This window comes from Symsagittifera roscoffensis, chromosome 10 (genome assembly GCF_963678635.1).
Source record: "Symsagittifera roscoffensis chromosome 10, txSymRosc1.1, whole genome shotgun sequence".
Classification (NCBI taxonomy): Eukaryota; Metazoa; Xenacoelomorpha; order Acoela; family Convolutidae; genus Symsagittifera; species Symsagittifera roscoffensis.
This window is the reverse complement of record NC_087071.1, coordinates 16,525,871-16,597,959: the sequence shown is the minus strand read 5'-3', so window position 1 is coordinate 16,597,959 and position 72,089 is coordinate 16,525,871. Positions and strand designations below refer to the sequence as shown.

Here is a 72,089-nt window from a genome sequence, read left to right as displayed (position 1 = left end):
TGCAAATGGGCAATGCAGTTTGGGAACTGTACTGTCTCGAGCACGGAATCGACCCCGAGGGAAGGATGCCCTCAGACACCTCTGTCGGCAAAGAGGACGACTCCTTCAACACCCACTTCTCCGAAACGGGCACTGGACAACACGTCCCTCGGGTTCTATTCGTGGACTTGGAACCAGGAGTCATAGGTGAAATCAAGAGTGGACCCTACAAGAAGCTGTACAACCCGGACTGTTTGATTGACAGCAAAGAGGATGCGGCCAATAATTACGCGAGAGGACACTACACGATTGGCAGGGAGAAAATAGAGGAAGTAATTGAGAGGATGAATAGAGTGGTACGTACTCAATTTAGTTGAAGTTTAATCTGACGCAAGGAAAACAGCCAGTTAAGAATAAACAACAACAGTTTGAGAGCTCGATTTTGTTATTGACATTCATACTATCTATGACTCGAAGAGATTTGCAAGCTCAAGAGACACCAACATTAAGTTTTTTTCAGATTTGATTGATAATTCTATAAGGAGACAATGTTTCTTTCTTAGGCAGAGGAGTGCAGTGGTCTACAGGGCTTCACGGTGTTCCATAGCTTTGGAGGAGGCACTGGGTCTGGGTTCGCGGCTCTCCTCATGGAGAGACTGTCCATGGAGTACCAGAAGAAGTGCAAACTAGATTTCTGCGTCTATCCAGCACCCAACTTGGCCACTTCAGTTGTGGGTCAGTAATCAAATGATAACACTCTACAAATATCTGAACACAATATTTGATTCAACACCAAAATACCAAGGCATGCTAGCCGACCAGAAAGTGCCATTCTTTATAACCTTCTGGAACTTTGTTGGGCTATATAGGAGGCTCACTTTGATATACTTTTCCCAGCAATTGCTCTGATAGTTCTGGCGCAATTTTTTGTTGAATAAAAATACCAAATTGATCTATATTGGATATTTGATCCATTTTTCTCTTCAGTCAACCCACTTTGAGAAAAACGTGTTCTAAATTTCAAGTTTTAATCGTTTTGCCAAATAATTTAAATCATCCTTGTAATTCCTCTGAAATGACTGGATTTAGAGCCCTACAACGCCATCCTGTCGACACACACGACTATGGAACACACAGATCTGACATTCATGGTGGACAATGAGGCCATTTTCGACATCTGCAAACTGCACCTCAAGATCAACAACCCCACCTACACCAATCTGAACAGACTCATATCCCAGGTCGTCTCATCCATCACTGCTTCACTACGATTCCCAGGTACAAATTTTTTACTGCGTGGTTATTTCAATATATCGACCATCAATTTGAGAGAAATCAATCTATGAACCCCTTTTATTTCAATTATAATCTAAAATAAGGATCTAGTATTCCAAAAAGAGTTCTTTCGTCCATTTTTTTATTCAGGTGAACTTATTAGTCTTACCAGGGCCTCAGCATCTGAAAATTATTTGCTTCAAAATTTCATGTTTTGGTCTAAGTTTTATTTGAATTTCTAGAATTCGAGCATGTCAGAAGTGATATTGACCATTCCTACTAAAATGGCCATTCTGTCAACAAAGCTGTTTACGTGAAAAAAATTCTAGTACCCGATTGCAATACCCTTACCTATCGCAAGGGTAATGAACAAGGACAGCGGTTACTTACTAGTAGCAGCGAAAGTTCCGACCTCAATCGTAAAACAAAACAAAACGTCTCTGCCGCTTTTAAGCGCGATGTGATGAGAGGAAAGACTAGAACTTTAGTAAACTCAACATAATAGATTGAATTGGCCTTCAAAAAAAGAATAACGACGAAAGATTTTTTTATTTGTGGGAAATTATTTGTGGGAAACGGCTTAAATAATTACTTTTCATTTTCAACCAGTTTTTGACGACACAGTAAATAGTTTTGTACTTCTTTAAATGTCGTTCGAATCAAGACTTAGCATGCTTGAATATAATAAATATATCACTCGATCCATTCTAATGAGTATTTGTGGTAACTGATTATGGATTTTGCCGTAAAACATTCAATTATATCAAAATCTATGTATTATCAAAAAACCCATGCTTTGGAACTCAAGCCGACAAAAAAATGAGCCGACAGTAATATATCGACAATTCCAATTCAATTTTTTTTCCATTCTCATTTCATACAAATTGAAAAAAAAAGTCGGTCGGTGTTCACACTTCAGACCTAAGGAGGTAAAATTTTGCGCTTTACCACTTTAAGCAAGCGGGAATGGGCCTGGAAGTTGTTCAGGTTTCATAAAAAAAATCTAGTCCACTTTCTTACAAATTTTTACCAGAAGTTGTTCGCGGAAAAAATTCTAGCTCCCGATAACAGGTCACTTGCTTAGGTAAATGAAACGACATATTGAAAGTAAAAATGTGAAAATTCCATATTTCAAAATATCTTGGCAGAATTGAAGAGTTTTAGGATCTCTCAATGTGGACTTGAATGAATTCCAGACGAACTTGGTGCCATTTCCTCGGATTCACTATCCACTCGTAACCTATTCACCCATCATCTCGGCGGAGAAAGCTCAAATGACCGCTCTTTCTGTCAGTGAGATCACTTTGAACTGTTTTGAGCCGCAAAGTCAGATGGTCAAATGCAACCCAAGAGAGGGTAACGATCTTTTCCAATTTAAGTTAAAAATTGCTGTCTGTTATTTCTTAAGTAAACTAATTCACTTTACCTAGGTAAGTACATGGCTGTTTGCCTGCTATACAGAGGTGATGTGAGTTCAAATGATGTGAACAAGGTCATCAGCGTTCTGCAGAAGCGAAAGAACATCAGCTTTGTAGACTACATTTCCACTGGATTTAAAGTTGGTATCAACGGAACTGTTGCAAAGACTGTACCTGGTGGTGACTTGGCAGAAGTTCCCAGGTAATCAGATGTTACCGCCTTTCGTTGACCTTTATTTAGGTCAAATAGTTTGATTAACCCATCTACTCCGGAAGAATTTTAAAATTACAAGGGAAGGGGGCAATTTGAAAAAAAAAAAACGCGCGCACATCTATCTGTTCAGCCTATTTTTTTCGCCCACTCAGCTGCCGCCAAAATAACACATACACAGTTTAACCAATTTGGGTCCAAAAATGAAAAAAATGTCACCAAAACCATGCGATGGTTGTTCTTCTTAATGCTAACTTATAGTTTTTTACGGAAGTATAGCCAAAACAATACTCAGTTTTAAGCATTTATTTTAGGTCAGTTTGCATGATCAGCAACACTTCGGCTATCGCAGATGCTTGGAGACGACTGTGCGAGAAATTCGATCTGATGTACCAGAAACGAGCCTTTGTACACTGGTATAACTAAAACAAAATTATGATATCAAAACAATAGTAGCCTATTAACGTATCAACCAATGGTTCATTTTTAAAGGTATGTCGGAGAAGGAATGGAGGAAGCTGAATTCAATGACGCTAGAGAGGACCTGGCAGTGCTTGAACAGGACTACGAAGAAGTTGTAGCAAGTGAGAATGCTCAAGAGGACGAGGACGTATATTAATCAACAGAACATAATTCAAAAGTTCTGTGGAATAACAATGTACAATGATTGCTGCGTCCTTTGCAAAAACAAACTTTTGCAAAAACAAAATTTATTCCTGCAAGTTTCGTTCAAAAATCAAAAACAAGTAAATATGTGGCTCAACAATTTTTTTCACAAAAGGTAGACATTTTTTTCACAAGGGCACCAACTATAAATTCTATCTCACGGTCGCTCTAAAAAACTTCGAGAAATTTTACAGGAGTTATATACTAAAGTTTCAAGCCTTATTCTTCTATAAACAGCCAGTTCGCTCGCTTAACTCTCACGAAATTTAACTATAACTTTTTAACAGTTTTGCTCGACAGTGAGTCAACTTTTGAACAAATTTATGCCGTTCGAATCACGACTAAAAGGGATTTGAATTGATACATCGATATACTCCGATGATGTTTTCCGGTATATGATTTTGCGTCAGAAATAAAAAGAAAAACAACTACACTCATGCCCGAGTCGAGATTTTTCACCTAATTTGAAGCAAGATTTGAGCGGTTTGAGCGGTTTTTTTAGACAATTACGCTCAAAATCTTGCTTCAAAATGAGCGGTTTGAGCGGTTTTTGAACGGTTTATCTAAAAAAACCGCTCAAAAACCGCGCAAGATTTGAACGGTTTTGAGCGGTTTATCTAAAAAAACCGCGCAAGATTTAATAATAAGAAGTCGACCACGGAGGGATTCGAACCCGCAATCTTCTGATTCGCAGTCAGACGCCTTATCCGTTAGTCTATGCTGACTTGCTGGAAGCTTAATATTCGCTGTATTTGTTCTACTGAATATGTTCAATGTTTTAGACATACACAACAAATATACTGTCAGGATTTTTATTGTCAGTCTCTACAAAATAACAAAAATAATCGACCCAACCCACCCCCCCCCACCTCTTACTAGTGTTCATGTCCCCCCTCACCTCTTACTAGAGTTGATGTCCCTTACTAGAGTTAGATGTACGTTGAGGGGGGGGGTACGTTGAGGGGGGTACGTTGGGGGGGGGGGTACGTTGGTGGGGGGGTTTGTTGGATGTTGGATACGTTGAGGGGGTACGTCGGGGGGGGGGGGGGGGTAAGTTGGGGCGGGTGGGGGGTGGCGTAATCCAAAATTACGCGCAAATGCAGTATTGCACTCTTTAAACTGACTGCTTTCCATGTCCATTTTGGACACCATATACAATTAAGATGAAAACCGAGTTAAGTAAAACTTTCACATTAATTATTTCAATTTTCTCGCAGAGAAATTTTAATGCCACGAGACTAACTTTTTTACTCCGCTTATTCAAGAAAGAGTTCTCTACGATGCAAAACTTAGTGCAGTTGAAGAAATCCGGCATTTTCAGTCCCGGATTACGTTGCTAAGTCATTGAAAACAAATATTGACACATTCAAAGAGGATAACTCTGATCAGTTGCTCTTGGTCATGTACAAAATTTGTCGAAATTCGAAGTACATGTTGTCCACAATTAACATTGAAAATACGTCTTATTTTGGGTGTAAAAACCTGAATTTGCGCTTAATTTTGTCCACTAGTGTAAAGCACAGCCGGATACAGATTGCGTTCCCAATTTCTAAAGTCGGGCCAAAAAAATAACATAGAAATGCGGGCTTATATTGAGGTAAAAACTGTAGTAGATCAATGTTTATTGAAACATTTCCGAATTACTACTCATCACCAGCATTGAACTTTGAGAACATGTGCAAAATTGAGATAGATAAATTTGATAGGAATTAAAAATGTAAATTACGAACGTTTTCGCACATTTGTGCATCATCAGGTGTAAAAAAACTAGCGACCTACTGCAATCAAGAGCTTTTGAGTCTCACGCACTATCCACTCAGCCACTCAAGCTTAACCGACAAACACTAGTCACGAATAAAGCAGCCCATATGGTAATAAATTGCCAATGTCAATCAGCAAAAGTGGCACCAAAGACAAATAGACACAATTTGGAATATAACAAACTGAAGGCATCCACACTAACTTTGCATGTAACAAATCGCAAAGTATAAAGCCACATTATGTATCAATTAAGCATTTCAAAAAATTGCGAGATATATTGAGTTAGAAAACTTCTGAAATCAAATTTTTGAAACAAATAGCTTTTTTCGTTTCATTTGCTGAATTAAAAACGCATCAACTGTGTTAACTTATAACTATTCGGATGTCAAAACACATGCAATTAATAAACTGTTAAGCTGTATTTCCAATTCGATGCAGCCAATATTGTTGCTTTAAGTCGCAACAAAATTTGCGACTTAGGCTGGAAAAAACAGAAGTTCCTACTATAACAAATTGCTTCGCAAGTGTTAAAATGACATACAAACGCCATATCCTGGAAATTAAAAGCATTCAAGCAGTCACATTTGGATGCAAAATTTGCAACTCCAGAGAGTACTTTCACAGTAACCAACTAGAGAGTTAGGAATTTCAAATTTTGAAAAAATAAATTGAAAAACCATAAAAACCTCACGTCTCGAAAATAACAAAGACTTGAGCAGTCATATGTAGAGGTGAGATTCGCAACCCCCTCGAGTGATATGACTGCCCCTAACAAAGGGGTTGGAAATTTCAAAAAAATATATATATTAAATGTAAGTTTTCTGAAAGTTTTTTGAAAAAATCGAGAAAAAAAATGTCTTATCTCGAAAACTACAAAAAATTGAGTAGTCAAACTTGAAGGCAAGATTCGCAAACACTAAAAATACTCTGACAGCTCCCCTTTACAAGGAAGGTGGCTTCATTTTCGATTCAAATTTGAAAAGAAATTTAACTTCGCTGAAAGTTTTTTGAACACGAAAACTAAAAAAAATGATCAGGCAAATTTTGAGGCAAGATTTGCAACTCCCGGCCGAGAGTTCTCTGACAGCTTCCAACTTAAGGGTTGGGAATTTCAAAATTTGAAGAAAAAAATTAGATTAAAGGTTTCTGAAATTTTTTTTTTAAATCACAAAAAACGTCATATCTCGAATACTAAAAAAAATTAATCAAATTTGAAGGCCAGATTCGAAAACCCCGAGTTCTCTGACAGCTTCCGACTGAAGGGCTAAGAATTTCAAAAATTGAAGAAAAAAATTGAATTCAGACTTTTTTTAAATCACAAAAAAATGTCATATCTCCTAAACTACAAAGATTTGAAGAGTCATAATTAGAAATGAGATTCGCAACCCCCGATAGGGTTCTGGCAGCCTCCAAATAGAGTGTTGGGCTTTTCATAACTAGCAAAAATATATATATTTAAATTTTCTGTTATTTTTTTGAAAAACCGCAATAAACGTCAATATCGAAAACTAATGGCAATTTAGCAGTCGCATTTGGGCGCAAGATTTGGATCTTGAAACTTCTGAGAGTACCCTCACAGTACCCAACTACAAACTTAAGAATTTCAAATCTTTTGAATTTTTAAAATCTAACCTTTCTGAAAAATTAAAAAGAAATCATAAAACACGTCATATCTCGAAAATTTCAAGAATTTGAGCAATCATATTTGGAGGCAAGAATCGCAATCCTTGAGAGTACTCTGACAGCACCGATCTACAAGGTTGGTTATTTCAAGTTTTTAAATTATTCTGTAAATTGAGTTTTCTGAAAATTTTGAAGAAATCACAAAAATAGTCGTATCTCATACACAAAGGATTTGGGCATTCATAATTGGACACCCAATTCGCAAACCTGGGGGACCTCTGAGAGCATACCACTATTGTGTTGCTTACTTTTAACTCGTTGGAAAAACCACGAGATTCAAACTGGAAAATCGAAAAAAAGTTCTTAAGCATTGCACTATTCGATACAGCTTAACCACGCATAGATACGTTAGGCCCTTAACAGTTGCATAAAAACGCTTAAACATGGCAAGATACCTGTCACACGCATTTAAATATAGTATAGATTAAAGTTTTTACAAAATGATCATCGAGCGTTAAAATTCTTTTGAGCGTTAGTATTGTTAATTCAAATAACGTTTCCAGGTTTTAAAATGGAAAAATTAAATGCAAAAAAAATGACCAGAGATCATATAAAAGTTATACAGATCATTCATCCAAGGTTTTAAATCACTAACCAATGAAAACATCGCAACTTTTAATACGAAAGCAAGCATTTAGATTTGCCAATTGAAAAGTGTACAAGTGTAAGTCATGGTGTAATATTTCGGTTAATGTCAAATGATGAACATAAACAAAATAAAGTATAGGCAAGGATAGCCAGCTATTGTGCAAGTAGCACAGAATTTTCCGACCATACTCTTAAAAAAGACAACAAAAAAAATTCTTTCAAAATAGTGTCGTTTTCGGCGTGGTGTGAGAAAAGGAGCTGAAGGAAAAAAAAATAAAATTTAGGCATATTTGACAGTCATTGCAAAACATGCAAATTGAAAAACCGCGTTCAAACTTTTTTTTGCAGTTTTTTGAATTTTTCTACTCAAAAAACTAATATTAATCTGAGTTTTTACGTTTTAAATTAGGCTTTTGTAAGCTTTTAAGCCATTTAAATAAGCTACTTAAGCTACGCTTTATTCGCTCGAAAACAAAAATTTCAGTCCGGTTTTTATTGACACTGGGATTTTTTAAATTATTTAATGTCGTTCGAACCACGACTGTAACAGCTGTCATATACTGGGCGACATTGAAAACGCATCATCAAGATTTTTGCTACTTTTTTGCTCAAACTTCAAATTGTTGAAGAAGCTGTAAAATCTTAGACCAACGCGTTTTCAGCAACTGTTTTACACTACAGTATTTAATGAATTAAAATTTCCTTGCTTATTTGAAAGCAAATTATGCCTACAATTAACCAGGAAAACTCCGTTTTGATCCAGCGAAAAAAGGTATGTTTATGACTTGACATTCAGTTTTTTTTTCGTTTGTTGCATTTACAAAGGCGATGGTTTTTCAGAACTATGAAGGAATCAAGGTACTAAATTATATTCCAAAAATTGAATTAGATGAAACATAGACCATTACTAGGTTATTTTAGCCCAATTTTTTTATGTTAAGTTTAATTTTGCCAAGTTTTTTTTGTTCTGCGCCAGAAAAAGTGATGCCAAAATGCTGAGTTGACAAAATCAACTCACCAAACAGTATATTAGTATAAACAGGTTAGAAAATATAACACAGAAGCGAATCTGAGCTTCGCACCACCTGCGATACAAATATAATAAAAACAAACAGAAATTTTTGAAAAAAAAATCAAAAAATCGTTTCTGTCAACAAAAAATTGTCAATAAAAAATCAGTCACAAGAAGTTGCGTCACCTCTGCTCCAAATGCTCCGGATGGTTGATTGAGTTTGGATTTAAATTACTAAGCGGAAGCAAAGAAAAAAATACCTGAGCAGAAACCCTTCATGGCGAAAAAATTCAAAAAAAATCTAAACTGATAAAAATTTTATGTTCCGTTTCCCATCAGAGCACACGCACGCACACAAATACATTTCTCGATCCCCGAATGACGCAATAAGAGGGCACTAGGTTTATATAAATTAAGCCGATATTTATTAACCCGATAAAAAGACAAAAAAAATAGGAAATTTTGACCAATCGAGTAGGTAAAATTACCACCAGTGTTAAAAACAAATTTCGATTAGGCTGCACTTTTCAAATGTCAAAACAATTAAAGCAAATACTGTGAAAATTGTTTACAGCAAAAAAACTATTCTGAGATGTGGTAACTAAGCCGACAAATCATAAGCGGGCAAATAGTAAGCCGAATTTTGTTCGAGCCGAAATATTTACCGTTTGAAAAATCAAGTCCTAGTCAGATTCGAATCCAAACCTTCACCTCTAGGCTTAATGTGCAGGAAGACACTGAGAAATTTGAATTCATTGTAAGCCAAGGTACCACAACTCTAGATAAGTCCTGTGGACAAAGTTGTTTACGGAAAAAGTCTAGTACCCGATTCCAATACCCTGTCTTAACGCAAGGTTAATAATCATTAGCTGTTTTGATGAAATATTATTTAATGGTTTAATAGGGTAAAAATTCTCATATTGAAAAGTTTTTATTGAATTATGAATTGGTTTATGTTCATTTCTATTCGAGCAAAATAAATTGGAGTTAAATTCTGTTGTTTTCACTCACGGATAGAAACTTTCATGCTCAAAGGCTGGCTTTAGCAAAACTAAGAAAAATGTTATCAAAATAAATGTTTGCCTTATTTTCTTACTCCACTCTGAGCCAACAAAAATTTATTCTCATCATTTTTAGAATAATGGAGTTTGTTATCATCAAACGATATTTTTGACGACATTTTTGTTTTATTAATATATTCTAAAAACATGTAATTTATGGGAGCAATATTTAGTACCCCATTGCATTACAATGGTTATTTCAATTTTAGTATATATATGAGAACCGGAGCTTCACATTACGAGCTTCGCATTACTAGCTCAGAAATAACAAAATCAAAAGTAAGATTAGTTTGAGTTCAAAAAAAATTAAAAAAACAGCCAAGAAACACGACAAACAGCATTAAATTAGTCTTTTTTTAACAAATTGCCACTTACCAAACAATGCGTTCATTGAAACAAACAGAGACGCTCATTAAGCCGGAAACAAAAAAAGGCCATAAGAAATTGTTGACAAAGTCAGTGCTATTGACATCAAAAACTACAAGGAATACATCAAAATCAATTGCATTTACGAGAATTGCTGATCGCACTAAAAAATTTTACAATGAGGCAACTAAACCGACAAATAAAAGTCTGGCAATTCGAATTTTCCAGGACATTTTTGTTTCATCTTCTCATACATACTGAAAAAAAAACAACATCTTAATGTGACTCGACAATCTGACCCTAAAGTACAGAGACAACAGTGTTACCTCTAGGCCAAATGGTAAGCATCCTCAATGCTGCTAAGGCTCACTGAAAAAGAAACATCAATTTCAACTTCAAATTTAAAAAATTTTGTTTAAGGGAGAAAAGTCTAATTCCCGATTACAAAACATTCGAAAGGTTCAAATTCTAAGTGACACCAATTGGGAAATTACTCATTTTCAAGTTTTTTTTATGGTTTACAATTTTGTTGTCTTTTCTGAAACTCGTCACAGTGGAGTAAGTTGGATTAATATTTCTAATTTCATCGATGGTTGATTTCAAATTTAAACAACGATAGCCGGGGGTGCTGTCCATGTAGCACATAATGTTCAGACCATACACATAAACTGCTTAAAAAGATTTTTCAAGTCTAATTTTTTTCAAATAAATGTTGGTTATAGTGAGTAGGGTTAATGAATGATCCAGCAAAAGAAAAGATTTCAGACATATTCGACAGTCACAGTAAAAAATACAATTTAGAAAACGACTTTTTACGAACTATTTCAGTCTTTTGATGAAAAATACAACTCATTTAAAGTTTATTTTTGTCTGCTGAGAAATATAAAATCTTAAAAATACTTTCGAATAAAAAATTCATTCATAATTTTGCCCCATGTACATTGATAACGTAATTTGTCTTTTTAAATAGAAGAATTTGTATTGAACTTACAAAATGAAATATCAAAAAAGCTCTTTCGCCTGTGAACAACTTTTAAGATTTTCACTTTTAACATGCAAATAGCGGCAACTTGGTCAAAAGCTCAAGAAAACAAGCAACCACCACTTCTCAGTTAAATATAAACAACTTAAAATTGCTGAAGTTGTAAGATAAAATTTCTGAAGTAAAATAAAAAACGAAATCAGATGGCATGCAATTTATTTAAAAACAATCTTCTTAAATCAACGACAGTTCCCAATAGTTGAAAACAATGCAAAATCTCAAAATGTTTAAACATAGCCAACAGGTAAATAGAAAAGAGCCTATGAACGCAAGCAAACAGAAAAAAATACTGAAATGTTTTATGAAAAGTCTCAACTTTCGAGCTTTTAAGAACAAAATAGAAGGACTTCAGAATCATTGAAATTCATGAGAAAATTATGAGAAAAATTTTGTGATAAAATTGAAAGCAATTTGAAAAACTTGGATTAATAGGTAAGTTTTATATTACGCTGGGAAATCAGAAAACTAAAAACCACTTGCGATATTAGAAATCGATCACGTTTTTCGTGACCTTTACACATTTGCTGTTCGATAGTGGTGTTTGCAATCTTTCTGAAAAAGAAAGTGAAGTGAACTCAAAATCTCAAAATCACACCACAATAATCAAACTTGAGCCTGAACAAACTTTAACGTTTTCTGAAAAATTAGTTCTCCATAAAAAAATCATCAAGGCCTATAAAAAAGTTTTCACTTTGTTCATCAACTCTTGAAAAAACAGACAATTATTTCATTTTTATGTTTGAAATAATTGTTAAACATGAGAATTGACACAGCGCCCAGGCGGAGTTTTGCATCACTTGCGATACCACAAAAAACTTCAAATATATTCTGGAGTGATGTTCTATTTGCGGCAAATACGCCCAGAAATACTTTCTATGGTGTTTGACAAAACTTTAAAAAAATTATTGATTAAAGTAAACTAATAAAATATACGCCGAAAGATTTTCGAAGCGAAAGAGAAAACACATACGAAGTCAAATTTAGTCGAGCTACAAATTGCAGGAGTGTAAGAGAAATTTAGAAAATAACTACAAAGAAAACTGCATACAGCAAAAAATTTTAACATGTGGCAGGTAAGCCGACAAAACATTAGCAGACAAGTAAAAAGCCGACATTTGTTTTGAGACAGAATATTTCCCCTTTGAAAAATTAACAAGCAGTTCCTGGTCAGATTTGATCCCACGGATTTTGCGGTCGCAGGCATATTCGGTACCTCCATTATTATCTAAGATACCAAGTGATTTTGTTAAACAAGTTTGTTTTAACCCGATTTGCTAACGCTTGCTAATCGCAAGCCATACTTGTCAACGGGCCGGGCCGCCCGTGGGCCTCAACGGGCCGGGCCGAGGTTTTCACTTTTGTCAACGGGCCTCAACGGGCCTTACTTTTATTGACTAACCAATGTTATGTTTCAGTGCGCACTGTACAGCTTGCAGTGTGCTAAACGACATGACTACTACGTTCACTGCCGATTCACTGCAGAAACTAATTCGACGTGACACGAAGGACGAAATCTTTGCATTTGTGGAAAAAGACTCTGTGGGCACCACAAAACACTTCAAATCCGAAGTCTGGAAGACATTTAAACTTGTGAAAGTCGTCGCCTCTGGATTCATTATTCCGAATTTGTGCTGCTGCCATAAGTGCGAATGTGTTCTGATTTGTTTTTTACCAAAAAAGCAGCAACGGGCCCCAGCGGGCCGATATTTAATAAGTTCCCTGTTTATCGGGCCGCCAACGGGCTCGACTTGAATTATATCGGGCCGGGCCTCAATTATGGCGGCCCGTTAATAAGTCTGTCGCAAGCGTAAACATCTTTTTCAAAATTAAGTAAAATAACAGAAAAACTTTTGTTGCCAACAAACAGTTTTTTATATGTAGCCTTAAATGATGAATCTCTTTCATCATGTAGAAAATTTGCGTGTACATAAGCAAGCAGAAGTGAAAATCAGCCGAAAAACTACTTCATATGAACATAACTTTCATGCCTTTCGTAACTGTTGTTTAATTGTTACATACCTAATATCTTTTTATTACGTATTTTTGACTGATTTATAAGGTAGCTGGTTTATACTTTGGTTGGTTAAATTACCACTAAAATATTTGACTAACAATTTCCTAATAAAACTAACTCACGTAAAGAGAATTGGTTCAATAGGCTTTTCTATTCCGCGACAAAGTCCAAAAATCAATATCTTTCGGAACTAAAATATTTTTTCGAACCCAACGTTTATTCATGCTTTTGGACCATTTGCATTTTCGTAGTTGTATACCGTTATTTGCCTTCTATATAGAAAATGATTTTGAAACGAAGAAACCATAAGTCATACTGCGATGACTCAAAATCGAGCGAGAACAACGATTCGGGCTTTTTCTAAAATAAACCAAAAATCGAAAAGAACCAACACCACATCATGTTTTTATTACGTTCATTGGCACCTCATGGTTGACAATTTTTGCGATATAACCGAAAAAATAGGACCAAAGTTAACCAATGGCAACGAAACTTCGTCCCTTTCGAAAAGTGTGAATTATAGTGCTTGCAGTGGCTCTAATTTTTTTCGTTTTGATCGTGAACTTCAGAAGCAAGTTGATAAATCATTTAAGTACTGCTTTTTTGCTTGTTTTGGGTACCAGGTATGGTTGTTTTTGTTCGAATAGATGAAATAGTTTCTTCTAGTTTGTTCATGGTGTTCTTGTTCCGAACACGGAAAGTGTGGAGGAAATTTGTCTTCGGGTGGTTTAATTTTTCCACTCAAAATCACGTAGTATCACTAATCACGGGCGAACTTTTCTTTAGGCTCTTCTGCTATTTTTTTGGGCCTTTAAATTCACCAGGAAATTTTATAAAATTATTTTTTGTTCACCTTGTCCGCTTGTTACAAAAATTGGCATGCAAGTCTTTTCAAATCTACTCAATTATAAAAAAAATGTTGCTGATTATGCTTAATTACATTAACTGCCGCCCATACTCAAGCTTTAGACCTTTGTTTACACCCTCTGATCACATCACGAAAAAATAAGACTATTTGCTTAAAAAAACTGATTCTTTAAAACTGTTCTGTTAGGAACTTTCTGTGCTACTTGCACAGCAGCCGGCTATCCTTCGTCTATCCTGTATGTTTCGTTGATATTTCCAATATTCATGAAATACGAGCTTTTAACAATATTTGCACTCAGAGGCGAGACGGAGTTTTGCAATGTCTGCGATGCAGAAAACACAAAGCGCTACAAGATTTTGAGTCGAAAAAAAATAGAAATCAAAAAGTATTTCTGAAAAATTCATTGAAAACGTTAAATTTGAAAAAATTACAGCTACAAAAACTTCATGTTTGTATCGAATTAAGTTATAAACAGCCTTTTAAAATTGTAAAATATTAACCGAGCTGCAACAAGGACATTTTTTGGGATGAAACCTGTTGAGCCAAAAACAAACTTTTTGTCATAAAAATGTTTGAAAGTTTTTAGGACCCATCCAAACTGAAACACATAATCGCATACGGATATATTTTGCTTGAATTACGCAATACAAGTTGACTAAGTCGATATTACATAATCTGAAACTGTTGAAATATTTTAAAAACGAACAAAAAACAAACTCAAAATCGACTTGGTTTGTGAACGATTTATGATCTTTTAAATTTGTGAACTTTCAGTTGTGTAAAAATTATTCAAATTGGAACAAAACCCATGCTTTAAAAAGAAGACCAGTAAAAAAATCTTCGAGAAAAAAATGCCATTTAAAAAATCTGAAAAAAAGAACCGAGAGAATCTAGGACGGAAATCGCGAACCCGAAAAAAAAAGAGACATTTTTATGAAAAGATAATTACAACTTGTAACTGGCTTTGAACAATTACTACCTCATCGATACTAATTTTATTTGAGTTTTCAAGAAACTGAGCATGTCAGAAGAAGATGATTGAGTCCAGCAGATGAATGATTCCTATAAACAAAGTTATTTATGGGAAAATTGGCTCTTTTCCACTTTGCATGTTTAAAAAATTTTGCATGTTAAACAAACCAACAGCTGTCAAAGCAGATGGTATTATAGTGCCAATGCAGCATGCTGATACAAAGGCAATAAGTATCACTTTTATTTGAGACTTCAGTTGGGGAAAAAGTTCCATCGTACCATCACACTAAGAACTAACTAACTAGTAACAACTAACAATATTTGACATGTGGGGGAAATAGAAAAGCGCCTTATCTTCATATTAAACCAATTGTTTATTGCATCGTATTGTACCACGTAGAACCAATTGTTTAAACTTCTGGTGCGGAGAACGGTAAAGGTCTACGCGGATTGTTGTTTCTTTTTAAAACCCAAAACGGTTCCGAATTTCTATTTTATTTGCCATCAAAGAACATCAGCGTCACTTTTTAAAATAACCACCTGGTTTTCGTGTCACTTCAATTTCAAAATCAAATTTGATGATTTTTGAAAAATCTGAAATATACACTGAATATATTTCCGATTTTTGAAAAATCTGAAATGTAAACTGAAACTCATGTTGCTTCATGGAAAAGTTGAAACCCAAAACGGTTCCGAAGTTCTATTTTATTTGCCATCAGAGAACACCAGCGTCACTTTTTAAAATAACCACCTGGTTTTCGTGTCACTTCAATTTCAAATTTGATGATTTTTGAAAAATCTGAAATATACACTGAATATATTTCCGATTTTTGAAAAATCTGAAATATACACTGAAACTCTGTTGCTTCATCGAAAAGTTGAAACTAGGTGTTGATGCATCTCCTGAATTTTCTCTAAAACTAGTTAAGTTAACTGTAAATTATAAATTAAATCATTCTTTCAAATAAGTTATAGCTACAAATACAACAACGTGGAACACCAAAACGTGGAATAGAACAAAAACCGATCGAACAATTCAATCAATCAATCAATCGAATCATTGAATTTGCGCTGAGATTCTAAATCTACCGAAAAGATATTTAGCCGAAAACAAGAGACGACATTTGAAATCCCAAAATTTACTTCAATTTTTTTCTAACTCATTTTCCAGTTTTCCGCTTAATTGGAATTTTTTACATAGAAGCAGTATTTTGATACAACGATAATTCGGAATCAATAGAATTTACGCAATTCAGTCTTGTTTAATTATTTCATTGGTTCTTGAATTCCGACTTAGAATTGAAGTCATTGTCACAAAAATTGTTTTGGAAACAGAAAATCTGGAAAAAGATTTAATATTCTATTTTTTATAGCTTCCGGATTCAAACAAATCGCCCTTGAACTATAAAATTGTATCAGTTTGGTTGTTCCTATTGCACGAATACTTGACTTAATTACAACTGCATCACATTTTTATCTGCAAATTATATTTATTTTAAACTGCTGTTTGTGTTCTATAAAAATATGCAACATTTAATGCACAAGAGCGAATTTAGTAACTCTAAGGTTGAAAAACAGCTCATAATTTATTCATTAATTGCACCTTTTTAAAGAGATAGATAAAGGTAGAGTAAAAAATGACTTATGCTTAAAATGATTAAAACGATTTCAATTTATATATCTTTTAATATCATAGCAGCTAGACTCAGTTTATTGGAATAGTATCGGACTAAACCAATATACTGAATTAAAATAGGACTTTTTAAAATTTTGGCGGAAACAGAATTTACTATATTTTTTTCTGAATCAAATTGATGGTTAACATTAAGCACCCAAGCCCCAGAGCTATAAACCAAACACCAACGAGACTAAAACCATTCAGATACATTAGGGCAGGAGTGTTTAACTTATCCAGATTGATAAATCTCACAAACTGATAAATAAATCGAGTTGTTTCATTAAGAATAAAATGACCTTGGATCGATGTAGCATGAAAAGCGAGAGAGGGAAGAATGGGGGTGAGTGGGGGGGTCGAGGTGGCAGCACATTTCACTTTCGCATCGCCTGCAACGCTTCGCTAACATTACTGCAAAATAAATCAATTTCTCATTTTTTCAATAGCAATAGTAATTAAATGAATTATTCAGGCTCGTAAATTTTTTTTCGAAAAACTGCAAATTCTTAAAAAATAGTAAATTTTTACAGATATTGACCAATTCATATTGACATAGATAACTTTAAAGGTTCATTAATAAATCATGAAATAGTTAATTACACTAGATTTGGTGAAGTAAAGCTCCCTCAGTTAAACTGACAATAAATCATAACTGAGTTATTATAAATTCCTCTTTAAAATTCAACAGAAAAATATAAAGAAAAAATGCATGTATCATTTTCGTTACACATATTGCACTCATTTTATATACTCTAATCGTTAACATTCACCATTCACTGCGGGAAAAAATTCCCGATTTGACAATTTTCAATTGCTAGTTTCATTGCGACTTTAGATAAACACGATGCCATAATGAATTGCATACATCATTAAAATGTCGAAATAATTCAATTTGCGCAAAAACAGAAAAGCCGAATTTCAAGCATCTTTTCCCGGGAAGAAAAGATTTCTTTAAGTTTCGGGTAAACCATTGTTTTTTTTTTGCTTATATTTGAGGAAATGAAAAGATCACCGTACAAAACATTTTTTCGACAACTTCAATAGTATGTTCTCAATATTTTACCAAAATATTATTACATCTACTTTATAAATTTTCAATTAAATTACTGCTAGAGACAACTTGGAGATCCACGTTTTTCTAGAAACAGTCTATCTACTAACTCTGTTTCCAATATTTCAGAATACATGTCTTTGAGAAGTGTATTGGGGAGAGGATCTAGAGATGAGAATGTTCTAGAATGGTTCTACTTTTGACTGTATCGGTTCGCATTTTCTAGATTGTATCGATGTTCTTCTGACGATGTAGTGTGGCGGTGGTGGTTGTGTTGAGAACATTCTAGAACGTTTCTCATTCTGTCTTTTTGGTGGTGGTTAAGTGTTGACTTGAATGTTTCCGATTGTTTCTATTCTAGAATGTTCTAGAATAGCCCGCAGTCTTTGAGGTTGGTCTTGATGATGACATCTGTGCAGGCGTCGAACACAAACTGGATGTTGCTGGTGTCCGTAGCACATGTAAAATGACTGTACACCTACACACACGGAGAAAAAAAACCCTTGAAAACAACTGAAATCTCAAACTCCCCATCAATCATAAAAGCAAAAAAAAAATCATTTCGCTAACTTTTATGTTAGTTTTTGACATAATCTGAGTTAATTTTCTAGATTGCTTCTTGGCCACCCGCAAAGTCGATTCTCTATCAACCCCTTAATCGAGTGAGAGAATATGATATTTTAAGTTATTTTTAAACTTTGGTTATACTTAAAAGAAAAAAGTAAAAGCAGCAGCGAAGCAGAAACTCACACCCCTTTCGATACATCTCAAACTATTTTAGCAAATGAGGCTGCGATTGCTAAGACGGAAAATATACATAAAAATAAAACATACAAAAACTTCATACGTTTTTCACGAATGAGCACTACCTAAACCGAGAGAACTTTCGCGCATAGCTTTTCAACCAAAACCAAAATTACCCTACAAAATTGTTTGCTCCGGAAACAAAATCATTAAAATCTACTTTTGCCCTTAAAACGACTAAGCCGGTATCACATTTTCCGAACCCCCCCTTTGAGCAAAAAAAAACTTTTGACCCAGCACAATAACGTAGCAAAGGAAATCCTAGCCAAGAGACAGTTGGCAGAGAGTCAATGCACGAACAAAATACTGACTTGCATCTTGAAAAACCTCATGTTTTGAAATTCACATAAATAGATGGCCTTACAGCAATTTTATTTCCGTAAAAATTTCTCATTGACACTTTTTATCTAAATGAACAAAAATTGAGAAAACTGGATCAATAGATAAATTTTATATTCCGCTAAGAAATTTGAAAATTAAATTCCACTTTCAAATCTAGAAGTCGATCGCATATTTCGTGACCTTTAAAATTTTGCTGTTCGATAGTGGCGTTTACCTTCCTTTTAAGAAAAGAATTGAACTGAAGTTAGAAAGAATCCAAGAGTCAAACCGCGAAAATGTAAATTAGCGCCCGAAAAAAATTACTTCAAGAAAACAAACAAAAAACATCATCACGACCTATTTCAGAATCTGGACTACGTTCACCGACTCTTAAACAAGAAATCATACAAAATCTGAGGCCATACGTTTGAAAACTATATGAACGATTCAAGACGTTTTCATATCTAGCAAAACTTGCTTCAACTAGAAAAAAGTTCATGATGTGGAAAGCAGGCCGACAAAAAATAAGCAGACAAATATTAGTCCGATAATTAAATTTCTCCCAAAATAAATTTATGAAAATTTCAACTCCAGGCCAGAATCGAACCCATTACCGTCTCAAGCATGAAATTTAACTCCAGCCTAAACAAACTAAATTGGTGTCTCGATTCGATCTTAACTATGAAAGTAGGCTGAGCAAATTATTCAGTGATTCGATTCTGTTAGACAAGTTGTTAGCCCGAAAAAGTTCAATAATCCGATTTGATTATGCTTGCTCATCGCAAGCGTAAACAAATGTTTATTTCATCCTATTGGATTCAAAAGTGACACCTTTTCTCGCAAACACCAAGAACAAACATACAAACATCATTAAATATCCTTAAACTAAAGAGTCTTATAAAACTGGGTCTAGGTCAACAAGCCGACGGGACTTCAAGCCTAAGGGACTTCAGGCCAAAAATTAAACTTTACAAGCACCTCAAATCATTATTTTTGCATCTGTAAAACGTTTCTTTTCAAAATCTTAGGCTAGTTCAGTCCATAATAAGCGTTATTTATGACAATGAATTACTTAGGATTGGCATTAGTTAATAATATCAGCCCTTTTTTGAAATGCATAAATTATAAACAAGAAAATTACCTTCAACCGTGTTTTATTTTTCAACTTTCCTAAACTTCATTTGGAGGTTTCAATTTCGTGAAAACGCTAATAATTACCGAATAAAGATCATGAAATTGAGAAATTCTTTAAAAAAATTTTCAAATTAACCTTTTTCATGACTTAATGAGAAAATTTTCGGCTTGAAGTCCCTAATTTTACGATTCGGCTTGAAGTCCCGTCGGCTTGATGTCCGGCACCCTATAAAACTACATACAGAGTTAAAACGGTTTCAGAGGACAGAGACACTTGATTTTATTTTGACCTCAATTACGTATTTTGACCTCACTGAATAAAACTCAACAAAAAAGGAATGTACTATTATAGTACAGCTTATAGGCTTCCTTTACATATCTTAAGCACTTGATAAAATAACCAAGCAAAAAAATTCATTCAAATGATCAAACAGATTACATTAAATCTCAGAAAACTAGACGTCACAAATGAGACCAGTCATAAATGAACGAAATACACTAACTATTCAGTTCAATACGGTGCACTGACGTTGACATCATCAGATTCAGGTAAGTGCTTTTTGTAATCATTTCTCTCGGATTGCCTTTTTCTAACTTTTTAAAACTTTCTTATTTTGCTTCGATTCTCATATTGATCTAATTTGAAACATGTCCAAATTCTGCACCGCATCAGAAAATTCAAAATTCAAGAACCTTTCAAAATGTTTCGCAAAGTCCCCGTTCCGCTAAGTCCTAGATACGCCGCTTTTGTTTTAAAAGCCATCAAAAACCACACGACTTGAAAGTTTTGTTCATTAGACATTAATACAGTAAAAGTGAGGGGTATTGAATGAGCGTTGTGTGTGATGTGCGAGTGTGTGAGTGAGTGACTTGCCTCCTTGGTGAGTTTGCGTCTGTTGAGGTTCTCGAACTTCATCTGGATGTACTGGCCAGCCTCCATGAATGTGTTGGGGCCAGAGTACTCTGGGAAGCAGTGGGTCAGGGGAGACTTCGTTATCTTCTCCTCAAACAAATCTAAACACAAAGTATACACAATAAAACTAGTAATGATGATAATAATAATCATAATAATGATGATAATGATAACAATAATCATAATAACAATAATCATAATAATAAACATATCCAATAGAATATTGGAAAAGAGTTATTGAACACAAGAAAACATTAAAAAAAACTGACTTTCTTGAAAAAACGGAATTGCAAAGAAAAAAATAGATGCTCTTTAAGCTCTTTGAATTTCGAGAACAATTTATGATTATGTCACTTTCAGCAGATGAATTTCAATTGAACTCAAAAAATGCATATATACCTGAGTGCATTCATAAATGCATCATTATGTATGAATGCACATCTGTAGATATGAGAGACATTTAAGACTTTTCCTGAAAAAAAAACAGCAAGATCTATATAAGAATCTTCGCTACGTTCATTACTCATAATAATCATAATAACAATAATAAAAATAATGGGTTCCTGGTTGTTGTACAAGTACAAGAAAAGCACAGTGCTGATTTCAATCATCCGAACAAAACGAACGAAACTTGAAATTTCAAACCCGTTTTTCACAATTTGTGTTAAGTTTAGACAAAAACTGAAGTTAACAAAAGTTAAGTTAACTGAAGTTTTCGCAGGGATTATTATGGCGCAAGTTTTTTTTTGAAATTATCTTCCAAAATTTCAACCAAAAAAGGAGTTATTTTGGTTTTTTAATTGATCAAAAATTACGCTGAAAGAACCCAGTTGATTGATGAAAAAGAAATACATTTTTTTTCAAATTACAACTTAGTTTTCAGCCTCAAAGATTATCATTAGATCATAGGATACATACAATTTAAACTCACAAAATTTTTGGAGGGGAAAATTTCATTTCATTAAACACTGTTTTCGAAATAAAGTACGACTTTTGTCAAAATCGCGTACATAATTTGAATTCTCGGCTATTTCACTATTTCAAACTTCAAGCTTTATGGAATTTTAACGCATACCGTTTTCGAAGAATTAAATCCGAACATTTTTTCTTTGGGGACCCATCTAGCATGTACTTGGAAATTGATACAGGGATGGCTTTGGGGGGGGGGGGGGTGGGTGGGAAGCTCCTTCACTTTTCCTCAGGGATTCGACCTCCAGCCGACCAAAAGGACCCCCCTTTGTACTATTTTTAGATATCCTATTTGGTGATGGACCCTAAAATTGTCTAAAGACGCCTTCGGCGCCAATATATACTATTTTTGAGGTGGGAGCGCGCGCCAAAAAACGCGATTTTTTGGTCAACATTTTCCAAAAAGTGCCTAAAACCGCCTTTTTTGGCCTGGTCTTTTTAGTGCTTTGGGAGAGCGAGGAAAATCAATTTGGTCGATCCAAAAAAAGGTCGACAAAATTTTCGAAAGAAAATCCTAGATCCGCCCCTGCATTGATGTAATTTTAAACAAAAGCTGAGCTACCTTTCTTGTTGAGGAACAGAATAATGGATGTCTCAATGAACCACTTATTGTTGCAGATAGAATCAAATAATCGCATGCTCTCCTGTAGTCTATTCGTTTCTTCGTCTTCTGCTAGCAGACAGTCGTAGCCACTCAGGGCCACACAGAAGATAATGGCGGTCACTCCTAGAATAGAACCAAAAATTAATAACACCATTCATCCACAAAGGAAAAGGACCAACATACGAGCTGTTCAGCTCGTCACGGAGACCGCTGTTGTACTTCCAATTTGTTAAGTACTCAATTTATACATAAGAAATTAAAACTGCACAATAGATCAACTGTAAACAGATTTCAAAAGGAATTTAAGACAAAAGGAAAACAAGATAATGGCATTTACTCCTAGAAAAAAATGATGTTTTTTCGTTTCAAATTTTATGGGATTTTTTTTTGCATATTCCGCCCGATTTGAAGTTGAAGCTCTTAAAAATGACAGACAAGTTAAAATCCTTGCACCGGATTGGTTGAAGTCTAATTAACCACGAAGGTATGCTTAGAATCTCGCGATTACAATTTACAATTTGGATTATCACTCCTCGGAATAGAACAAAAATATTAATTAACAAACATCGCTGAAATTACTCAAAATCAAACATTCACTATTTCGTCAGCTGTAAAAAAAAAGATTCAAATTTTACTTGACTTGAAAAAATTGGAAACTGGGGCTATTCGAACCTATTCCTACGTGGTTAAACCAGTTGTTTACAGGAGAAATTAACTATAAAACTATTATGAACCTAACCGGTCGAAATAAATGTCAACAACCTTTAATAATCGCATGAAACTTTGGTACATGGGCATGTGTCCCAGGAATTTCTCCGGGAGGTTGCGTCCTTGGCAAAATTGCCCATTTCTTAGTGTCTGGTTTTGTTCACGTTTAAGTGCTTGCCCTAATGAACTGGCAAGAAAATCGACAATTCAAAGTAGATTTTAGGGACACAGCAAATGACTAGGGATGTTTCAGACAGTTTAGCTCGGGACAAAATTACCCGGACACGGAAAAGTTGGCGGAGCCATATAATGACGAGATTCAAATTGTCAAGGTTTCCCGTAGCTTAGAAAAATTCGAAAACTTTTTATAATAATTTGCAGATATGAAGAAAAATGTGCTGAACAAATATGTTGAACATAAAACCAGTATAAAAAATCTTTGTAATGTAACTTATCTGCTGAGTTACGAACATTTTAACTTTAGCCGAAACTGAAATTCTCGTTAGATACTCATTTCTTAACAAAAGACGATCCATGGCTCGGCGATAAAAACTCATAAGAACATGTTTTTCTATCGAATAAACAGCATCATTGCAAAATTTTGGCGGTTTTTGTTACAACGGAAGGATAAGTCAATCATTTGAAAAAAAACAGCAGCAGAATTATTCAAAATTATTATTTCTGATTGATACTCATAAACGCACGTCTCGAAAGTTCACAATTCTCAGCCGCCCAGTAACAAACACAAAACAACGAAAAAAAACCTTTCACGAGCTAACTGCTCAATTTCACTTAATCTGATAACAAACACATGGACAATCGAAGATTGGAAAAGAGTAATGAACGCAAGTAAACAGGAAAAAAAATGCTTTGTTGAAAAAATCTCAACTTTCGAACTTCAAAAAAAAAAACAGACGCTCTTTAAGCTCTTTGAATTTCTAGAACAATTTATGATTTACACTTTTGTGATAACATTAATACAACTTGAGAAAAGTGGATCAACAGGTAAAGTTTTTTTTTACGCTTGAAATCTAAAAATTAAAAACACTTTTGAAACTAAAAATCGTTCACGTTTTTTCTCGCGATTTCCACGTTCGTATGTGTCGAGTGCTATTTACGCTTTCATCAGATGAATTTCAATTAAACTCAAAAAGTGCATATATACCCAAGTGCATTCATACAAGCATTAATATGTATGAATGCACATCTGTAGTTTTTAGAGCAGAAAAGGTATTTTCTTTTTTCTGTCAATGAACTCAAGGAGTCAAAAAAATTATTTACTTTTCTCGATATGAAATCAACTTCTGAGAACCAAAGAAAATTATATCACCTTCAAGTTCTTTGTATTTCTAGAAAACTTTATGATTGACACTTTTTTGACAAAAAATATCCAAATTTGAGAAAACTGGAGCAAAAGAATTTCGTTACTCAGCTGGGAATTCTAAAAGTTGAAACCAATTTTTGAAACAAATAACTTTGTTTTTCAGCCATTTAAGCTTGGACGTGGTAATTTGCTTTTATTTAGAAAATGAATCAAATTGAACTGAAAAAAAATCAAAAAGCAGCCTCGAACGATCAAATTTGAGCGTGAAAAACTTTTAAATGAAACAAAAAATCACTGAGCGCGACCTACAGAAATTTGTTCACTAAGTTCATTGAAACTTAAAAAGCCGGGAAAACAACGCGGGCAGAAGTTGAAAAAAGTAATGAACGCAATAAAACAAAAAAACTTTCGAACAGCAAGAAGAAATACATGCCCTTAGAACTTGCGATACAAATATGAATGACTATGAAAATCAAAGGTAAAAAAATTTAAAATAACGTTTTCGTCAATAAAACTTGCAACAAAAGCCCAAAATATCGGGAAAAAAACTGCCTGCACCAATAGAAACTCCAGAAAGAAGTTTGAGAAAGTCCTTTCTAAGGAACTCAGCAGACAAAAATAAGCAGACAGACAATAATCTAAATTAGCCAAAATTTTCTAGTTGCAAAAAATAGTCTCAACTGGAATCAAACTGCCGGGCTTTATCGTCTCAAGCATGGAGGTTACAGCAACTTGGAATAAAGTTGAACCATCGATCTACGGGAACTAAACCGACAAAAATAAACAGACGGACGATAGTCCGAAAAAGCACAAAAATTCTAGTTTGCAAATCTTTGTCGTCTCAAGCAGTTGTTTTACCTCTGCGCCAGATGAGCCGGATGGTTGACTGGATTTGAATTGTTTTACCTCTACGCCAGACGTCCAAAAAAAAACTTGAGCAGAAACCCTTCATACCGAAAAGAAATTCAAAAAAATCGAAGCTAATAAAAAACTTTTAGTCCCTTTTCCCCTCAGAGCACACACACGCGCACAAACTTTTTTTCGAACGTAACGACGCAATAAGATTTCACTAAGTCGATATTAATTAAGCCGAAATTTATTAAGCCGATAAAAAAGACAAAAAAAACGAAAAAAAAGAATATTTGGATTTTGGGAGAGCTTTAGATTTCTAAATTAGAAGGCAACCGCATAAAACAATTAGCATCGTATTTTTCTCAACAATGAAGAAACAAAACTAAAACAACACGCAAGGGGTATATTTAAAGTGAATTTCTAGATCGAACTTTTTTCCATCTAACTAGGTAGTCAAAATTTCAGTATTTTGGGCCTTATGAAATTTAAAAATTTACACCTTCATAGTTTGGAAATTAGCAAAACTGAGGTTGATTGCTTCCCAAAATAGAAGTTGCATGTTTCATAAAATTCTGCAAGTTTTTACTGTTTCTAGCCTTCATTTGGGGTAGCAAGTTTCTTAAAGAAATAACCTATAGCGTGTAGTCGATTGAAAATTTTCTCAAGATTCATTTCATTCCATTTTTGTTTCGACCACTCTCTTAAAGATGGTACAAAGGAACTATGGCGTAGGGTATGTGTTTTATTTCCATTTTTGACTACCACAAATAAATCGCCTAAAAGGTGAAGCAGGATATCATATTAATGTCCTGCTAGTCGTGATTTGCATAAAAAATCAAAAAAATATTGCAGTTGGTCTCGAGTTCTCCGTTTTTCAGACTGAAGTTTACAAAATTTACAAATGAAAAGAGAAATTATCACTTTGATTTAGTGCGATTTACTAAACTTTGTACAGTTTTCAGTTTCAGTCGATTTTTTATTTTCATGTTTTTTTTATTTATTTACGTCAAACATTCAGGTCGAAAAATTTGGTTTAACTCGCACAACAACCGGCTATTCTTATTATCACTTAGAATTGAAATATACCTATTATTACCGTATTCAAAAACTTGAAACTGCATCTAATCATTTTCAACTTTTAACCCATGCCTATTATTTTTTTCTTCTCGGCTTCTTAGAAAATATTAACAACCGCTTCTTGTTTTTAGAAGTTTACAATCAGCAGTTATATTTAATGAGAAAATCATATTAAATTTAGTATCATATGTTCTACGACAGAGTGCGTGCATTATATTACACTTCTCAATGTTCAACCATCAAAAAACTAAAGAACAGATTTTGACCAGTACTTGCACATTCTATGAAACAAAATGAACGCAGTACCACAAGATGTTCATTACACTGCCTATGACCATAGAGGACAAGCCGATGATTCAACTGGGGACCAAAACTACCCATGCAATCCGTTGTCAACTCAAACAGCCAACATTCACAACAACCCAGAACCAAACGCCGCACTTTATATCAACAGGGTCGAGCAAATCGAGAGAACTCAAACAGCAAAACCTGTAAGCAAAGCAAACAAACTAACGAGCAAAACTTAATAGTTTTTGACGATTAAGAAAACCAGAAAGATAGGAAAAGGTAAAACTTGCTTAGTAACTGGACGAAACGTCATTGCTATTTCATACACAGAAGTGAATTTGCATTTCGCACGCAAAACCGTAAAGATCAACAATTTATTTAGAAAACAACTATACTAGAACTGCTAATAACCATACAACCATTCAAAAACTAGACAGCTCTGTATTCACACACCTCACAGCTTGATCAAAATGCGTTTTTATTTCGTTACTTGTTTCTGAAATACAAATTGAGTCGATTAATGCCAATGCTAATGTTCTAAGGTTCTCACCATACCCTGTATCAATCACATGATTATCATGAAAAAGCAGTCATGAAAACACTGCTCACAAAAAAAACGGCCATAACTAGAAAAATAATTAAATAACAGTGGTCGGAATAATTTGTGGACAAAAAGTTATGCTTGTTATTATACATTATTTTTATTAAACCGATATAATATAGGCAGACACCTATTAAGCCGGGAACAAAAAAGCAAAAGAGCCACAAAAAAAACTGTTGTCATAAAAAGCTTGAACTATGATTTCTATTAAGTTTTTCAGCATTTTGTGCGATCCTGATCGAAATTAGCTAACTAAGCTGGTAAAAGAAAAACCGAAATCACTTGGGCAGATTAAAGTTCTTAAGCAAAAAAACGAAAATTTCTTAAGCAAAAAAAATATAAACAGCTGAGCAAGTGAAATGTTATAATAATAATAAAAAACAATCTACAAAATGGCAACTAAGCCGAATGAACATTAGCAGACAACAATAAGCTGACACAGTGTTTTTAAAGCGGGCTATTTCCGTTTTGAAAAAAAAACAGGTCTTGTCAGATTCGAACCCAGGACCTTTGCCGTCCGAGGCGCAATCAATTTGAATTCATAATGAAATGAACCAACTTATTATTTCTAATTTTGACCATTCTGTAAACAAAGTTATTTACGGGGAAAAAGTCTAGTAGGCGATTACAATACCCTTGCTTATCGCGAGATTAGCCTCGATTTATTTAAAATCCGGCTACATCTCGGATTCGATTTGCGACTTAGAGATTATGAGTCCCACGCAATAACTACTCAGCCACGGACGCTTAATAACTCACAAACACTAGCCACAAATAAAGCAGAGAACAGAAGCTATGAATGAAGACTTTAATGTAATGAACACTAACTTGCCAGTTAGGTTAGAAAAAAAGAAGATTCGTACTTATACATTGCTCTTCACTCGTGTTATTTTTATTAATATAATAATACTATAATATATTAATATATTTTATTAATATAATAATATTATAATATTTATTAATATTATTATTATTAAAATTATTATTATGATGATTATTATAATTGTTATTATGATTATTATGATAATTATCATTATTATGATCATTATTAGTATTATGATTATTTTTATTATTATGATTATTATAATTATTGTGATTATTCTGCTTAGATTATGATTATTATATTTTTTTTTTACACAGAGGCGAAGTTGCACTACTGATACGACCGATGACACTACTGGGAAAAACTGAATGAGTAAAACTTTGAGCCTCCATAATTTGTTGAGTGACGCACGCCAATTATGAGTCTACATCATTTCTAAGTGACGCAAGCCAATTATGACGCATTAGCAGTTAATTTGAAAAAAGAAATTTATCATCTAACATGACTCAGTTTATAGAGCGGACGCATAATAACTAGTATACGGAAAAAAGTCATTTAAAACATCCGACCCTGCCCAGGTTCGATTCCTCTTATTTTGTTGCGGGTCTCCTTCTCTACCTCTACGCTACAGATCCATTGTACCTTAAAGCTAAAGTGCTATTTGCAATATAATAGTCTGTGTTAATATCTTTAGCATTGCTGTACTTATTCGCTGGTTATTGATCTGCAGTAAAATAGCACTTTAAAATGAACACTAATATTTGCGACTTAGGTTGAAAAAAAAGAGAGTTCATACTATCACACAAGCTTTCTTGCTTGTGTAATTATTATGATGATGATTATTATAATACTGATCTTTACTATGACTTCATGTCCAAATAGACATACAAAAACCGCTTTAATTCTTCCTTCGATTCTCGGCTAAATTATAGCTAAGCCAAAAAAAACTATGATCAATCATAAAAAAAAAAGATAAATAGCAGATAATGAGAATTAAAAAGGCTGCTTTGGGAAAAGTATTTGGCCTAACTGCCTGTCAAGAACAGGTTTTACCGACTGCGCGACTGTAATTCAGTTACCTCAAAACAGATCAAGAAAAGCAGAAAAACTAACCGTAGCGCATTTCAGACATTGACGGAGCGAATTATTCATGGCAGAGCTATAGTACAAAACTGGCTGCTGATAACACTCTTTGTCTATATTATTGCATCATTCGTATCCATAGTCTCAATCGCAGCAATCATGGGAAATACGTCAAAGAGATTTCAAAATAGATATGATAATATGGAAACGGAGAACGTCAAGCTTAGGCTACAACTTGACGAATTGCTCACAATCTCTTACTCAAGCTGGCAAACAGCGCACTTCAGAGCCTTTGACCTGGTTAGTTTTCTTAGCAAGAAATTTAAATCCAACAGAAAGATGGGAAACGTTGATGAAAAACAATACCAAAAAATTTGGTTGATGTGACCTTGTAATAGGAAGAAAAACGAATAAAAGGATTAAAGGTAGTAAATTAAATCCGGTTTCGGAACTAGAAATCAGACATCATTTTAACTTGTTACTAGAGAGTACAACTTGAACTCCACGTGATAAACAAATTCGAATAACGAATTTCGAAAAATTTAAATGTCTAACATAGCCAACTGACAGTTGAAAAAGAACAATAAACGCAAGCAAACTGAAAAAAAAAACTGACTTGTTTTTTGAAAACCCTCCATTTTTGAATTTCGCAGAAAAAAAACTAGATGGCCTTAAAGCTCTTTGAATTTGTAGATCAATTTATGATTGACACTTTTTTGATAAAATTAAACCAATTTGAGAAAACTGGATCAATAGGTAAAACTTTTATTTCGCTGGGAAATCTGATAATTAATTTCCATTTTCGAAATTAGAAGTCGATCACGTTTTTCGTGGCCTTTACATTTATGCTGTTCGATAGAAGAGTTTGCCTTCCTTTTAACGAAAGAAATGAAAAGAACTTAGAAAGAAATCAAAAGTCAAACCGCGAAAAAACGAAATTGAGCGTAAACATACTGTTAGTCTTCTTCCTGAAAAAAACAGCAAGACCTATAAAGGAGTACTCACTACGTTCATTACTCTTATAGAACAAAAAAAATGACCATGAATAAACATTTACACTTGTCCCGGAATAAAACAAAATAAAGTAGACCGACTCTAAATACCTAAATAAATTAATCACCCAACAGAGGTGGGGGAAAGGAGCCAGATTTAAAGGAGCAAGAGGAAAAATAGCAAAAGAAAAAGAGCAAAAGGAAACCGAAAACTATAGCCTTGAAGCTCTTAGACTTTCAAGATCAATGTATGATTGATGTAGCCAACAGAAAAGTTTTTAAAAAAAAGAGTCAATGAACGCAAGAAAACAGAAAAAAAACTGACTTGTTTTCAGAAAAAAATCTAAACTTAACAATTTCTAATTAAAAAAATATAAGGCTTTACAGCTCTTTGAACTTCAAAAACAATTTACGATTGACATTTTTTGATAAAATTAACTCAATTTCAGAAAACCGGATGAATAGGTAGATTTTACGAAACCGATAATTTTCGACTCATTTTTATGAGATAAAGATCGTTTCATCAGGTACTGCAAGATGACTGATATTAGGGACGGCTCAACACCAACATGAAAAGTTTTCTGAGACCAATCAGAGATTTTCGGGCAAAAAATATAATCGAGCATCAAAAAACAATGTAAAAGCCTTGAGAGGTTGCTATAATTGAGTAAGGAGAAGTAATATGATTATACATTTTTTATACGAAAGCCACAATGTACGATTAAAAGCTATACGATAACCGGATTATACGATTATAAGTTATACGCAGGGGCGGAATTAAGAGGGAGGGGGGCAGACGCCCCATCCTCAGGGAGTCGAAACTCTGCTGACCCCAAGGGTCCCCCTTTGTACTATTTCGAGATATCCAACTATTTCGAAATTTTTCTTAATGCACCTTTGGCGCTAAAATTTAAAAACTTTGCCGGGGAAGCGCGCGCCGAAAAAAGGCGATTTTTGGTCAAAACTTTCCAAAAAGTGCCTAAAAACGCCTTTTAGGCCTGTTTTTGTTTTTCAAAAATTTTGCCTGCGACGCAGAAAATGCGGCGAAAACAATGTCTTTTTTAGTGTTTTGGGAGAGCTCACGAATCAATTTGGTCCTCCCTCCCCCCACCCCTCGAAAACACTGGATCCGCCTCTGGTTATACGATTTTTTCACAATACGTCAATACACTGAACGCAACCAATATAAGTGTCTCCACTACCTCCATTGAAACTTTAAAATCTTCTTTCAAAAACACTCATACTTTAGAATTTGTTTTAGTTTTACACGAACGCTCGACGTATTTCACTTGATAACATCGACAACCAAAATTGAGGACAATGAAAATATTGGTTTCCAATTTTTACCGCTATTTTTAATGTAACTTCGATGCCTCGACAAAAACTCAGTAAAATTTGCTAAAAACATTCTCACACCAGTTATGCTAACGCAATTTGATTGCTGTCACGTTTGATTGTTAATCGTGAGAAAAATGAGAAAAAAGGATTCCATTAAAAGTGAGCCAAAAAAGTGCCAATGAATTCCATAGATTAAAAAATGATTGATATATTCAGAACTTTTTTCAATAGAAAATCAGCAAAGTTTGTTATTGGCTTGCAAAACTAACCGTCCATTTTTCAAATAAATTTGAAAAGTCCTTCAAAAGAAATCAAAAGTCAAGCCGCTAAATCAAACTTGAGCGTGAAAAATGTTTAAGACTTTTCCTATAAAGATCGAAGAAATTAACACGACCTATGTAAGTGTTTAATTTAAAGTTGATTGGCACACAAAAACATAAGAGCTAAAAGAGGAAGTTTCAAAAATGGAAGAGAAGAAATTTCAAAAACGGAATTTATTCAATCACTGCTCATTAACATTTAATCAAGACATATATTCTCAAAACTAACTTATTGGGCTATCAACCCAATGACGAATTATGAATTGAGCCCAAATTACCTACTTAAAGATAAGCTTTAGAAAGAAGCGTCTTAGCAGCACATTCACAGAATGCTTTAACGCTGAATCAAAATCTGGGTTACGTAGCAGCTAGAAGACAACAGTGTTAGCAGACACATTTATCAATCTCTAAATCTAAGGCAAATTTTGAAAAATAAAGACCACCATGTTAATCTTCGGCAACTCCAAACAACTTGGTTTTTCATAACGTAATCTCAAATATCAACAGAATATTGATAATATATAGCTTATCGAATATTGATATCGAATTGAAAACATAGCCAACTGACAGTTGAAAAAGAGTAATGAACGCAAGGAAACTGAAAAAAAAACTGCTTTGTTTTTTCAAAAACCTTCAACTTTCAATTTCGAAGAAAAAATCAGATGGCCTTAAAATAAAACTCTTTGAATTTGTAGAAAAATTTATGATGAACACTTTTTTGTCAACCCAATTTGAGAAAACTGGATCAATAGGCAAAACTTTTATTTTCACTGGGAAATCTGATAATTAATTTCCAATTTCGAAACTAGAAGTCGATCACGTTTTTCGTGATCTTTACATTTTTGCAGTTCGATAGTGGATTTTGCCTGTCTTTTTTTAACAATAGAAATGCATTGAACTCAAAATTAAATCACAAGTCAAACCGCGAAAAATCAAAATTGAGCGTGAACAAACTTTAAAGACTTTCCTGAAAAAAAAAATCGTTAAGACCTATGTACTCACTACGTTCATTGCTCTTAAAAACTAATTTTAAACCAGTTTCGAATAAATATTTCAAAAGGTAACTTCCCAAATGGAATAATTCCCAAATGGCATAAAAATGGAAACTTTTTCCAAATGGCATAAATTTCAAGTTTTCATTGTAATTTAAACGTTTTCCATCAATTTCTAATTCTATCATTTTGTCAGGAACGAAAGCATGAGAACAAGATTTGGAATTAATTGCTTCCAAACAAATTTAAGCAACAGATTTGTCGAAAAAAAATTGACCACAAGCAGCTTATTAATAATCGCATGCTTATGCTTCTTGCTTTTGATAAAAAGTTCTACAAGTTTTTCACGATAAAATGTCAATCAACAAATGTCAATTGACAATTTGGCTAATTTTCTCACATTGTTCACGAAAAAATTGTTCTCGATTTTTCCAAAGCAACTGTTGCATGAAATTTATGCCATTTGGGAAATTTTTAATTTTTATGCCATTTGGGAATTATGCCATTTGAGACGTAATCATTTCAAAACATGCTTCAGCCAATTACATTTGAGTTTGTCAAATTTGAGTGTTTAATGAACTGTCTGTTTACGCGGTTGTCTACTTACCAAGGAAACTTTCAAGATTGATTAAACTAGAGAAAATCAATGATCGTATCTATTTTGATATAAAAAAATTAAGGTTAAGTGATATCAGCTTCGTCAGGTTTTTTTGAGTTGTCGATATCGCACGTATAATTATTGCACAAACTAAAAATGGTGAACATTTTCCAATTTAGAAATTAAAAACGTATTATTTTCAGCTATCCGATGTGGCAGATCGTCAAAAATATCTCCAGCAAACAACAGATCAATTGAAAGCTACTCAGATACTTTTATCTTGGGAATTGTTCGAAAAAAGAAACTACATTTCACAATTGAACAAGACTGCAACAGATTTTGAAATGCAGTTACCACTCGCACAGTTAGATGCCGAATTAAATTTTTTTGACATTGACAAACTGGAACTGAAGCAACAACTTCAAGAGGACAAAATTTCTATGGCACAGGCGAGGCTTGCATTACTTAGACACTGTTAGAAGAAATCAGAAGAGAAAACTAAGCGGCACGAACTGCAATTAAAAAGTACTGGTGATCAAAGAAAAAAATCAATAATCATGACTAATTCCGCAAAAATTGCCGCAATATGGCCAATAATAAATTATCAAATGCTTTCTTCCTATTTTCGTTCTGGTTAAACGCAAAGCAAAGTATTTAAGATTGCCCATTTGGATAGAGATTTGCATCAGGCTCACGAATTTATTTTGCAGCAAAAAAAGCAACCGGCTGCTGTGCAAGTAGCACAATGGTTTGAAATCCATATCTTTTTTCAATTTCGATTCGGAAAATACTAGAACATTGTGGGACACAAACACCGTAGGAACGAAGTGCTTTCTGTATTTAGACAACCCCGTATTCCTACTCGTCAGTAAGCAGACAAAAACCATTTTAACCAATCAGAATCGAGATGAGAAAGCAAATTTACGAAATAATTATTAATTATTCATTTCTTCCTTGTATCGATTCTGATTGGTTGATACAGTATTTGTCTGCTTACTGACGAGTCTCAAAATGCGGTTGTCTAAACACTGCTACGTAACCCATAGGAACCCATACTCTCCACTCCCCAGCCAAACTGACACAAACATTAACACCAGTATTTCTCGTTGTTGATTGAACTTTCACGTACTATATGTTTTAAACGCTTTTACACAACAAACATTTGATAAACTTTTTGATTTATTTGAATCAATCATAAAATTGCTTTTTTTAGACTTGAAAATAGCTATTGAAAAAAAGATTGCTTTACAAAAACTGAACATTTTTAATTTTCGGGAAAATACAGGACTTAAAGCTCTTTAAATGTCAAGAATCTTTCATGAGTACCACTTTTTCACAAAGATAACCCAATTAGAGAAGACTGGGTAAACATGTATCTCTTTTATTCCGATGGGAAACTTTAAAATTTCACTTTTAAAAATAAATGTGATTCACGTATTTTTTCACTATTTGCATTTTCCGGATTGGATTGCGTAATTTGACTTCCTTTCAGCAATTTAACTTGAAATCAAACCACGAAAATTTAAATTTAAGCGTGCAATTTTTCCTGAAAAACAAAACAAAGAAAACTTGAGCTAACAAGTTTCTTCTCTTCGTTCATTGACACTAAAAAAATATCTTTATAGAAATCACTTGGGAAACTTAATGGAACACAAGCAAAAAGAAGCATTAACAGATATCAAAGCCAAAAAATAATTTAAAAAAGTCCAAAAACTACACTTTCAAAAAGATTTTAAAAAGCGAGTTGCAAATAGAAAAATTGAGTGAAAACAAACTTTAACACTGTCACTAAGACTAAGCTCTCAAGCTCGATTGGGTAAGGAATAAATGTGAAATGGCAGAGCTTAAAATATAGCCGAAGATAGTTGGAAAAGAGTCAATAAACACAAAGAAACGAAAAAGAATCTGATTTGTTGCTGCTTGAAAAACTTCAAATTTCAAATAAAAAATTATATCGCCTTAAAGTTCTTTGAATTTCTAGAATAATTTATGTTTGACACTTTTTCATTAAATTAAACCAATTTGAGAAAACTGGATCAATCGGTATTTTTTACTCCGCATACATGCTCAAAATATGTCGGTTGATTGACAAAACTCGGATGTGAGAAAATGATTCAGTGATTCTGTCAACAAGTTTTTTTACCTACAAAAAAATCTTTAGCTCTAGAATTATTCCTAAACAAAAAAGAAAACCACAACTTAAATAAATGATATTAAGACATTAATTTACACACAAGCAAATTGAAATGAGCGAATTTTGGAATAAAAAGGTTATGATGATTTAACATTAGCTATGCTTGAGTGATAAAAAATCTCTGCAAATAATTTTCAGCACCAACGTTTATTCACAATACTGTTCATAAAAAACTTTTTAAAAAGTCGATCACAGAAATCTAATAGAGAGAGAAAAAAAAAGAGAGAGAGAGAGAGAGTCGTTGCGCTTATTGAAATCTATAACAGCTAAAAAAAAAATTGACACCCTCGAATCACTAGAGCCAATTCTTCAAAATACCAGAAGATACTGAATAAATATTTCCCACTATTATCTAAATTAGACTGTAGCGATTAGCATGTGTGTCAATCATCATGCGCTAGTTGCTTTATATTGGTGCTCATTCAGTCTAAAAAAATATGCGTAAATTTTCTTTCAATCGAAAAAAAATACTTGATTAGGTCAGGAAATTAATATTTCATTTTTGCCGAATAAGTCATTCGGCAAATTGTTTTCTAATTTAGTAAACAAATTTCAGCAAAGAAACCTTGATTTAGCGAGCGAGCCAAATGCATTCATTTACATTGGAATGCTAATTGACACACATGCTAATAGGCCGATCCCCTATCTTAACTTAGGCAATGGGCGACAATTTGTGACAAAACTTCGGCCAGTAGCGACCGCTTGCTCCGCTTATATTTAGCAGGAGTGGAATTGTGCATCTCAATCAATCAAGCTGTTTAATCTATTGTAACAAACTATTTACTGTTACAAATGGTCGCCTCACGAAAATTAGGATAAGTATGAACACTTTAAGATTTCACAAAGAAAAGATAGTGGACTGACCTTCGAAGCAGTGGATCCACTTCTTCCTCTCACTCCTCTGTCCGCCCACGTCAATCATTTTGAAGCTGAGTGTCTTGAACAGGAATCGAGTCTCCACTATCCCGGTTGTCTTCACCTAATCACAAACAAAAACACACAAGTAATTATATTGATTCAAACAGAGGCGAAGCTGCACTTCGTAAGCATAAACAAAAAATTGGCATAAAGGAGCTTTATATTACAAGCAGGGGCGGATTTAGGAAGGGGGCGGACGCCCCTGCCGACCCAAAGGGTCCCCCCTTTGGTACTTTTTAAGAAATCCATTTTTGGCCGACCGACCCTAAAATTTTTCTAAAGGCGCCTTTGGCGCCAGTATATACTAATTTTAATGGGTGAGCGCGCGCCAAAAAAAAACGCAATTTTTTGGTCAAAATTTACCAAAAAACACTTTTTTGGGCTGTTTTTCAAAATTTTGCCTGCGGCGCAGAAAATTTGGCCAAAACAGGGACTAAACGGTGCTTAGGGAGAACTCGAAAAATCAATTCGGTCAACCTAAAAAAAAGGTCGACAAAACTTTTTAAAAATTTTTGAAAATCCGCCCCCCCCCCCCCCCTCGAGAAAATCCTAGATCCGCCCCTGATTACAAGGAAAAAACGAAAATGAAATTAAAAAACTTAACATAATTAAAAAAGTGTTACAAGAACTAGTCGGCTACGGGATTCGAATCACCATCCCGCTTTGGATAGCGCTTTAATAAAAATGGATAGAAGCTATTCTTAAGCTGCGGATAAAACAGGTAAAAATGAGCTCAAAAGTTGATCACTTATTTGTGCAAGTTATGCTAGAAAATAAATGTAACCGCATTAATACGCCAGCGTTTGCTCCTGTAATCATGGTGAATTCGAATAGAAATCTTTCCGCAATTTTCATCCTATGTTGGGAAGGCAGAATTCAATCCTTTTCAAGAAAATCAGCCGCCGAACTAAAAATTTTCCGCCGTAAAAACCCCTGAAAAAGAAATATGAGAGAACGTTTGAACTTAAAATAACATGAATAGCTTTTTGGATACTATAACTTGCAGCGCGTGTGGATCAGATCAAAATAAATTTATGACTTTTCAGTTGTCTCAGTCGTCTTCACCCAAAAACACACTATGTAACCTGATTGCGACAATACTACTATAAAATAATAACTTTTCACGCTGCGTCAGACAACACAGACGAATGTCAGATGAGATTGATATTTCGCCATTTTGAAGCCCTTTTAATCAGAATTCAATCAAGCTTTAAAACTTCCAGAGATTTGAAGGTTTCAGAAAAATGTTAAGTGGAAAGAAACCAAAGAAAATTCAAGCAGCTCATCAGCTTTAGACAGGCAATTAACGCAATTCTACAGTTTCGTAACCCTTGCGATACAAAATTAAACGCCACAGACACATAATTATAAAAAGACAAAAAAAAGTGCCATGCATTTCATAGTTTTCGGAATTTCAAGTTTAACACACAGAGGCAAAGTGCAGCTTCACAACACTTACAAAACAACTTAAAAATAGCATTGTAGTCTAGCAGTCAAAAAATGAGAAGAAAAGTCGAAGGAATTATTTAAAAAAAAAAAGAAAAAACCATCAAGAAAACATCAACACACTTGTCTCAAATGAAGTTCCATTTGAGGAACACTTGTAAAGAAACACAATCACTACCGTTAAGTAAGCATTGAAAATCATTTATCGAGCAGAAATTAAGCCAAAAAAACTTAGACGCGTTTTGAGCCAAAAACAATCTTGTCATAGACAATTTTGAGCTATAATCAATTTTTACGCCCCAGTGCTCCTGAAACACACGAAGCTATAAAATCAATAAATCAATGAAATGCAAAATTAGGAAAATAAGTCAATATAGCACAGGCCTAAACCATTTAAGAGAAAAAAAGGGAAAATAACACGGAAATTAAACGAAATCAGAGTAAGCTGGCAAAATAATTATATAACCGATAGTCCACAATTCAAAATTTCGAAAACAAAAATCAAATTCCATGTTGAAGAAAAACAAGGTCTTCCAGGGACTCGACCCCAAGATTTCGAAATTGGGTGACCAATTGAGGGAGTCCATAATAAAGCAAAGTCATTTAATTAGATTTGTAACAAAAGTTTTTCACCGAAAAAAGTACGTCTAGAAGTACACTTGCTCTAGCAAGTGAAAAGAGCAACAAAAAATCATTCACTAATACATATCTACAAGTCAAAATGCGTTTGACGAACCCAATCACGCGTAGGATTTATTTTTTTTTAAATGGGAAAACCTGTGTGTCTCTAAAGGTCTGTCATCAGAAGTTACGACAATTTATGACCCAAGACCCAACTGACTGATTTCTTATAAAGGCGCGTAAAATTAATTGACAAAACTTAAAAAAAACATAAAACTCAAAAAAGTCAGCGTCAGAAAATCTTGTAACTCCATTATCTTGGAAAATGAGAAAAAAGACAGCATTGCGAAATAGTCAAACCTTCAAAAAAGTACGCGCTTTTGAAAACATGCCGACAAAAAAAGCAGACATAAGCCGAAAATTTGGTTTGTATAAAGCAAAACGCTCGGCAACAGAACTTAGCGCGACATTTAAGACAGAAAAGAAAAATTAGAGAGAACAATGATCTTCTCTTCACCATTGATGAACCTGATGCATTAGAAAGACATGAGAAAATGGGGGAAAAAATTAGCCTGTTTATAACGGGTTTTAATTTTAGGCGCGTAATAAACCGAACACTTAACGAAGACTACGAAAAATACTAACTTTCATATTTTTATGCGGCAGCAGTTTAATAATTGAAGTCTTTAACCAAGATTATTTATCCTTTAAATTTACAAAATGACCTCAACTCGAACAAATAACTGTTCTTAAGTATAAACGGCAGCATCTTATTATCTGAAGTCTTAAGGAAAGAAATTCTCAAGGTCTTTTTCGTTTCTTCCGTTTCTTAAATTTGCAAAATGAACTCATCTCGAAACAAGAACTTTCCGAGAGTTCAAAAATCACTTTTTATATTGATTCAATAAAGCGATTGAACGGTGCTTAAGTTTTATTATTATATGTTAATTAATACATAGGTCAATTGTTTTGAGCTATCTTTTAGTGCCTCCACCATCCCACACGCACAAGACCATCGACAAAAATTGAAGAAAAAATTTTAAATTCTTTTTAATAAAAGAACTGGTAAGTAATATCTATGCTAATTCACTGCAGCCGGCTATTCTTGTATTGATTGTTTAGTACCAACTGAAAAACAAGTTTTTTTGAAAACTTCAAAGTTACATGAAAGTTCTGTGCTACTTACAGAGATACCGGCTGCCCAAGTTTTTTAATCTGAGCTACTTTGCACAACATGGCCATTTTTTTACACTTGCGTAACTCAACAATCATGAGAGGCCTCTATGAATGATTTGATACTGAGACATAAAACAATCGGTTCACATACCCAAGATATATTCAGAAACAAATAGGCTTAATATTGACGCCTCGTATTTATTTTTTGCAAAAACCGACGTATGCAAAAACCGACGATTCAATTCGATATTAGTACTCTGATAGTTATAAACTGATTCCATTATTGTCATAAACGGTTAAAAATAAGGTTGTAAATTCAAGTTTAAAATTAGGAAAAGTTAACGGTTATTTTTGTTGCGGCTCATACTCAAGCGAAGCGCTGGCCTAGTAAATTGAATCTTCTCTAAGAACAATTTCAATTTAATTGCATGTACAACTAAATAGGTTTAACTAATTCAAGACTACAAACATTTCATTCGTATTGAAAACTGAGCAGTACACAGTTCAATGACTGCTTCAACATTCGTTACAACTCGTTTAGATTTTCAGCCTTTCAGATTTGTATGAAGCGTATCATCATTATTACTTGACAATCAGTACACATTCGAATACAATTTATCATACCGTATGGCCTTTTAGAAAAACAATTCCCAGAAAAGATTGAGAAGTTTTATGAAAAATTATATGCAATTATATTTCAAGTGGTTGGTAAGCATATGCTAATATTTTTGGCATTAAAAATTTTATGTTTCATTTTCAAAATTTCGCCTGACGGTTGATTTGAATAGCCCTGATCTGCGAAGTGTGTAATTTGAATTTCAACAGGCTTTCACCTTTTAAATTATCTGTTTCAAAGGCCATCTTTCCTCGGGGGTAAAGGACGAAAATAAACACACCTCTAATAAGAGGACAACCACTATTTTACATATGATCAGACTCAACGTGCAGCTATTTTGATTTTTTTGACCTTGATGGGGGTAATGTTGCTTCAACTTTAAGCAACCAGCACATTTCCTTGTGAACCTCGAACCGCCAACCTCTTGATTGCGATACACTAGTAAATCTTTTTAAATTTCACAATTGATTTCTAAGAATAGCCTCTGTGACATCATAAACAACTATTTTTCCCAATCTTCGCTGAACTTGTACTCGCTGAAAAAATTTTAAGGAAACTCCAATGGGGTGGAATAAATCTACATTCCAATTCAAAACTTTACTCAAAATAGATAATAAAGAAATTCAAAATCCCTTCTGCAATACGTAGATGGATCCCAAAAAAACTCTTCTGAAGAAAGGAAATCAGATAAATGCACAATTGTGATATATAACAACAGGTGGCAAATTCACCCAGGGATTCGACCCTCTGCTGACCCAAAAACACACCGCAAAAGATCGACTGATTATCCAAAATCAAGCCCTTTCAGTCTTGATTCGATATTCAAATACATAACAGCAAACCAATGGTTGAAAAACTTTTGAACAGTTCTCAACTTTCAGGGGAAAAAAATCAAGTTAAAGCTCTCTGAATTTCATGAATTGTTTTATTGGCTTTTTTCATAAAATTATCCGTTGGAAATTCAGAAAACTCAAGTCCATTTTCAAAACTAGAAATCATTGAAAATATTCGTGACCTTTGCAATTTTGCCGATGAACTTAAGAAATCAGAAACCACGATAACTCAAAATTTTGATTTTAACCTAAAAAACAATCAGGACCTATATGTGAAATTCACTTTGGTTTTTACTTTATGATTGATTTCTACACGTAAAACCCGTGTTCAAAATTAATTAAACTAAAATGCTTGGGTTTTCTGACTGATTGAAGCGCTCAAGGTCACCAATATTGCCAACAATTTAGCATTATAGAGTTGTAAAACGCTGAACGCACAAAATTAACTAAAAAGAGCAAATGAACAATTTCAGAAAATAAGGCAAGCAAAAGCTAATTTTTCAGACAAAAAGTATGTCACAAAGTCACCAAGAAATTCAGATTTGCATGCAAAATTTGCTCAAAATTAGCAGATTGCACGTTTGAATTGTTTCTGTCTTTTCCAACTTTTTGAAGCTCTCTATCATGACAAATTTTTTTGAGCAGGCTTTTTAAATATGAAAATCAGTGAACACAGCCAAGTCAAAGTTATGAATTACTACAAGTTATAAAAAATAATAAACACAAGGAAACAAAAAATTGACTTCTTTATGAAAAAACTTAAACTTTCACATTTCGCAAATATATACATATGACCTTAAAGCTCTTTGAATTTCACAAACAATGATTGGTGCTTTTATGATAAAATTAACACAATTTGAGAAAACTGGCTCAATATATTTTAAAAAATTCGCTAGGAAATCTGATAAAAACCGCGCTTAATCAAAATTGAGTGTGAACGAATTAACTTGATACAATAAAATCAACACCTACACAAGTGAGAAAAAGCAGCTCTAAGTAATGAAATAGAAAAAATAAGCCTGGAGTAGTAAAACTTTCGCTTTATGCTGGAATCAAACCTACGACCTCGAGAGTATAACGCCCTTTCATCTCAGCCACGGACACTTGACTGAGTAGATAACAGGTGCAATGATATCTGCTATGCTTCTGCAGATCGTTATTATCGCAAAAGTGCCACCAAATGAGTACTTTTTTGCGAGTTAGGTTGAAAACATAGCCAACTCACAGTTGGAAATTAGTCATGAACGTAAGGAAAGAAAAACATACTAACTTTAATTATTGAATAACTTCCGAAATTCAAAGTAAAAAATATATGGCCTTAAAGCTCTTTGAATTTCTAGAATAAGTTATAATCAATAACAGAACAAGAAAAATCTAGAACAAGAAAATTTTTTAGAACAAGAAAAATCAAACTGCGAAAAATCAAATTTATGCCTGAACAAATTTTTCCTGAAAAAAAAACAAAAAAAATAACCAAAACCTATATAAGAAGATTCACTACGTTCATGACTCTTTAAATATGTAGATTCATACTAATAAACTACGCTCACAAGTTTAATTTTAACTATAAATGTGAATGTGTGAGATGAAGGAAACTGACCCTGGTCCTGAGTACATCTTGCACTGTGGGTATGTAGTCAGGGGTGGATATTCTCTCCAGTGCATTGAGATAGTAGGAGGCAGAGTCGTTCAGCTGGTACTCTCTTGCACGCAGAAAACAACTCTGCAGGTCCTGAAACAGAGACGGGTTCACTTTCGTGCTTGTTCTCATTCGCGAGGAAACGAATGAGCGAAAAATTTCAACCAATCAGCGTCCTTAGAACAGTCCAAAACTGACTAAGTTTCAATGTTAGTTCTGTCTGTTTTTTGAATACTGTATTCTGATTGGCTTAATAAAAACTTTACGCATTCGGTCCTTCGCGCATGAGGGATTTTTCCTTAACCTTTTAACAACATGGAGCACTGTTTTGAAAACAAATTTTTTCGCCAAGTCCCAGATTCCCTAAAACACTAGCAATAGGCAATCCGAGTCATTATCTTGAGGAGAAGGGATAATTTTCCTACTGTAATCGCGTGCTACTTCGGACAAAAACAAACTTTTCACAGAAAACCAAAATCTTGAAAACACATCCAAATAATTATTTTTCTACCAACCTCGATAACAATTTTACAGGGAGCAGAAAAAAAGTATATACTTACTTACTTTTTTTTTTTTTACTTTTTTGCTCATTTTTAATTTGAAAAATCACCAAAAAAATAGTATTATAGACAAAAAAAAACGTCTTACAAAATGTCAAAATCCTTTAAGCGTAGCTGAAACCTCTAACTGATTGAGAAAATACCATCGTTGGCCAAACATAATTTCTTCCTACTTCTTTAGGGCTTAGGAACAGTCATGAAGCAAAACCAAAAACAGAAGCGCCGAAATGATTGACATGCCAAAAAACAGAGCAACATTCAGTTAGAAAAGTACTAATTATCTCAAGCAATCCGAGAAATAACCCAAATTTTTGAGTGAATTTAATCTTCAGGAATCAAAATCTAACCAACAAAAATCAAACTTGAGCGCGAACATATTTACGAATTGGGTCTTAAAACACTGCGCCACCTAAAGGACTGTATTCCACTCATTCATTGGCACTTAAAATCAAATTTCTAAAAAATATATATATGGCTTTCAAGCTCTTTGAATTTCCAGAACAATTTATGATTGATACTTTGTAACCCAATTTGAGACAACTGGATCAAAAGGTAAAGTATTTTTCTCTGCTGGGAAATCTGAAAATTAAATTCCACTTTCGAAACTAGGAGTCGATCATATTTTTCGTGACCTTTGCACTTTTGCTGTTCGATAGGGGAGTTTCTCTTCCTTTTAACTAAGGAAAAGAACTGAACTAAAAAAGAAATCAGAATTAAAACCGCGAAAAAGCAAATTTGACCCTAAAGAGTTTTCCTGAAAAAAAAAATGAAAAAAAAAATCATCACGACCTATATAAGCGTCTGAGATAGGTTAATTGACTCTTAATAAGTATATCACCTTCATTCATAAACGAGGTTCAAAAGAGGTTCATGCTCGAGATTTAAAACTGCCACCGAAAATTAGCACTTGTATTAGCGACTAGGGTTGGAAAAAAGTTAAAGCGTACAATCACACTATGCTTTGCTTGTGTAATCACGAACTCTCGTGTAACTTTATACTATTAACTGGGTTGGAAAAAAGTTAAAGCGTACAAACACACTATGCTTTGGTTGTGTAATCACGAACTCTCGTGTAACTTTATACTATTAACTGGGTTGGAAAAAAGTTAAAGCGTACAATCACACTATGCTTTGCTTGTGTAATCACGAACTCTCGTGTAACTTTATACTATTAACTGGGTTGGAAAAAAGTTAAAGCGTACAATCACACTATGCTTTGCTTGTGTAATCACGAACTCTCGTGTAACTTTATACTATTAACTGGGTTGGAAAAAAGTTAAAGCGTACAATCACACTATGCTTTGCTTGTGTAATCACGAACTCTCGTGTAACTTTATACTATTAACTGGGTTGGAAAAAAGTTAAAGTGTACAATCACACTATGCTTTGCTTGTGTAATCACGAACTCTCGTGTAACTTTATACTATTAACTGGGTTGGAAAAAAGTTAAAGCGTACAAACACACTATGCTTTGCTTGTGTAATCGCGAACTCTCGTGTAACTTTATACTATTAACTGGGTTAGAAAAAAGTTAAAGCGTACAATCACACTATGCTTTGCTTGTGTAATCACGAACTCTCGTGTAACTTTATACTATTAACTGGGTTGGAAAAAAGTTAAAGCGTACAATCACACTATGCTTTGCTTGTGTAATCACGAACTCTCGTGTAACTTTATACTATTAACTGGGTTGGAAAAAAGTTAAAGCGTATAATCACACTATGCTTTGTTTGTGTAATCACGAACTCTCGTGTAACTTTATACTATTAACTGGGTTGGAAAAAAGTTAAAGCGTACAATCACACTATGCTTTGCTTGTGTAATCACGAACTCTGGTGTAACTTTATACTACTAACTGGGTCCTCCCAGAGTCGCTTCATGATTGCACACATCTCCTGGTTGATTTCTGGGTTGGCGGCCATGATGAAGAACTCTTTGGCGTCGTCCTCCGTCTGCAGGTTGTTGAACTTGATTCCTAGTGAACAGATAGTTATTCACACCCAGAATTAACAAACAAGTCAAGTTGCACTTCGCATAGCCACATGACAAAAATCTCACAAAATCTGCTTTACAACTATAATCCAACTCCAAAGAAAAAAAACTTTCGACGAATTTTAAATGAAAAATTCAAGAACATAGCAAACAGACTGTTGAAAAAGAACAAAACAACAAAAAAAGTTGATTTAAAATTTGAACATCACTTCGTTCTTTCACGCTTAAGAATCTGCCTACCAATTGGGACTTAAGTAAAAAAAAAGTAGTTGTGACTGACCTAGGTGACTCATGGCTCTAATGATGGCGACTAGACTCTGGATGGTGTTACTGTGCACAACTGGCTTGTACTTGAGACAGTCGTCCTCGTTGTAGCCGGACTCGTGAATGATACGCATCTAAACACAGCACAATAAACCTCTACCCTTTAAACCTTTTAGTAAGTTTAGCAAAAACCCTAAAACATCAGAATTAAATAAAAACCAAATAAAATTAAATATCTTCTGAATAAGACAGAATGTTTAAGCACTGTTTCTCAATTATCGAAAAAAACTGAAACACTTCCTTAATTGCTAAAAAAAATAGCAATATTCATTTTGTTGTTGTTTGAGCCCCGGGTCCGGTTATAATAGTCCGTCTCTAGGTCTAGGAACTTCGTGGCATCCACCGGCCGAAGTCCTGCAGGGTTAAGTGAGGGAGGGGTTTTGGGTACAGTTGAAAAGGCAATATTCATCATACTTCATTGGTGCGCTTGGAGGTCGTTTCTTAGACTTAGAAATACTCCGGTACAATTAAGAGCAAATAAGGTCACATCGGAAAATTCTATGGAATCAGTTAAATTTTCGGCGAATCTAGATGGTTGATTTACCTGTTTAACTATTGTGCTCTTTCCTGATTCGCCCGCTCCTAAAAGGAGCAGCTTCACCTCTTTGCTCGCTCTCTCTCCTTCCGTTCTGAGTGTTTTGTCCAGTGTTTTACTGTGTGACGCCGCAAGGCGTTCCTCGTTGTTGATTGAGCACCCATTTTGTCCAAACGGACTACAAACATACCTAAACAACCAGAAAAAGAGGTAAAACAAAAGATCAATAAATTAATGGAGAAAAAAAACAATAGAAGCCGAAAAAATAACAACATAGCCAACAGAACATTAGAAAAGTGGGGTGAATGACAACAACTAAACAAAATTGATTGACTTTTTTTAAAACGTTATCTGAACACAACGATTCAAATTAGAAACGTTTAACGCGTTTTTCTCAAAATGGCATGACAATTGTCAAAAAAACGCAAAAATTCTTCTCAAAAACTGTTTAATTTCGGCTATTTTTAATCAATCTAACGTAACGCAAAAAGTACGGAGTCAATTGCTGACAAAACTATACCAAATTGAGCATCTTAATTAAAGGGATTAATTTCCAAAAAAAATCCGCAAACGCTAAAAATTATTTTTAAAATAAAAAAATTGTTCAAAATAAGAAAATTTCTATGCCAAACTTAGAAGATTAAACTCTTCTTAAATTCTGTTGGGATACAAGATACATCAGATGCTCATTCAATAATTGTACCGATTGTTATTCAAGACTGTATACATGATGAAAATTTTTCTCACCACTGAAAAAAGCAAAAGAAAACTCATACTCCAAAAAGATGACCGGGTGGATCGACAAAATTGCAAAAATATTATCGACCAATTTCAACATTTGCATTATCAACCAATTTCAACATTTGCATTATCAACCAATTTCAATAACATTCCAGACAATTTTCTATGCGTTCATCACAAAACAATTCGAAAACATCTTAAAAAAACTTCCTTTTAGTTTGGATTTTGCAAAACACTTTCCATACAAGATGCGCTTTTCTGCGTTATCTAAGAATTCTAAAAGAAATCGATCCCAAAGAAGTTGATACAGCTATATTAGATCTTCCAAAAGCTTTTGACTTTATTTCTTTTAAATTTTAGTTAAAAATTATGCTATTTTGTTGTTTCAATAAATTGAATACATTGATCGACAGTTTTTTAATGGATCATTATCTAGAGAAAAAGTCCAAAAACAAACACTTAGGGTCAAATTTCAACCGTATGTGGGAAACATGTGCTAAAAAAATTCCACGTTTGATCGCTTTTCCGTTTTCCATTCAACACTTTTCTCATTAATCTTAAACTAACAAGTGTGTAACGCACCTTCAGTGCTTCGAATTTTAGAGAACTCATAAAACAACCGCATATATCAAGAAAAAATTCTACAAGCTTAGAGTGTACTCTGACCGCACCCAATAACAGGGTTCGTAATTTCAAATTTTTCTAAGCTTTTATCGAAAAAGTTTAAAATGACATTGAAAAAACGTGGACACTAAACGCATTTGAGCAGTCGCATTTGGATGCAAATTTGCAACTCCTGAGAGTCTCACAGCACCCAACTACAGAGTTAGGAATTTCAAATTGAAAACCATAAAAACGTCAGATTTAGAAAATTACAAAGACTTGAGCAGTCAAATGAGGAGGCGAGATTCGCAACCCCTTCGAGTACTCTGACAGCCCCCAACTAAGGGGTTGGGAATTTCAAAATATGGAAAACAAATATTAAATTTAAGTTTTCTGACAACTTTTTTTGAAAAAATCGCAAAAATGTCAGATCTCGAAAGCTCAAAAGATTTGAGTAGTCATATTTGGAGACCAAATTCGCAAACCCCGAGGGAACTGTTTCAGCTTCCCACAATTATGTTGCTAACTTTTGACTCGGTGGAACAAACACTAAATCTGTTCCAAAAAAAACACTTAAACATGGCAAGACATGTGTCACACGCATTTAAATATGGTATAGATAAGAGAAAGAGGTTTGAAGTATTTTTTCATTTCGCTGGGAAATCTAAAAACTAAAAATTCACTTTCGAAACAAAGTCATTTGAAATTTCCTGGAAGGAAAGCAAAATTAGCTTTGTTTTTAGCAAATAATCTTGAATATCCGACCGGCAAAAAAATCAAACTTGAATTAACGCGCGAATCATTCAAGTTTGATAATGACTTTCATGGGGTACTTTTTATTAACTCAAATAATAAATTATTCAATAAATGGAACGCAAAAAAAATCATACATACGCCGAGATGAAATTTTAGCACGATAACTTTTCATGTAAACAAAACGAACCTTAGTTTGAAATGAATTCAACATTGGTGGCTACTAACCTTCCGAGCCTGCCTAGCATCCGACGCGGTGCAGTGCGCAGCAAGCCCACTTGTGGTGCGCGCGGTTTCGGATTTCTAAGCTGAAACGAGCCAGTTGGGGAGGGACCCTTGAGAGCCAGTCGGCTAGTACATTCACAGGTCAAATTATTGCCACAGCTGCACAGGTAAGCCACAGTTGAAATTCGAAGTGGGTTCAAACAGCCGAAAGGCAAATTAGGGTTGAACAAATTTAGTGAAAGAAGTCGACAACAGTGACTGAGGAAGCATTGCACACAAAAAAACTATATAGCATCCAATCTAAAACAAGAAAAAGCATGAAGGCAATCAGTGTGAAATAATATCATGAGGCGGCGATAGACTAGCGAATATTGTTTTAGGGGCAACATGTAGACAATTCATAGATCAGTAAAAGTTATGTGGAAACAGCCGATGATTAGTTGGAGAAATGTCACAGAACTAAAAGAAACCACATTAAGTTAAAATGGGCCCTTCCGTCATGCGACGGTACGTGCACAAGTTGGATAGGGCCGTACCAACGCTATATAAATACATCGGCAAAATTTATGAAAAAATCAAGTCGATATTAATGCATCGAGAGAATTGTCAATTAAAATCTACCCTCCTCGATTATAGCACAGATAGAATTGTCTATGTTGGATGTATTTTTAAGATTTTTGCACCCCCTAAGGCAGAGGATTGCTCTCCTCAGAAGTGCAAATGTTACTTTTGTTCTCATAAAGTTTATTGTGTCCGAGAATGATTCGTTCCGTTTCTCGCTTAGTTTCTGGATGGTTTTTGTAGAGCCTGGTGCTGCTCCTTCGGTACAAGCAAAAATTGGTGGAACAAAGCTGCTGTGTTCCACATCCAGAATTCTTTGTTGGTATTTTAATGTTTTGACACTTCTCATGATATTTGCAGACGTCAGATATAGTTTATAGGCAGGATTTAGCATGGTGGTTGAAAATTTTTACATCGAAATAGGTTCGGCTGAATCGGCCTCCCCAGAGTCCATTTGCATTGATGTCAAGTCGAGCATCATCTTCAGTAGTGGTTGTTTTGTTGTGAAAGCTTTCTTCGCCTTTCAACGATTGAATTTTCGGCTCTATTTCAACATCATGACATACTTCCTCCAGGAGTGTCTCGAAGGTATCGCGATTTTCATTATGTCTTAGGTGGGTGCATCCACCTTTGTGACAGCGTAGAGAGTGGGTCAGTAAGAACGGTTGTCCACATGGGCATGAACGTGGGGTGTTTGGTGATTCCCATCCATATCTCAGATGTAATCCATCTTTAAACTCTGATTTGTTGAGGGAAAAATTGTATGTTTTTAAGGGTAGCACGCTTAGCCAATTGGATGCTCCTTTCTGTGACGCTAGATTTATTGTCAGTTTTTTTTCTGATGAGCAATTTTCCAAAATTTAAGCCTTTTTTGAGAGTGTGATGTTCTGACTCTCAGTTTTGATGTTTCTATTTATCAGAGTTTGTTCCGTTTAAGCTATTTCTGGATCACTGTTTTCTAACGGATCACAAATGGCTTGTGACGACTCATAATTTCTGGAAAAGTTCGTGTTACTGTAGAGGGCTAATACTCCCATCCTTAGTGGTAGTGCAAAAATTTGCGATCTTCATCGGTTATATGGTTTTTACCAGAAAAACTAGAAAGTAGCTGATGTCTTACGTTTTTCTCATTTTCATCCATTTTCTTGAAAGCTTCCGGAATTGTTCTGGTTGGAAAGCTTTATTTATTTTGAACTCCCTTTGTGTAGCAGGAGTACGCATTTTGTGGTGATTCTTTAGCTATTTCGGAAAGCTTTTCAGGTAGAGTAGCTGTTTTTTCAATTTGGTTTTATGTATTTTTCGCATGCTAATGGTGTTCCTATAACCAATCCAAGGACGCTAAAACCGTTTACCATTGTAATATTTGCGCCTTTGAATACTTTAATGGCGCTGTTTTCTTTCACTATGAGTTGACACTTGGAAGGCTTCACATTGCATCTGGAAGCCTTGTATCCAGGTTGTCCAGTATTGCGCGGAGACTCTTAAGATCACCTGCAGCGCTTCCATCATCTGCGTACCAATTTTGGGTGACCTTTGGTTTTTGCAGGAGCACAATTAGTGGGATTATCCCAATTCCGTACTTAACCATTGCGAGGGGATCACCTTGCGTTGTGCCTTCGGAAGATGCCAAAACCGTGTTATTGACATATAGATTTAAGGGAGGTTTTTATGAGTTGGCCAGCGCATGATTTAGCGCCGGACAAAGGATTTCTGCATTTTTTAGAGCAAGTTCTCTATTGAGCGAGTTGAAGGCATTTTCTGCATCAAAAAGTAGTATGGCGTCCGTTTCCGGTTTCTCAAACTCGTTCCTCAAGCTGTGGATAGCATATTCGATTCCACATTTCTGGCCTAAGCACAGTTGGAAATTTTTGCCGAGAATTTTAAGGTCTGGTTTTATACATTAGGTGATTGTTTAGCCAATTATTCTTCTCAGTACTTCGCCTATACCAATGGGCCGTACCCCTGGATTTTTGTCCAGAGGTATCAGGCGACACGAATTGTGCGCCGTTAGGGTTTCCTTGTGGAGAACTTTAGTTGCTATTGTATAGGATTGTTTAGCAATTGTTTTGCAAAGCTCAATGGATGTCTGGTTGAAGTGAGTTAATATACTTCGCCATTCGCACGCATCTGGACCTGAGGGACCGTGTTTTTCGTGCGTTTTCAGGGTTGATTTCGAACTGTCTTGGCGTTTATTTGTTCGAATATAGAGGGGTGGTATGGTATTGTGTCTTCACTTATTTCAGTTATATAGTTAGTGTTCGCTGTTTTGGCTTGAAGGTGTTTTTCTTTCAGGATACTAAGGGTTGTTTTTCAATCAAAGGTTTCGTTTAGGGGAAGTACTCTTTTTGTTTTCTTGTCTGAAAGGCAGCCAATGGCGGCAGATATTTTGCCTGTACTCATTAGTTTATCGAATTGCTTAACTTCCTCGTTTACTTCGGAATTCTTCTGTTTTGGATGTCTAATTTGGAGAGCTTTCGCATCAGTGAAAAGTTCGTCTAATTAAGTACATATTTTGAAACAATTTCCAAATCGAAGTGTAGAGAAACATTATTTATTTTTAGAGCACTGCAAACTTTGAGAATGTTTCATGAGTTAGACTTTTATGATAAATCTAAAACTGGGTCAACAGGTAATTGTTTAGCAGCAAAATTTGAGGACCCAAAAAATTCTATGTCATGCCTCTAAATTTATCTTCTTGATTTGAGTAGTTCAGTTTTTTTTCTGATCTTTTAGGTGTTTTGTCGCCTCTATCGATCAGCTTATGATGTTCTCCTTTTCGATTAATTTGTCTCAAATTTATTAATTCCGCTTTTCTTCCAATATTTGTCCACGTTGATCAGATTGGTTGAAATGTGAGCCAGCAGTGTTTATCTAGCCTCGATTTGAAGAAATTGACGTGAACGCTACCGTGAACTCTGGTAGTGAGTTCCAGTCGTGTATGGCTGCTACAGTGAAGAAGCTTCTTCGTTATACAAGTTCGTGACTTTCTTTATACCAACATGCACAGATTTCCACGAGAATTTCTTTCACTTATTGAAAAAGTTCCTTCAGTTGCTGCTACATCCTAGACAGAGTTCAAGATTTTGTACAAAAATAAGCATACGCTCGCGTTTTCTTCAGTACTCTTCAAATAGCTTCAAAAATTTCTTAGTAAGCTAACTTGCTTAAACTTGGGACTAATTTGTCCCTTGATCACATTCTTCACTGTTTGGTAGAACAGTTTCGCGTCACTAGCGGCACTTAAGCTTTGCAGAAAGAAGCAGCGTTTTTTTCGAGAAGCGCTACAAAAACACACGCTTTGTAGTTGTAACTTGACAAACTCTTAGTGGAGCAAACTATTTTAAGATATAAAAGTTGCCTACTTAAGTCACATATGAGGTTAAAGAAAAATTGTAACAGTCGCCTACTTAAGTCACATATGAGGTTAAAGAAAAATAGGCCCTATAACCATTGGCTCAAGAGTCAGGGACACTATCTCTTGTGTTTTTCTACCTGAAGCGGTCGGAGCTAATTCGGTTCACTGGCGACATGAGACTGAAACCCGCGTTACAGCTTAAAGGCAACACCAAAATACCCCCACCCCCACACTCTAGAAAACATGAACGCCCCCATACTCAGTTCTCAAAACACCTAAAATACACATACGCTGTTAAAAACAGGGTCGTAACCTTATGTATAATTACTTTTTATTAGACAGTGAAGCTTTGATCCATTTCAGATGGATCAACCTAAAAACTCTCCCTTACTCAACATAACAAAACAAAACACACTCAAGAAAATTAAATTAGGTATTCACATACCGACAAGACCTCTAAACTATAGTAACTAAACTATAAAGCAACTCTAGAATTGATTGGGTAAATAAGTTTAACTCGAGAATCTTGAAATAAGCAAGTTTTAACTCAAGAAACAAGTTTTTCATCTGGACCATTGTGCAGCTTCAGCTGTCCAACCTTTCCACCGAAGGTTCACTCTGGTCCACTCTGGCTTACTTCATCTCCACTCGCAATCACTTTACGTCTTCTGCCAACAATAAGACAGCTCTACTCTCGTTCGAATCATGTATTGGAAATTGCGAATAGCAATTTACCGCTGCTATTTTTGACTTTCCCGCGATTGTAATCCGAATCTTCTGACCTTAATTTCTGATTTTTTCAGTTGTCGCGAGGATTTTGGGCATTACATGTTCAATTCGAATTTTTGAAAAATTGCATTTCACCCCAAAATCAAGACTAAACGTTTCGTCAAGGTCAAACTTCCAAATATGACCGACTGGCACATACTCCGCGGACTCAAGATCGATGTCCTCATCGCGTGTCGTCGTCTGTCACTGAGCCCCCAGAAAGTTGAGTGCGTCTCAGGATATAGAGCCAGTGGTCATTTACACAAGTTTGCAGCAGATTTAACTCTATCTACACCCCAAAATTCACAACCATGAAAATTGTCACATTATCGCTGAACAGCAATCAAATTCTGCGTACACCTGCACCCTGAATTTTCGCTTTGTATGCTAATGATTAAAATTTCTTTTGTTTTACTCATTCAGAAACCTGTCATGCAGCATTTTGATCTATATAGTAGATATAATAGACTAGTAACGATAATTTTCTATTAAAATTTCTTTTCCGTCCCCTCAAATTTCATCTGAGTTCACACTCAAGCCTTTTTTTCTTTCCCCCGCTCACGACTCAAGAACCAATCCCTGAACACCTTCTTCAGTTCGTGCCCCTTGTCTTTGAGGTACTGGGTCCTGACACATTCGACATTGTAAGCTGCCTTGCCAGTTCTTCTTCGTCATGGGAACTGATTGCAATCCCTTCCCATGCCTTCAGCTGTTCGTAGGCCCGCATCCACTCCCTTTGCTCTTCTAGTCTTTTCGCCTGATTCGGCAGACCCTTCTCTTTAGATTCCCTATTCATGCAAAAGGAATTTTGCAAACTCAGGCTCACGTTCTTCGCCAAGTCCTCCTTTAATATCGATTCTCTCGCTTTGGTGATATCTCGAGACACTCTACCAACTCTTTTCCAACCCAGGGTTATCGAATTGCGATAGGTTAACATGGGTCTCTTGAAAGCTTCCGGCCCTATCTCGGCCAGGAACTGTCGATATTCCTTCTGATGTTTTTTCATGTGATCATTCGTCACTGTGTATAACCAAGACGTCAACGTCGCTCGAAACCATGGGAAGAATCTTATGCAGCTCCACACGTGCCTCACCTCCATAGGTGTGGAGAGCACTTTGCACGCAGACTCAACCAACACAAGCCTCCGGTTGTAATCAATGACATGTATTGATTCCGCTGTTGGTGCCCTCGACTCTAGATATTTCGTCCCGTTTTCATCGATCCATTGCAACGCCAGCATTGAGCTCACCACGAAAAGGGTGACCTCCTGCTGATGGTTGGGTGACCCGACTGACCGAATTTCTTCCACGTCCCATATCAAGCAGAGGTGCGAAGGCTCCGGATACCACACTGTCTGTGCCAGGCAGTGGCATGGGCATTCCCCATGTGTCAGGTTGATACTCCAGAGGTTGCGTTCTCCCGAAGCTTCCAACAGAGGTTCAAACTCCATCACCTTCTCGTGTGTTACGTCATTTTCTTCCGTGGCTGGGGCACTATTCATCGCGTTCTGTCTCTCGAAATCACTCGTGTTTTCGCTTTCTAAGCTCAAGAGTTTCTCCCCCAGACTTAACTCAAGTTCTCTTTTTGATCCCCTGGCACAGCACCCAGGATCTTCCTCAACAGTCTGTGTGAATGATGCGACATTCGAGCCAGGCGTACACACTTGGGCATCGAGAAGGCTTTGTCAATTAGAACCGTCTGACTGGATGCCTCCACCATCGCCATGTGTAATGGGTAGTGGCTTCCACACAGATTGGCCATCACCTATCTCACCAGAGATTTCGCATTCATCGGCAAACTGTTGGCTTCACTCACGGGAAACCCCATCTCCGCCTCAAGACCAATCTTCCATCCTCTGATGTGCTTCTGGACCATTGTAACACTCCAGGCCATGACTCCACGCTCAACGCCGTCACCAATTGGTGTTCGGATTCTAGCATCTCCAGTGATTGCAAGCTGCACATCCTCGAGAAGAATCCCAATGCCGTCGCTATGTTCACAGTGGTGCTCGCATAGCATTCATCCACTATCTGCACCTCACTTTTTTCTTTCTCCGTGATGTCACAAATCACGTGGCTAGCTCCTCCTTCTGAAAAGATTGTATTCTGATGCAGGATTGTCCGTCACAGGAATGCTCTCCACCAGAACAACCAGACAACTACCCGGTTCCAGCTGCTTCACTAGCTTTTCCAACTTGCTCGTCATTTCCTCCGATTCCTTTTGATGAAGTAAGATTAGTTTGCGCACCACGTTCAGAATACCCAAATCCTCTCATCTTTTGGTGGTGACAGTCTCACTCGCTCCGTGATTTCTTCAATCAAACTCGCATGGGGATGAGGGCACCAAGAGGGTCTCAGCAACCTCCAAACAGTCCCCAAATTCGTGACCAACATGTCGTTTCCATTTCCCATCTTTAGTTCCACCGTTTTGTTCAAGCGCGGCACGCTGATCACCTCTGGCATCTTCTCAAGTAACCGAACTAGGCTTGGCCTTTCTCTATCCGTCGGGTCAATGTCAATGATTTTCTCCGTCCAGAATTTTAACAATTCCGCCACCTCAAAATTCATGAAGGCGTTTCCGGCCTCTGAATCCAAAAAAGGGTTATAAGCTATTCTCATCACTCCAGACACATATTGATATTCTCCCCGTTTTGTGGGTTTCGCATATTTTTTTGCTCGGACCAAGTTTTGATGTACGTCAAGCCCCTCATCGAATTTCTTACTGTAGAACCTTCGTTTTTCATCAAGCTTCCCATGGCTCTCTAGAGACTGCCTTGAGCTATCTTCCTTTTCGGTTCCAGTGCTCTGGTATACGTTCAGGATAACAATGGAGACTCTCCTTTCCATGGTTTTACTTCCCATCGCTTTTTGATGGCACATTTGCACAGTAGTGTCGGTTATCACTGACAAGATCCATCCCAATAAACAAGTGGCTTCTATTCGTTTCGCTAGGCTTAATCCCGAGTTGTCTAGAGCAATATGTTGCACAAGCATTTGGTACACCTGCGGACTCTTGTCGCACAGCTTAAGTTTGTCGTGCGAGGTCAACGCCTCTAACGCCACTCCCGCAAAACTCCACTTGATCATCAACTGTCCTGCCATTCTGATAAAAGGATTCGCCATCAATGGCAATGCTCACGACGGTGCTCTCATCGTATCTTCAAAGTACTCAAGCAGGCAGGTTCTCCCAAGACCGCCCCAGCTGGTTTCCAAACTCTAATTTGTTAATTTCAGCCGTTTGCTGGGTAGCCCAATGCCGCCGCTTGCGGGACACCCCGCTATCAAGCTTCTTCAGGCAACTCTCCTGTTCTTTCGTGGTCTCCAGACCTATCCACCAAGGCCGAGCGGTATTTTTTGTCGCTTTTCTCTCGAGAGGATCGCACGTCATTTGCTTCGCAATGGCTTGGCGTTGCGTGGAAAGCCACTCCTTGTGGATGTCCACTTCCCACGTTTGTTCACTAGTCGAACCCCTCTTCACGTTTGCCTTCTGGGGTTTGAAGTCATCCTCCGTTCTCGAAGTCATCGAGGCTTCCATTTCCCCCAGCACCTCGGCTAGCCTCCTGGGTGCTGAGCTGCTCTTGTAGGCCGCTGTTTTCCCTCGCGCTAGAATCATGGGAGCTGTTTCTTTTAGATTCTTTTCTGAAACCACATCCGCCGAAGGACTCGCCTCTTCTGTCTCCCGTTTACGTTTCTTAGATATTATTCCTCTACTCGGGGGTGTTGTCTCCAACATCACTGACTCGACTTCTTTGTCCAGGTCCCTCTTTTCCGACTCTTGCCTCCCCCTTCTCTAGCCTTAAGAATATTAGTATCTTTAATCAATTTAGTAGTCTTATTTCTATCATCCAATTCGACGCTTATTCTTTTATCATCAGTTTTTTTGTTTAGAGTAGAGCTATCTTTAGATGGGTTGGCCTCGGTGTCCTGCTTCTGCTTCCTTAGGCTAATCATCTTCTCGAGCAGTCGTTTCCTCCCTTTCTCGTCCAGTCCAGTGCCGATCAGGACTGGCTCTCCAAACTTCACCGCCGTGCTCCACAGTTCTTCCTTCAAGTCGTCTATTTTAACTTTGTCTTCCACCCTCTGGTTGAACTCACTCAGGAAACTTTGCCACGCCTCCTCGTCCAACGTGCTCACGGACATCTCTCTGTTGCCTTCAAAGGTATTCTCCTCCCTTGCTTTATCGGTCAAGAGCACCATTCTCATGTTGGATTGTTCACCCGTTAGTGGCAGCTCAATATTCTTCCGGAGAGACCCTAAAGGTGGGGTGGCCGTGTTTGCCCAGTCTTCCCCACTCAATACTTGTAGTAGCTCACGTGTGGTGCCGGCGCTGAACTCTCTGTTCGTTGCCCCGGCGTCGGGAGTATTCCCCACCTCCATTTCCTCTCCAGCTTAGCTGAGGGTTTCGTCAATGCTCTCTCCCTCTCCTGATTCTGCTTGCTTTCTTTCTAGCACCTCCTTGAACCTGTTTTCTACAGGGAGGCTTCTCTTGTCTCCATGGGAGCCCACTGACAAGGTTGAGGGTGTTGCCGGATCCGCCTTCGTATACTCGGTGAGGGATACTTACAGGGGTCCTGTCGCATCCAGCTTTTTCCCCTCTTGCCTCAACTCCAACTCCTCCAGCCCATAAGGCGCTCGGCACTTTCTTGTGGCAAACTTGGCAAACTTCATATCGTACTTCAGAGCCATGTGACCCTCCTCGACGATCGTTCTTCCATCGTCATATATTGGCAGCTTGTTCTCAAGTCCAGCCTCCTCAAGTGTTGTTAAGACATCTCGGACCTCAAACTTAGGGGGCATTGAGACTCGCATCTTCTTCGCTTGTATATTCCACGAACTTATCTTAATTTTACACGTGTGGAAGTACACTGCTGCCGAGTATCCAATAAACAGAGGAACCCAGCCATCCGTGAATTCTCTTTGCCGTCTTTCTACCGTGACTCTCGCGTGCAGTGAAGGGACTACCAGGGGGCTGTTCATTCCCAGGGTCATTCTTCTCACCGTCGGGAACTCGGGGACGGAAGTGTGTAGGAAATCCCGCTCTAGTATCGTTTCCAATTCCTTTTTCGGGAGTTCGAAACTCCTCGTCCACGCCGGGATCCTCAAGACTTACTTCTTGTCCCTCGCCACTGGATTCAGGTTCCAAAACTTTGGATAGACCTCGATGGGACCCTCAGGTTTTCCTCCCATTCTGCACTGCAGTTGTCCTCTGAAGTTGCACAACACTAGCTCGGGATCCTTGACTTTTTTAAAAGCACCGTCTCACTCATCTGCGCTCTCAAGTCCTCTTGTCAGCACTAGTTGAGTGCCGTCCCATCTAGAATGCTGATGAGGCTCACGTGCACCAGCGAGTGCCGATACGCCACCACGAGTGGATCCGGGAATGTATACGTCACTGCTGGCCCATAGACACAGGTCACCACTTCCCCCAAGCCTCTAATCATCCCCACTGGGTCAGATCTCATGGCCAAAAACAAATCAGTCAGAAAGGGTATACCCCCATTCGCCTCTCTCACTTCTTCTCTCGTCTTGGGGTTTCTTTCCTCGCACATCAAGTATCGATTCTGCATCAGCAGATACTCCACAAGCAATGTCTTCAGTCCGGCAGCACACTTGTACGAATAGGTCTCCATACTCGGGTGAGCCTTCCTTGCCGACAGGGGTTCCCCATACTTCATCAACCGATGAAACGCCGTCAGTTCCCCATGCGTCAAGAGTACCAGCGTCAAATACCCATCAATCCGTAGCGTTCCCACGCCCCTACTGAACATGTACGCATGACACATATTGAACAAGTACCTGGGGTATACCAGATACAAGGCCAGCAGGAGGTTGATGGGAATATTCAAGAGCTCCTGCACGAACGCTTCAAAGATGGTGTTTCCTGGGTAGAACACCTTGTTCAGATACTTCTTTTCCCAGCATGGGCTCAAGGATCTCAAGATCTCGTGGTCCTTCCTGGTCTTCAGCTCGCCCATCGCATGCTCCATCCAAAAATTTAAAATTTCCAATGTTGACTTCATTAGCTGCTGTGACAAATTTTTTGTCACCGTCATCTCCCTACCTTCTGCCACCTCCAGCTGCCCCTAAAGAAAATTCCATTTTGTTTGATGTGGGGTGTAGCATTCTACCTCGTCTGATCCGTCGCATTCTCGAGTCTCAAGGTCAAAAATGGCCACCTCCCTCTCTCTTGTGTCATGTCAAGCGATATTTTATCGACTCTAAATGTTTCTCGGCCGCGGCCACATTCTTTCTTTCATTCATCGGTCCGCTCGCACTGCTGGTGGAGCTCGTGATCTTTAGATTCATACTCCGGAACCACAGGCTGGCTGTTAGATGGGTTATCGCATGGTAAGCGTCCCCTAGCTCCGGTTTAAACTTCAGCTGTCAGGCAGGATTCGACACCTCAAGGCAGGAAACCTCATCCAGCACAATTAAGATGTCGCCAACTCATAAAATGCTGAAGTCTCAAGTTAACTGACTCCAACTCGCGATTCGGAGCGGCCATGAGCATCCGCTGCGCATTGCCCTCTGCTATCAGGATCAAAATTGCATAGACGAACTGTAATGCTGGTGGCATGCACCACTCTCGTCTTTGACCCGAATTGAGAAGCTACCAACTCCTGCGCCTCGTTCATTGCTGCAAACAGCGTCTAAATTGCTTCCGAGATCTTCCTGGGGGTTGGTTCCGCGCCTGTCAAGTGGTCTAGAAGTCCTGCCGCATGCAGGTGGTCCTTCATTCCCGCGAAAAGCGACAGCTCTGTTTCACACGGCGTCTCCGATTTTATAGCCACCACCAGGGTCAACATTTAGTTCAATTCCGCTCCAGGCAGCAGGTACACTAGGGTTTCTGACCAAAATAACTTCGGCGACGTCCCCTCGAAGTCCGATCCTGCCACGATGATTGCTCTCGCTGCTTCGGGGTCTGATCGATCGTACACGGTCAAGGTTTTGGCTAGCTGTGAAGTCCCACAGAATCTACTATACCTTGGGTTTTCGGCGAGATCTGGACCCATGTATCCGATGTCCGGGATCCCCATGCTCTTTGGCTCAAGGGGCTTTTTGACTATCCTCAGCTGTGCAGGAATCGCCACTCTGATCCTGGCTATGCCCGTTCTATACTTGGGAGGATCCACGATTAGACCTGGACTCCCCACTTGCTTGAGGGGCCTGTAGTTGACTGGGCCCATTATTGATTTTTATGGTATTCCCGTTAAATCGGCGGTTTCTAGTGTCTTGGCTCTCGCGAAGTGCGCCTCGTGGGCCTTTAGCCAGTCCACATAGTGATGTCTGCTCAATTACTCGTGCGACACATTCTTAAACTCCTGAACCTCCGCCAACTCTTGTCTACATGCCAGGTCTTCCAGGTCTAGATCCTTTAATCTCTCTAGATATCGGTCTTTGCTCGCCTCTCCCGGTCTCTCTGTCTTCGTGTTGTCCACCACCATCACCGAGGACACTACCGAGCTCTGGGGTGAGGACGATTCCGCCTCGTCTCCTTCCATCGGTGTGGCCTCTATTTGCCTACTCCTGCTGCTCCTTGAGCTTTCTCTCGAGTCGGTTCTTCCTCTCAAACGATCGGACAATAGCCTAGCAGCGAAGAAGGGAGGTATTGGGGGTGGACCAAAAGTGCACTGGCCCGTCTCCAGCTTGTCTGACTCCAGAAGGTTTATGTGCATTTGGAAGACACCGTTTAGCCACTCCATGCCCCTGGGCCTGTCGAAGTGGATGCCATCCGAAGACGCATCATCCGGAAGGGAGTGTTCCATCATGCTTGCCACGTAGAGTAGTCTCGCGGGGAGTACGCTCGTCTGCTGGATTTGGCTGATGATTTCGTTGAGGTTGCGCACCCTGTCGTTCATCTCTCTTTGGTCAGCCGTCATAATGTACGGGACGGTGCAAATAGTGAGTATGGCTGGTTCTAGATAGATCCTCAATTCCTCAAGAATACAACTGATCTTCTCCTGCGGCCTCATTACTTTCTCTGCTCGCCTCTGGACACGTCATTGGTTCCCAGCATCAGCGTGACCGTGTACATTTTCGCCATCTCCAGCATCTCTAGCGGCGCCATATCCGGGGTTTTGCAGCACCAGAATAACACAAGATTCCCACCTGCCAATGCGCCTGGATTTGCGTCAACACTCGTATCAGGCTGTCCCCTATAATCAAGTGGACTGCACCCTCGGGTATCCCGGGCTGCGTGAAAAATTCAGCCCAAGAAGCGTCGTGGAAGGCGTCCCTCCTTGCGCGTTGTGCCACCGTCCAGTCCATCCGGTTATGCCTGTGATAAGCACCGTCTGTGTTCTTTCTGTAGCTTGCGATTATCACATTCCTCACTGGATGATCTCTCCAGGTGGGAGTTCGCTCCTCTCGTGCTGAGTTCTCGCGATCCCTTGACTGCAACCTCTCTTGCAACTGCCTGAGGCGCTACGTGACCGTCCCGGTTCGACTGCCACTGGTTGAACTGGCCGTCAATCCTGGCAGCGAGATTTCTATCTAAGGCCTTACTGGGATTGTCTCTAGATTGTGCAGGGAAAGAACTGGCTCAGGAGATGTACATGCTTCCAGGCCCTCATTCATGTGTTCTTGGGCCACACGCTCCAAGTTGAAGCGACCCCTCGCCCGAGGAGCTTCGTCTACCTCCATCCGCGACTCTGGTCTCGATCTCGCGACAGCCGGTTCAGCCGTTGTCCTCTTTTTCTCCTTGCCACTGGCGACTGCTTGCTGCCTCCTTTGTAGCCCTTCTATTTCTGACTTTATTTGATCACAATTGGCAACACCTTCTTGTAGCCTCTGCTCTTGCACCCGTTCTGCCATCAGCAGATCCCGATCAAGAATCGCCTTATCCCGCTCAAGTATTGCCTGCTCGCGATCAAGCTCGGCTTGATCCCTTTCAAGATCCGCCTTGTCCCTATCCATATTGGCCTTGTCTCGTTCCTTTTGGGACCTTTCCAACTCACTCTTTATGCTGCCGAGATCCGGAGACGACTCTTCTGTTTGTTGCGACCGGAACATCGACGGTGGTTTACTTGTGGACTGAGTCCCTGCTCCTGCTGGCGGTCTTGTCGGAAGGGGAAGCTCTCCCGCACCCTATTTCGTTTTGTTGCTCAAGGCAGGGTTTCTCGCAAGGTCATGTCCTCTCTGGCCTCCATCCATATTCCAGGATAAACAGGATAACCATCTGGTCTGCTCTTGATTTGATATTCAATCTGAAGTGTAGCCCACCATCAACACGGCTTCAGTGGCTGACTCCCTGCATTCACCTTGTGCTTCCAGTTGCAGGATGGCATTCAACATCACCGCCCGCTTTTCGTTCACTTGTGTGTAATCGAGGTCCCTCAAGCGCTTGTATAGCTCATCGAGGGTACGTCTTTTGAGCGCTGCTGGCATAGACTTCCAGAAACGATCCGCCATCGTTGCTCCTTCTCAAGCGATCTCACGTATCAACAAGCTGAAGAATTATTTTTTCCAAATCAACTCAAGAAATACCTTCCCAGTTAAACTCAAGAAATACTTTCCCAGTTAAACTTAAGAAATACCTTTCCAGTTGAACTCAAAAAATATCCTCTTCTAGTACTGCTAGTGAAGAACCGTTCGAGATTTCTCCTGTTTTGTTCAAGTAAGTGTAGCTTGATTGTCAATTTAACTTGCAAATCAATCTGAAAATAGGATTAATTTTAGATCATGATGTTTCTGCTCATGCCTAGCCTAAACCTCCCCCCTTACTACTTTAAAACGTTACCGTAACAATTTCTCGATAAAACAATTCAATTAGGCATTTTAAAAGCATGCAGACTTGTTTCATGCTTTAGCACCATTATTTCTTTAGAATTTAATTGTAATGCCAATTACATTAAAATCCATCTACCTGAACGTGCCCCCTTTTACCTAGCTCAAGAACCCTGTGTTTCCCAACTCAAGACTTCCCTGTCTATTCAAAGCTCAGGCGATTCTCAAGTAATACTTCCTGTGTAGGTGCACCATTATCTCCGTTTCTGCAAAAGACACGTGTAGGATGGCGTATATTTCCCTAGGGTTCAACCTGCCCCTGTTTGGATCGTAGACCGGCATTGAGACTTCTCATATCCCTTTTTCGACCATGAAGTCCCTCAAACTCGTTAGTGCCAACATCACATTCTCGGGATATATCGTGTTCCTTTCATTGACCCTCGTCACCAAAAAACACAGATATTTACCAGGATTTTGTGAAACTGAAGGAGGAAGCGCTGCCATTCCTCCCAACCCTGGCCTCTGCCTGAAAAGAAACTCCATGTTCTGATATTCTCTTTTGATGTCTGCTTCCAGTCTCGTGTTGAAGCTCATGTCCGCTGTTATACAGATCGCACTAATCCTGTCTGACAAAATGAAGTCGCTGTCTGTGATCAGGATGTTCTCTGAATATTCATTCGACTTTTGTCTTGAAAATTCTTCCTATGGTAGGCTCAGCTTCCTCCTGATCTAGTTGCAACCCGTTAGTCTCTCTTACTTCCCTGAGCTTCTTTATCATCAAATTTTTGGTGTGGGTAAGTTTACCCCCACTCCCCGGACAAAAATATTTATCGACCTTCCCCTTCGATGGTGCTGGGTTCAAAGTATCCGGTGGTATATCTAGTGACCTGTCGGTGGCTGTCCAAGCAAATAGTGGATTTCCTGTCTTCACGTGTTTCATTGCTGACACGTCGACCTGTTGGATGTTTTGCGCCTCCCTTTTGTCAGTTTCAAGATTATGCATCCATTCCAGTACCCTCAGGTTTGTATTTTCCCTTCTTTCTATCTCGCATCGTTCCAGGTCTACTTCTCGTGCCGGTACGGAGTAGTCTTTTTGCAAGGAATGCTCGCTGTCGTTGATGATCTGCCAATCTTCATCGGCTACCAGCTCGCCCACGGTCACCAAATCCTCGCTTATCTCATCTGGTTGTATCTTTTCAATCAAGAAGTCGTCACCATACCGGTTGTGTCTCATGCCTGTCCGTTTGCCATCGCCTTTTCTCGTCCCTGTGGTCATCGGCTGGTCTGGTTTTGTCCACTTTGGTACCTCGTTCTGCTCTGGATCATTCCAATTTTCCTCCGCGAAAGATTCTTTGTCCGAATCCACCTCTATCTTCTCGTTATTGTCCATGCTCACATCGTCGTTGCCGTCATTCTTCCCTCTGGTGCCTTTCTCGTTCACCTCAGATGCCGGCTCTACGAGTAGACTTTCGAGTCCTTCCACGTTCTGTGGTACACACCAGTCTTCCGGAGATGGGACGTGAGGTTTCAGATTTTCGTAGTGCGCCGCACGCCCTGTACTCAAGCGATAGAACCGGCCCTGCTGGTGTACCTCTGTTATCATGAATAGTCCTCTCCATTTCTTCAGTAACTTTTTAGTTCCTTTTGGGGGTATGTTATTTTGGAACACCCAGACGTATTGTCCCACAGCATACGGTTTTGCTTGAACTATTTTTTCATCGTACTTCTTCCGCTGTCTCAATTGTGCCTGCGCCGTGTTCCTTCTACAGAGTTCGTTCAATTCTTGTTGTCTCCTGACCGCTTCCTTCACGTACGCCTGCGGCGACGTCTTCTTCCCTTCGTATTCCCGATAGAAGACTGTCAGGTGCATTGCTCTCTCCCAGCCAGTCAACATCATGATAGGACTGACCCCTGTTGCTGAGTGCTGCGTGCTGTTATACGCCCCTACCACTTGTGACAGATGTTTGTCCCAATCTGTCTTGTATCTCAAGCAATATACCCTGAGCATGTTCACCAGAGTTCTGTTCTGCCTCTCCAAAAATCCGTTCGTTTCAGGATGGTAAGTTGTTGAATACGCTTGAGCAATATGAGATCTCCTCATCAGTTCTTTTGTCTGGTCCCCCACGAAGGCTCTCCCATTGTCCGATTGGAATGTCATCGGACAACCATATCGTGATATTCAGTGCGTTATCAAATGATCACAAGTTTCTTCCGCTGAGGGAGGCCATCTGGCATGGTACCGCTTCTGCCAGTTTCGTGAAGTGGTCTATAATTACTAGGATCTGATTGTATTCCGAGTCGATCATGCGTATCTTCTGATGATCTATCTGCACGACCTCGTTAAACTCCGAGCTTTCCACGGAATTATGTGGGAATTTCATCTTCCTAGGGTCTTTCACTTGTAAACACGACAAGCATGCGTTCACCCACCTTTAGCAAGCCTTTCTCAACCCTGGCCAATCAAACCTGTGTAGTATTCTTTGTTGTACCTTATCTATCCCCTGATGTCCCATCTGGTCGTGTGATCTGAACAACACTTCCGTCTGGTATAGCTGTGACAGTATGGTGGGATTATGCCTGTGTAATATCTTCTCCTCATCTTTCCTCCGACAGGCTACTACACCATCAGCTGTGTGATAGAGTAAGTGCCTTCTCTCTTTGTAGAACTGGCTCAATATTTTGTAATTATCCTCCTCCAGGTCACCTTTCTCCTTGTGTCCCGTCCGGATCCTTTTGGAGAGGTTGCTCGTCATCTTGTCATTCTTCTGGGCTCGTATCAGATCCGATAGTCTGTATCTCACTTGGACGTGTTCCTTCAATACCAGCATTTGACCATTCAGTTTCTCCTGGATGTCGTCTTTCAGCTTAACGCAAACTATCCTTCTAAAGGTCCCCTGTCGTCATCCAGTTCCAGTTTCGTCCTGACATTTGAACTGCACGATATCTCCCTGAATGGTTTCCTTGATACCGCTATCTTCTCAAGCTCTTCTCCTCCGTAGGCATCCTGTTGCTAGTAGGTAGAATGTTCCTGCGGCAGAGTCTGTTTGTAGTTCTTTGTCGTGGTGCCTCAATTTATCTTCTGCTAATATCATGCTAAGACTGTCTTGGTCATCGCCACCCGTCTCTGAGTTATCCTCCCATTCTTCCGACTCCCCGGATAAATTCTCTTCCTCACTGTCTCCTTCTGATTTAGACCACTCCCCGGACTCTTGATCTGGTCCTAGGTGTTCGGCTTCCTTCTTGACTGTCATTTTCTTCTTGCGAAACATAATCTATCTTAGTATGTACTGTGGGTTTTTCTCGACCAATGTCCGCACAACTTCTTTGTCGTCAGGTTGCTTGCCTATCGTTGAGACCTCGCCATGAGCCGCTTCCCCTCTTTTCAATATGGTGACTTCCGGTTTGTCTTTATCATTGTTCCGGTCTACCGGTTTATCGTCGGCTAGTTTCTCGAGTAGTCTCCTCAGATCTTCTCCTAACGTCACTTTATTTATCTCTACTTCACCGAGGTTGTAGATTTTTGCTTTCAGTGTTTCCTTCACTATATTTGGTTTGAGCATCATTTTCATTGGCATCCCTGTTTTTCTCTTGAGAATTTTATTCGTCTCATATTCAGCTGGCAGCTCTGGATAGTCCTCTACTGGTTTCTCTGAATTGTCAAGCCACCTCGTGAGTGGAAGACTGTCATACGTCACCTTGTCCATAAATGAGAAGCCATCTTTGATTTCCGGCCTGTCGCCCTCCTTTTGCTCCTGTCTCTCGTAAAACTCCGTCTTTTTGCTCAAACCGTCGGCGGTTGGATGTTTGTCCCTTGTTCTGTGCTCAATAACCATGTTGTATGCGGGCGCACTATCCATCTCCCAATGTAGCTGTGGTCCATTGAGTACGTTTGTAACCGACTGAGTGCTCTGTTGTCGATTCGTAACTTGAATGGCTCGCTACCAAGGTGTGCTCTGTATTTTTCTACAAAGGTGACTACCGGGAACATTTCCGCTTTGGGTGCACCTTACTTCATCTCTGTATCACTCAAGAGTTTGCTCCCGTAAGCTATCGGTCTCAAGACTGTCCTCCCGTTCCACTGCTGTTCTTGGTGGAATATTCCAGAGATCGCTACCACCGATGCACCAGTGTCCAGCAAGTACATTTTCTTTTCCCTGGGCATCCCTAGCACTGGTGTTTCTCACAGCTCTGTTTTTATTCTTTGAAATGATGCCTCTGCTGCTTTATTCCAGGTGAACTTCTTACCCTTATGCCTCATGAGTTGTTTCATTGAATATACTTTGACCGCATAGCCCATGATGAACTCCCTGTAGTAGTTTGCGAAACCCAAGAAGCTCATCAACTGGTGTTCTGTTTTTGGCGATTTCCAAGTCATACGGGCTCTACCGCATCTGGGTCCTACGTCTCGAAAAAACATCCTGATTCCTATCTGGAACGTCCTTGATGGCTTCGAGCTAGTCGTCTGTTACCTTTCACCTTAAATGTTCAATCTCTGGTAATACTGGTATATCCATTTCCAGTTCCTCTAGCGTGGGTCTTTCAGGAAAATTAGAACAGCTCGACAGTCCATCGTGTCTCTGACTTAAGTGAGACACGATCGTGTCTCTGACTTAAGTGAGATACAATTTATTTTTTTTCAATCTTCTCAAGATACAAATTTTATCCCTATGATTCGTGCAATCAAGAACTTCATTTTCTTTCACATTTTCAGACAATTCATATCTAGTTTTCACAGGTAGTGCGTATCCTAGCTTCCTCCCCCTCTGGATTGTGATTGGTATATCAAGAGTATTCAACAAGACACTGACGCAGAGGCCATTCTTGGTTATCAAGAAGGATCTTCCTAAAATAGCAGCACTTTGACTGTTTGGATTGGGTACTATACATACTTGTTTATTGTCGCTTAGTTCGTTATATTTTTTCATCTGTAAACTTACTATTGCCGCGTCATTCACTTTCAGCCTTACTTCTCACTCAAGAAAACTGGAGCCTAATTTTCAATCACCATTATCAAATTTACTGGTTTAATTACGTACTTCCTTTCCGGGTTCCGAATTCTGAACATCGCATTGTTAAGATCAATTGTTACATCGAAATTCCTGATGAAATCTCCGTCTAAATGCATGCCCTAAGATGTTCCGTAAAAATCCTGATCATCCTGAGCGTAGTACCGCTCCATTAGACGTCGACAGAGTTCGTATTTGTCCAATCCAACATATGTTTCAGCCAAATCCCTTGAGTTAACGAAGTTGTCCATAATGATTGCAAATGTATTGGTTCAATTTTGATCATGTTTTAAATCAAAAATTGATTTGAATTGAATTTTATGAATCAGGATCTGAAATTCGGATCATAACTTATTTATCTTTTTTGGAGAAAATTGACTTCCATTTGCATTAGAAAGGTGTTTAAAACAGTCGGATTGAATGGTTTGTTCTAGAGATGTATTAAAAGTACAATTCAAACCAAAAACTTTGGTTTTTTTCTGAGTGTGATGCGTAATCTTCGCAGAGAGTTCCACTCTGACCGTGCCATTAATCGTTTCATAGGGTGCGGTCACTCAGGAACCTGGCGTAATCCTTTTGGCGCACATACGACAGCTGTTTCAACAAACTATCTCATACTTTTTCACATTATCGATTATCCCAGAGAATAGCTCGAATCTGTGATCTCAATCTTCCAGATCCTGACGAGATTTGCATCTCCGTCATTTGACTCAATTCTTTTGGCGTCAGGAATTCCGCAAGTGATTTACTATTAGGAACAAACCCGCGAATCAGTAACTAGTACCTTTGTGAAGTTGTTTTTAATCTGATTGTTCTTAAGCACATCCACTACACACGAGACCTTCTTCTAATCTATGATTGTACGTCGACCCTGGGATGTATTCTTTGGATTTTTATAACTCAGGCAACATGCGTTCAGTCGATTTAAAACGGTCGGATTGTTTCTTTTGTTTGTTCCTTTCTCAGTTTTTCCTTTTTTTTGTGTTTCTTGCTGCAGTCTCAGATAATCTCTACCACATATCTCCATTTTCTTGAGTCCTCGCTTATTCTTCTCTCACTCTGTCCAGTGCGTTCCTCCTCTCTCTGATGACCTCCAGTAACTCATTCATCTGAACTTGCTCTTCCAGTCATTCCCGCTTTGGTGGCACACAGCAGCTTTCAATTATGAGGTAGACGAGGCAGCCTCGCTACTGATATTCTAATGTATTGCTGTTTGTCTTTTCTGCAAAACAGTTGGATGCTTGGTTGAATGAGGCAAATTTCTTGGCTGATATGTTCTTGCACTCTCCAGCCCAGGCCCTCTTCCGCCAAGTTTCTTCCTGAGACTGTCCCGTGCCAAGATTTTCGTAGGGCGGTCCTCACAGTTGTCATGCCCTAAGATGTTCCTTAGATCAGCCGTTGGTATCACTTGTTCTGGATCATTCTGAGCGTAGTAACGCTTTATTAGCCTAGAATAGAGCTCGTCTATGACCAGTACAACATAGATTCCATCCAAACTCATTAAGTTGTCGAATTTATCCATGATGATTTTGAATGTAATGATTCGATTTTGATCGTGTTTCGATTCAACAGTTGTTTTTGATCTTTTTTTTACGAAACAGGATCTGAAACTAGGATCATAATTAATTATCATTTTGGGACAACACTGCCCTCCATTTGCATTAAAAAAGTGCTTAAAACAATCGGATTAAATGATTTGTTCAAGAGATGTTTTATAATATGACTCATTCCAAAATTTATGAAAGTGATCAAAGAATGGTTAATCCACCCTTCAATTTGTTGCCTGAGTTTGATTGCAAAACATTCGTGGCCACTAACCTACCCAAGTACATAGTTTTATTAGAATAACACATACAAAATTACATGATTATTCACAAATCTGGCAGGTTGTTTAGCTAAGTCATTATTGCCTAAGCGTGCCCAGGCTCTCCTGCGCCAAGTCAGTTCCTGAGAGTGTACCGCCCCTCTAACTTATAATGCAAATGCTTGGGCCGTCCAGCAATCATTGTTTGCCCTCGGCTGCCATCAACAATACTTCCTTGGAGCGGTCCCACAGTTGTCACGCCCTAAGATGTTCAGTAAAAATCCTGATCATCTGTGCGTAGTACGGCTCCATTAGACGTCGATAGAGCTCGTCTATGACCAGTCCAACATAGATTTCAACTAAATCCATTAAGTTGTGGAATTTATCCATGATGATTTTGAATGTAGTGATTCGATTTTGATCGTGTTTCGATTCAACAGTTGTTTTGATCTTTTTTTACGAAACAGGATCTGAAACTAGGATCATAATTAATTATCATTTTGGGACAACATTGTTCTCCATTTGCATTAAAAAAGTGCTTAAAACAATCGGATTAAATGATTTGTTCAAGAGATGTATTATAATAAAACTCATTCCAAAATTTATGAAAGTGATCAAAGATTGGTCAATCCACCTCTCAACTTTTTTCCTGAGTTTGATTGCAAAACATTCGTTGCCACTAACCTACCCAAGTACATAGTTTTATTAACACATACAAAATTACATGAAAACTCACAAATCTGGCAGGTTCTTTAGCTAAGTCCTTATTGCCTAAGCACACCCAGGCTCTCCTGCGCCAAGTCACTTCCTGAGAGTGTACCTTCCCTCTAACTCATCATGCCCATGCTCGGGGGTCCAGCAATCGTTGTTTGCCCCCGGCTGCCATCAACAAGACATTCTTGGAGCGGTCCCACAGTTGACATGCTCTAAGATGTTCCGTAAAAATCCTGATCATCCTGAATGTAGTACCGCTCCATTAGACGTCGATAGAGCTCGTATTTGTCCAATCCAACATAGGCCTCAGCCAAATCCCTTGAGTTATCGAAGTTGTCCATAAGGATTGCAAATGTATTGGTTCGATTTTGATCATGTTTTAATTCAAAAATTGATTTGAATTGAATTTTATGAATCAGGATCTGAAATTCAGATCATAACTTAATTATCTTTTTTGGAGAACATTGCTTTCCATTTGCTTTAGAAAGGTGTTTAAAACAGTTGACTTAAACGTTTCATTCTAGAGATGTAATAAAAGTACAATTCAAACCAAAAATTTGAAAAGTGATCAAAAAACGGACAATCCCAACTTTGGATGTTTTCCTGATTTTGATTGTAAAACATTCATAGCCACTAACTGACCCAAGTAGATAGTGTGATTAAAATAACACACACGGAATGACAAGAATATTGAAAAATCTGGCAGGTTCTTTAGCTAAATCCTGATTGAGTAAACACGCCACGGCTTTCTTGCGCTAAGGCATTTTCTGAGGGTGTCCCGTTCCTCCAACTCAATATGCTCATGCTCGGGCGGTCCAGCAAGCCTTGTTCACCCCGGCCGCCATCAACAAGACTTTCATGGGGCGGTCCCTACAGTTGTCATGCCCTAAGATGTTCTTTAAGGCAGCCATTGGTATCACGAGCTCTGTATCCTCTTTGAACTGTCAAACATAGAACTGAACTAAAACCATTATGTTATCAAAGTTAACCTTGATGGTTTCAAATGAAATGATTCCATTTTGATCGTGATTTGATTCAAAAATTGAACTGAATTTATTTGTATGAATCAGGATCTGAAAGGCTGATTATAGGTCAATTACACATTTTGTACAATATTGCCTTCCATTTGCATTATAAAGATATTATAACCGAAACTTTGGAAAGTAATCAAAGAATGGACAACCCACGATTTGGATTTTTTCCTGAGTTTAATTGTAAAACATTCATGGGCACTAACCTACCCAAATATATAGTTTTTGTAAAAACACAAAAAATGTCATGCTTATCCAAAAATATGGCAGGCTGTTTAGCTAATTCTTTATGGCCTAAACACTCAGATCTTCTCCTAATCTATGTCTCTCAACCTATACCCAAATAAAACCTCTTATGTAGGTACACTTCGATATTGGTATCTGAAAACATTACATATGCCAGCGCGTTAAATTCCGTGGATGCAGTCGTTCTCTGTTCTTGTCCTTCATAGGAAGCGAGAGCTTCTTTACACTTCTCTCTACTAAGAGTTCTCTTAATCTTGTCAGAGATAAAACTAATTCTACATAGTCTACCTGTTGCTTTTCCGTCCACCTGGTCACTAGAA

General features: G+C 37.5%; 2 protein-coding genes and 1 long non-coding RNA gene across 3 annotated transcripts in view; 2 read left to right on the top strand and 1 right to left on the bottom strand.

The window, feature by feature from the left end:
• Positions 1-3,649, top strand: part of LOC134855349 (tubulin alpha chain-like) — a 4,487-nt gene extending 838 nt beyond the window's left edge. The window contains exons 2-8 of the mRNA XM_063871847.1: positions 1-335; positions 543-714; positions 1,069-1,257; positions 2,419-2,610; positions 2,685-2,874; positions 3,198-3,299; positions 3,376-3,649. The exon at positions 1-335 is cut by the window's left edge and continues 37 nt beyond it. Coding sequence (XP_063727917.1) covers positions 1-335; positions 543-714; positions 1,069-1,257; positions 2,419-2,610; positions 2,685-2,874; positions 3,198-3,299; positions 3,376-3,502 — 1,307 coding nt within the window. The 3' untranslated portion in view covers positions 3,503-3,649. The remainder of the gene's footprint in view (positions 336-542; positions 715-1,068; positions 1,258-2,418; positions 2,611-2,684; positions 2,875-3,197; positions 3,300-3,375) is intronic.
• Positions 3,650-16,234: 12,585 nt separating this feature from the next.
• LOC134855590 (guanine nucleotide-binding protein G(i) subunit alpha-like) lies at positions 16,235-48,857 on the bottom strand. Its single transcript, XM_063872127.1, has 9 exons — positions 48,563-48,857; positions 46,247-46,427; positions 45,659-45,776; positions 45,243-45,361; positions 42,788-42,919; positions 36,442-36,556; positions 22,346-22,510; positions 20,776-20,915; positions 16,235-18,120 (listed from the first exon to the last, which is right to left on the bottom strand). Exons 1-9 carry the CDS (start codon positions 48,580-48,582, stop codon positions 18,010-18,012), a joined length of 1,101 nt encoding a protein of 366 aa, XP_063728197.1. The 5' UTR covers positions 48,583-48,857; the 3' UTR covers positions 16,235-18,009.
• Positions 20,090-33,987, top strand: LOC134855591 (uncharacterized). The gene is made up of 4 exons (XR_010164512.1): positions 20,090-20,450; positions 26,530-26,839; positions 29,189-29,443; positions 33,587-33,987. It is a non-coding gene; the product is annotated as an uncharacterized LOC134855591 (long non-coding RNA).
• Positions 48,858-72,089: the final 23,232 nt, after the last annotated feature.

Excerpts from the sequence above, each read along its gene's own strand:
- LOC134855590 (XM_063872127.1), bottom strand. The coding sequence starts at position 48,582 with ATGCTAGGCAGGCTCGGAAG. Across the intron at positions 46,428-48,562 it reads ATGCTAGGCAGGCTCGGAAG|GTATGTTTGTAGTCCGTTTG; the intron begins GTTAGTAGCCAC and ends CTGGTTGTTTAG. Across the intron at positions 45,362-45,658 it reads TAGAGCCATGAGTCACCTAG|GAATCAAGTTCAACAACCTG; the intron begins GTCAGTCACAAC and ends TCTGTTCACTAG.